General features: G+C 38.7%; 1 protein-coding gene across 6 annotated transcripts; it reads left to right on the top strand.

Annotated features, from left to right (window-relative positions):
- The first annotated feature begins 2,262 nt into the window (after positions 1-2,262).
- Positions 2,263-47,347, top strand: LOC131956780 (putative G-protein coupled receptor 139). Of its 6 annotated transcripts, none has more exons than XM_059321358.1 (6): positions 2,263-2,356; positions 37,234-37,570; positions 38,443-38,655; positions 39,555-39,827; positions 40,175-40,348; positions 46,473-47,347. In XM_059321358.1, exons 2-6 carry the CDS (start codon positions 37,331-37,333, stop codon positions 46,695-46,697), a joined length of 1,125 nt encoding a protein of 374 aa, XP_059177341.1. In that variant the 5' UTR covers positions 2,263-2,356; positions 37,234-37,330; the 3' UTR covers positions 46,698-47,347. The 6 variants fall into 6 exon arrangements, with proteins under 6 accessions (XP_059177341.1, XP_059177340.1, XP_059177344.1 ...); XM_059321357.1 differs by having other exon boundaries at positions 37,164-37,570; XM_059321361.1 differs by lacking the exon at positions 2,263-2,356 and adding an exon at positions 22,549-22,570 and having other exon boundaries at positions 37,164-37,570.
- The last annotated feature ends 12,628 nt before the right edge of the window (positions 47,348-59,975 follow it).

Below are 59,975 nucleotides of genomic sequence, written 5' to 3'. Positions count from 1 at the left end.
CGTGTCGTAGTTAATGAGTCTAAACAACCCAGCGCATGTCAGGTTGCATCGTGTGACATGCCTACATCATCACCGAGAGATGCCCAAGTTGCCAGATAAAAAAGAGATGGCAGCGCATGTCAGGTTGCATCGTGTGACATGCCTAAATCATCAAGGAGAGATGCCCAAGTTGCCAGATAAAACCGTGATGGAAGCGCATGTCAGGTTGCATCGTGTGACATGCCTACATCATCAGGGAGAGATGCCCAAGTTGCCAGATAAAACCGTGATGGCAGCGCATGTCAGGTTGCATCGTGTGACATGCCTAAATCATCAAGGAGAGATGCCCAAGTTGCCAGATAAAACCGTGATGGCAGCGCATGTCAGGTTGCATCGTGTGACATGCCTACATCATCACCGAGAGATGCCCAAGTTGCCAGATAAAACCGTGATGGCAGCGCATGTCAGGTTGCATCGTGTGACATGCCTACATCATCACCGAGAGATGCCCAAGTTGCCAGATAAAACCGTGATGGCAGCGCATGTCAGGTTGCATCGTGTGACATGCCTAAATCATCAAGGAGAGATGCCCAAGTTGCCAGATAAAACCGTGATGGCAGCGCATGTCAGGTTGCATCGTGTGACATGCCTACATCATCAAGGAGAGATGCCCAAGTTGCCAGATAAAACCGTGATGGAAGCTGTAGAAGATAGGTCTGTATCTGCTTGTCAGAGTTAACTGCCATGTTAATTAAACACTGGATGTAACATGATGACAGGTCTCTGCTACACAAGACTACATCAAGTGATTCAGTACTCTAAGATGATTAACAGTGTTAAAGTCGTATTGATGAACACTACTTATACAATATTCACACAATACTTACACGAATTCCCTACAATACCTACTCAATATCTATAAAAAAAAACTACACAATATCCATAGCTAATCCGGGTTCAAGTCAGTAGACCGCCCCTGAGTCCATCCAACTCTGATGGGTACCTAACTCACGTTAGGGAAAGTAAAGGCGGCTGGGCATAGTGCTGACCACACTATCTCTTCATGTGCCGAGGTCACAGAAACAAGTGAACTCTACTTCACTTGCCCCATAGACATTCAGGTTTGAAAGGGAAACTTACCTACTTGATATCTATAAGAACCTACACAATATCCATAGAATACCTACTCAATATCCATAAATACTTACCACAATATCCATGCAATACCTACACAATATCCATACAATATATATATATATATATATATATATATATATATATATATATATATATATATATATATATATATAAAATATCCACACACTATCTACACCATACAGTACCTACACAATATCCATAAATACTTACACAATATCCATGCAATACCTACACAGTATCCACAGTACCTATACAATATCCATATAATACCTACACAATATCAATTCAATATCCACACTATATCCACACTATATCCACACAATACTTACATAATATTCACACAATATCCACACAATATCCACAGAAAACCTACGCAATATCCCCATACAATACTTCACAATATCATACACTACCTAAACAATATCAACACAATATCCATACAATATCCATACAATATCCATACAATACCTACACAATCTAAATAAAAAGTTCAAATTTTGTAATGATCATGAGCAGTGACGTAATGGTTTAGAGGCGTCTCTGGGTAGGGTGTCACCCCCGCTATATGTAATACTATTAATTTGATATCAGAATTCAAAATACCGCCCCCCCCCCCCCTCCTTTATGAAGCTCATCGTCATACTCGTCATATATTGAGTGGCCTTATGTATTAATGACGGCTTATTTATAAAAAGTTAATTAACAAATAGTGACAAAGAAAGTGGACCATAAATGACGTCAAACACTGGGGGGGGGGGGGGGGGCTAGTATGTGGTATTCATTTTGTATTTCTTATCTTATACTATGAAAAAAAACGTAACAATAGATTTTGTTAACGTTTAAAAATGGGTGTGGATGAGTTGAGAACTTCGTGTCGTCATGTAAGTAGGGGCAGGCTACTGCGATGTTGTGGCGTTAGGGGCGTTAATTGCGTGACGACATTTCTGGACCAATCGTGTGCAGCAATAGTCTGTTAATTGGTTAGGAGAATGAGGCATCACATGCGGGCACATCTAAGCAAAGGATGCAAATTTAAACTATTTTTAGCCATAAGGGGTTTCCCGGAAAGAAAAAAAGAGGCTCCTAATAAAATTGCGCCCCGGAAAGAAAAGAATGCAGTCACAACTTGAGTGTCAGCATGACAGTCTACATCTGTGTTGACAGATCTATGTTTATGTGTTGGCCGGTTGGGCTGTAGATTTACATATAGAGCACACAGGTAAACTCAGGTTTTTTTTTTCACCTGTAGTACGCTTATATATCAGTTCTTGTGTACCTTTACAATGATTATTGATGTGTTTTATTTTTTAAAGGATTAGTTACATTTTCTATTCGATTAAGAGGCAAGTTTAGTTTAAATCACTCCCTTAGTAAAACCTGAAAGCAGTTATTTAGTCTTAATCTTAAAATTGGGTTCCTCATTTTTTTAAAAATTAAGCTTTCTTTGACTGACATGTTATTGTTAAACTTAAGACACAATTATTTTTTGAAGAGGTATGTAATGTCAGTCTTTGCTAGTCATGATGTGAAGTATATTATAGGAGGAATTCTATTGTTGTAGAAATATAACAAGCGGAATGCAACTGTTGTAGTATACCAGTACAGTTATACAAATGTTGGAGTATATCGGCACAATTATACACATGTTGTAGTATATTAGTACAGTTATACAAAAATGTAGTATATTAGTACAATGATACAAATTTGTAGTATATCATTAAAAGGATACAAATGTTGTAGTATATCAGTACAGTTATACAAAAGGCGTAATATATCAGCCAGTGTTTCTTCCAGACTTTTTTCTCCGAGGGGGCACTTGACATTTTTGGGGGTGGGGGCGGTAGACTTTTTATCCGCAAAGAGATGCCTGGAAGCAACTCTGATATCAGCACCGTTATACAAATGTTATAGTATATCAGCAACGTTATACAAATGTTGTAGTATATCAGCAACGTTATACAAATGTTATAGTATATCAGCACCGTTATACAAATGTTATAGTATATCAGCACCGTTATACAAATGTTATAGTATATCAGCACCGTTATACAAATGTTATAGTATATTAGCACCGTTATACAAATGTTATAGTATATCAGCAACGTTATACAAATGTTATAGTATATCAGCAACGTTATACAAATGTTATAGTATATCAGCACCGTTATACAAATGTTATAGTATATCAGCACCGTTATACAAATGTTATAGTATATCAGCAACGTTATACAAATGTTATAGTATATCAGCAACGTTATACAAATGTTATAGTATATCAGCAACGTTATACAAATGTTATAGTATATCAGCACCGTTATACAAATGTTATAGTATATCAGCAACGTTATACAAATGTTATAGTATATCAGCAACGTTATACAAATGTTATAGTATATCAGCACCGTTATACAAATGTGATAGTATATCAGCAACGTTATACAAATGTTATAGTATATCAGCAACGTTATACAAATGTTATAGTATATCAGCACACGTATATGAATAGTGTTATATTTTAGCCCAGTTATAGTGTAGTACCGGCGACATCAGCCTTGTAAAGGGGCTTACTTTAAGGTTTCAGAGTATTGTTGTATCGCGATACTTCACAAGGTAACCCGCACCTAGTTAAATAAAAATAGTTCCACCAGAAAAACCATCTACGTTTTCGTCATCAGTTCGTTGTATGAATGTTGGGAATAGAAAAGGGGTACAGATAATCTCCCTCATCTTAAAGCCAGTGTGATAGCAATATGTAGTTTACTGATATACTATATATGGCTTAATGAAGTGAAACCACTTGACTGTAATCAAATACTGCAGGGATGATACAAATCTTGAATAGTGTTCTTTAATTTTTTTTCCCAAAGTCGCCAGAGTATTTTTTTTCTAGTAAATAATTTTTCTTATTTTCACTGGTCAATTTTTCCCCAAGAGGAAACTTATTACCTTCTACCCCAGGCCCCCCTCCCCCCTTCCCCCCAGTATTCCCTATTTTTAGAGTAGAACAAAGGCCAGGTTCCATATGTTTCCAGAAAACTCTACAAAAACTATAATTTCTAAATTTCTACTTCTCTCGTCATGGCCGAGTAATAGTAGCCTCCCCTTTATCACAAAATCAACGGATTAATGTCACCCCCTCACTCCTCCACATTCACGCTAGTATTGCTGGAGCGTATTTAAAGCGGATTCATTAAGACCGTCACATTGGCTTGTTACTGCTAAGCTTGTTAGAGCCGTCTTTACTCATCTCTGTGTGAAGCTTAACTAGGTCAACGTGACATTGTTTACCGTTCAGCCATGCCTACTATTGAAATAAAAAAAAGAAAATAAGAAATTAAAAGTTCAAGAAATGTAAAACTTCACTAAAATACTCCATATATATATATATATATATATATATATATATATATATATATATATATATATATATATATATATATATATATATATATATATATATATATTTACAAACATATAAATATAAATGAGAATATATGCATATGTAAATATGTATATTTATATGTATTTATATACATGTAAGTATGTATATATATATATATATATATATATATATATATATATATATATATATATATATATATATATATATATATATATATATATATACATATTTGTATATACTTTTACTATATATATATATATATATATATATATATGTGACCGAGCGTAGTTGCATCTTCTGCTCGACAACGCCAAATGTAACGAGTCTATTTGCCGGTAGTCCCAAATGTTAACGAGTCTAACCACTCATTCTACACAACATCGACCACAGTATAGATACTCGAAGATGCAGGTTCGCTATTGATCCTTTTATTACATGAATCAAAGAAATGCTTCACAATAATATGATGAATCAAAAGAAATGCTTCACAATAATAGTCTGAATCAACTGACCCCCAACAGTCCTCACTAGTCTTCACATAACTGAATGCACATGTCTATCGTCCTTATTAACACAATACGGCTATCCCGTTCAATAACCAACTTGATACTGATCCTGTCACTGTCTCTGATACTCCTCTTACTGACTGACTGATCCCCCACTCTCTCGTTCTCAGCCGTCGCCTTCCTATATATATCCCTTCGTATTCGTAATCGGATTCGTAATCGTAATCGTATTCGTAATCGATTCTAATCGTTGCATCAGAATGTTAATTACGCCGCTTCTGTCATACAGTCCGATTAATAAGCCATCTGCACTGTTACGTCAGCCAAGTCGTGTCAAAGTTGACAGCGCTTGTCGTATCCTTCCCAAAATACGCCGTGGCTTTATGATCGTTATCAGCCTAACACCTGCACTATTGCGTTGTTATCGTCTCTGGTAACTACACCTAGTTACATCCACCGCCGCCTTTTTTTTGTGTGTTTTCAACCACAAACAACGCTTGGTAGGTGCACTTCTTAAATGTCAAACGCACCATCGTAAAAAAATTTATTGTTCCATTCACTGTCAATGTCGTCACATTCGTAAAAGATTGACAGTTATCCCTATTTCACATGTTAAATGTGTCTTCATCATATTCCTCAGACACAAAGCAGTTCTAGAATTCACATCCACCTTTTTTCGTTTGGTGCCTTCACCAGTTCACTTTTATACTTTTTGAACAGTCTGTTCTCCTACCAGCGCGACCATGAAAGAATTGATGGTTGCTGACGAAAAATTTCGTATTCTTTCTGTTTCTCACACTTCTCCGCGGACCACTTATCTGATGGTCTACTGTCTCTCTGCTTCTGGGAGGAACGGGATCCTCTTTGTTGCCGTTATCCTCCACTTGTGTATCGCTGTTGTGCTGTTGATGGTGACATGGTTCCGGGATGGGTATGAGAATTTCCGTGTAAGTTTCCGGTTCCCTAATTGTCTTAGGTTTCCTTGTGTGTAACTGCTCTTCTTGACTATGACAATATTTCTTTAATTGAGCAATATTCGCCCACCGATCCGGTTTGGTGTGATTGATGGGTCTTATCTTAAAGGGGCCACCTGCTACTTTAGGCGTCTCCACGACTTGCCATATCTCCTGTCCCCAGAGGTCGTGAATTTTGTTTCTGCCTAAAGGGTGGCTACGCAATAATACTTTGTCGTTCAGTTGGAGTGGCGGGTCTTTTGTCTGTACCCGCGGTTCTCTTCGCCGTACTTCATGTTCTAGTCTTCCTTGTACTACCCTGTACATTTCTCTTATTCGTCTCATGTGTTCATTCACATATTCCAGTGCGGTGTATGAGCCAGTCATACTTTCCTTTTTTCCTAGGAACAAGTCAAGAGGGAGTCGAGCCTCCTGTCCGAACAATAACATGTGTGGCGAAAAGCCGGTTGTGGCATGGGGGGTGCAGTTGTATAGATATACCAACTCTGGGAGAAAATCAGGCCAACGTTTTTTCTGTTCAGGTTCTAGAGTACGCAGCAAATCATGCATGCTGCGGTTGAACCGCTCGCACTGTCCGTTTCCTTTCGGATTAAATGTGGTTGTTCTAGATTTGTTGATCCCGTAGTGGCTGCACAGTTGGTTAATTACTTCTGACTCAAAGGCCCTTCCTTGGTCAGAGTGTAATTGTCTTGGTATGCCATATTTGATGAACCAATGTTCTATTAAGACCTTTGCCACTGTTTTGGCCGTCTGATCTCGTGTGGGCACCGCAACAGTCCATTTGGTGAATACATCAGTCATTACCAACACATGTTCCGTCCCATCCGATGATTGCTCCAACGACGTAAAGTCCATAGCCACAATCTCTAGTGGTTTTGTCGCCAGTAAGTGTCCTGATGGCTGTCTCATTTTAACAACTGGCATTTTCGCATGCTGACACCTCACACAAGCCTCACAATGGCGTTTGACCTCCATCTCCATATTGGGCCAGTAACACCGCCGTCGTAATATTTTGTGCGTCCTGTCCTGACCCTGGTGTCCTGCCCTGTCATGTGCCAACTTTAGCACTTCTTCCCGTAACTGTCCAGGCACCACCACCTGGTGTATTGTCCCATCTATTTGGTCATGAATTCTCCGCATGAGAACACCATCCTTTATACTGAGACGGTCCCACTGACTCAGTAGTTTCTTTGTTTCCCGACCAAACTGTTCTCTTTCCCTTCTTCTTGGGAATTTTTGTTCCTGGACGTGTTTCAACAGCGGCTGTAAGCCACTATCCGTTCTCTGGGCATCTCTTATCTCTTTGTGATTAAGGCAATTAAAATCACTAATGTCCATATGTCCGGGCTCTGTGGATATGTGCTCCACCCCGGTCTGCCCGTTTTGCATCACTTGCACCCCGTGAGGGATATCTGTTGACGCTCTGACCTCACATATTCCTGTCAGCGTTTCTTCCTCATCGCCCGGTCTCTCGTAAGGATTCCTTGATAAGGAGTCCGCATTGCCATTGGACCGCCCCGGGCGATATTTTATCTCCAGGTCAAAGAGTGCCAATTCTGCTGCCCATCGCTGTTCGATGGATCCCAACTTTGCTGTCTTTAGGTGACTGAGGGGGTTATTGTCAGTGTATACCACACATTTAGCACCTAATAGATAGTCCCTGAATTTTTCAGTCACAGCCCATTTTAATGTCAAAAGTTCTAGTTTCATGGCGCTGTAATTTGTCATGTTCTTCTCTGATTCCTTCAGAGCTCGACTGGCATACGCAATAACCCTGAAACCTTGCTCTTGTTGTTGTGATAGCACAGCTCCCAGACCTTTAGAGCTGGCGTCAATTTCTAGCCGAAATGGTTTGTCAAAGTCCGCGTATCCTAATATCGGCGCCTCTGTCAAAGCCTTTTTCAATAGCTTAAACGAGTTCAGGCATTCATCAGTCCATAATTCACCTATCAGTTGTGTTTTACCTTTCTTTTTCTCCTTACTGTGTTTCTTTGTCATTTTGTTTACCAAGTCATGCAACGGTGCGGCAATTTTTGCAAAACCAGGTACAAATTTTCTATAATAGGAAGCAAAGCCCAAGAATGATCTGACCTCTACCGTAGTTGTTGGCTGTTTCCATTCTTTAACAGCTGCAATTTTATCTGGGTCAGTGGCGATGCCATCCGACGAAATCACATAACCCAAAAAACGTACCGATTTCAGACCGAAGCAGCATTTGTCTGGGTTCAGCTTTACTCCTATGTCTCTAAGACGGAGAAACACTTGTTCTAATCTTTCTAGATGGTCCTCCCAAGTTTTTGAGTAAACTAGTATATCATCCAAGTACACCAACATTATTTAAAATAGAAAGTCACTCATAGCACTCTGCATTACTCGCTGGAATGTAGCAGGCGCATTAGTTAGACCAAACGGCATACGGGTCCACTCGTACAGTCCCAGTGGAGAAATAAATGCAGTCTTATGTTGATCGTTGGGGTGCATGGCCACTTGGTGGTAGCCGCTAGCCAAATCCAAGGTAGAAAAAAATCTTGCTCCCCCCAACGCATCAAGACATTCATCAATACGAGGCAAGGGGAATGCATCCCTTCTTGTGATATTGTTCAATTTCCGGTAATCACAACACAGTCTTATCTCCCCTGACTTCTTTTTTACCACTACTATCGGTGCCGCATACGGGCTCGTGCTGGTTGTAATAATTCCCTTTTTTAGTAGATCGTTCAGGTGTGCTTTCACCGCAGAGTAGTGACTTGGTGGTAATCTTCGATAAGGTTGCGCCACCGGCTTGTCTTGTAGTAAGGGTATCTGGTGTTTTATTACTTCCGTGTAACCCAAATCACCCTCGTACGAGGCAAATATATCCCTGTACTTATTCAGCAATTCATTTAGTTTTGGGTCCTCAGTTTCCGGGAATGTATATGATCGGCCATCCTCTTTCTTCACCTCGGCCGTCACATTGACCGACCTAATTGTTACTTCATTACTGCTGGTATTGCTCAGTTCGATGCACTGTGCCGACCTTTGTACCTCGACGTTCTGTGGTACTCCTACCAGAGTGTTAGGCGGTATAAAAATTTCCTCATCTAAAACATTTGCCACTAATCCTTGAACTAGTCCATTTTCCGCTGATGTGTATGTCCGCAGTAACACGACGCCTGCCCTCAGTGCGGCGCCACATGGTTCTATCATCACATCACCATTCACGCTTCTATCACCAATTTGTAATGTGATTGCCTTGACCGTGTTTGCCGGGACTGATATCCTTCCTCTGGTCTTGGCAAACCTGGCCAACTTGGATCCCCGACCTGGTGTGGTCGATCCGACAATATTTGTAAGAAATTCTGGCAACTGGCCAAGAATATTCATGCCCAACAGGCAAGGTATATTTGACACATTTGTCTCTAGGTTGTGTTTCGTAACGAACACCCCAACCTGCTTCAACCTATGTCCCGCCACCACGACATCCGCCAGAAAATAACCACAGTATGGAATGGTTAGTCCATTAGCTGCCGTTAGTCGCATGCATGTGTCAGACCTCAACCTATGGTCTTTTCCTTTCATCCATTTGGTGTAAAAATTTTCCGTAATTGTCGTCACCTGGGAGCCTGTATCCACAATTGCCTTCACCGCGATGTCCCCGATCGTAATCATCATTTCGGGACAGACTCCCATCATTTTGTTTCTTGGGCCATAACCTCGCCCCTCTGTAGCCTGACCCTGCCACAGAGGACGACCGTTTCCCCTGACAGTACCGTGCCATATGTCCGGGTCGTGAGCAGGACAAGCAAATTGGTCGACCGTCAGCCGTCCACCGGAGCGATGGACCGGCGGGTCGCGGCTGTCCAACCCGTCCCTGTTTTGTCCCGTTTTTGCCCTGATTTTCAGCTGTTGACCTGCTTTCTAACCTCTCCAATCGTTGGTCAACCTTATCCAGGTGGGCCAACAGTTGAGCCATCATGGTTTCCATCGTGCCGGTCCCTGTGGGTGGGGATTGTTTCTGTTCCGGCACAGAGACTTTGTCTACCGAACAGTTCGATTGGTCCTCATCCTCGGACCTGCGGATCGCTGAGTTCCTGACCTGAAGGAAGGTCAACTGTGGGTCTTTGTAGACCTCTTCTTTCAACTCTCTCCTTAAGATGGGGGTTGCTAGCCCCTCGATGAAATGGTCCCTCAGTAGGCGCACTTCAATGTCGGGTATTTTGCCCTTTACCGCATCAAAGGCCCTGTTCATTCGGTGTGAATATTCCATCACACCCTCCGCCATTCTCTGCTTTAATCCTACGAAACCCGATAGCAGTTGCGATCCCGACCGTCTCTCCCCATAGGTCTCCATAATTAGATCCAGCACCTTATCTGGATCTGATTGGATGGTTTTATCGTTGCATTTAACCTCTGCCCTAACCGTCTCCCCGATACTGCCCATCAGCAGTCTTAATCTTTCCTCTGGTGACATGTATCTCGAGGCCCAGGCCGCTTTGACCTCTTCACTGAACCTGTTGGTTAAAGCTGGATCACCGTCCCCGTAAAATTTGTTAATGTGGGACTCTCTGGGCAGGACCATAATATGGGTCTGCTTCTCGTCCAGAGTAGACATTATAATTTTTATTCCTTGAGTAAAAAAAAGAAAAGACCTTTCTTACCGTGTGTGTATGAAAAATTTTCCTCGTTCCTCAATTTTCACTGTTCCTGAATGTCCGAATTCACACACACACGAACCACAGTTATGAACTGAATCTAGGTTGATAATGGGTGCCTAAAGCGGCTGGTCTAGTTGAATCATCCTGTCCGCAGCGCCAAATGTGACCGAGCGTAGTTGCATCTTCTGCTCGACAACGCCAAATGTAACGAGTCTATTTGCCGGTAGTGCCAAATGTTAACGAGTCTAACCACTCATTCTACACAACATCGACCACAGTATAGATACTCGAAGATGCAGGTTCGCTATTGATCCTTTTATTACATGAATCAAAGAAATGCTTCACAATAATATGATGAATCAAAAGAAATGCTTCACAATAATAGTCTGAATCAACTGACCCCCAACAGTCCTCACTAGTCTTCACATAACTGAATGCACATGTCTATCGTCCTTATTAACACAATACGGCTATCCCGTTCAATAACCAACTTGATACTGATCCTGTCACTGTCTCTGATACTCCTCTTACTGACTGACTGATCCCCCACTCTCTCGTTCTCAGCCGTCGCCTTCCTATATATATCCCTTCGTATTCGTAATCGGATTCGTAATCGTAATCGTATTCGTAATCGATTCTAATCGTTGCATCAGAATGTTAATTACGCCGCTTCTGTCATACAGTCCGATTAATAAGCCATCTGCACTGTTACGTCAGCCAAGTCGTGTCAAAGTTGACAGCGCTTGTCGTATCCTTCCCAAAATACGCCGTGGCTTTATGATCGTTATCAGCCTAACACCTGCACTATTGCGTTGTTATCGTCTCTGGTAACTACACCTAGTTACATATATATATATATATATATATATATATATATATATATATATATATATATATATATATATATATATATAAAATATATATATGTGTGTGTGTGTGTATGACAAAGAGAGGAAGAATGTTGTTGATTATAACATGCCCAATAACAGCCCGAGACAAAAAACAAAGTTATTGTTGTAGAATGCCAGGGTTAAAACCAAACACGTAGGTCTGTCATACAATGATTCATAGATCTTGGTACAACCAGAGTTTTAGTGTGTGCTGGCCTTCTTTGGTTTGTTTTGTGGCTAGATTAAGGAACATATTTTTATAATACTTTCTTGAAGTAGGTTGGCTAAGGTTGATGTGTTTGTATGTATGTGTGTGTGTGTATAGACGTGTGCATGTGAATGTTTAAGGGTGGTGGTGGAGGAATAGTAGCATCTAAAATAAACACAGTGCTTCCAGTATTTTACTTAAGTTTTCGTGCTATATATTTTCTCGAGTTTGTTATTATTGTAGTCTAACAAAATTTTTTACAAAAAAATGTCTTAGCTTCAACTTAACATATTGTGTATTGACCAACTGACCTGACAATGAAATGGGAAAAGGTGAAAAAAAAAGAGACAAACCTTGTTCCATTCTAAAGAATTTTTTTTCTTACTACACTCTAAAAGATGTTGACTATCCATGTTAAAGCAGTTAAATTATTCGTAATATAATCGTCAAGTCCGCGTTTGCTTAATTTAAAGTTTGACCGTCTAAAAAACTATATAAACCGTCAGAGGGTGTACCCATTTAATCAATGCTAATACTTATCTTGATTTGGACCTTATAATCATAGGTTACTGGCGTTATTCTAAAATCAATTGCCAAATTCTGTTCCAGTAGTTGTTGTTCTTTTTAAGCTTACTTCCATCTTGTATAAACTCATATAAGTTTATGAAAAGAAAAGGCCCCTTGCAGAGAAGAATTCTTTTTAAACTGTGTCACCGAAAGGTGAAATGAGTAATTTGTTGTTTTTTACATTATATTTTACTACAGTAAACTATGCACCTGCCTAACGTCATGCATATCGAATATAAATATACTGATAGCCTTTGTATAGCACCAAATCCATTCACCACTCTAGTTATTGATAGCATTTGTATAGCACCAAATCCATTCACTACTCTACAGTTATCAATGCATACTATTTGAATCTTTTATTAATAAAATATAAACACTGTAATTGTCTATTTATTATAAGTAATAATATAGTATTATCTGGAATCGAATTGTATTTTATGATGATTATCACGCATTTATACAAAACTAAATAAATCATCACTGTCTATTTGGTTATCAATTGCTTAATTACTTCCCTTTAATTAAGCACAAATATTTCTTTTCTAAGCTTGCGGAAATTCCCGCAAGTGCCAGTAATAGCTGTTGACATAGCTAGATTGACATTATTTACAACCAAATTAAAGCAACCTATTCGACCCAAATCAAACATAGCGAGTTCTATCTTTGACCTTTGCACTGACGTGTATTCAAATACCTGGCTAACGAGGCCCCATTTTAAAAAATAATAATTGTGTTTGCCAGTTTGTAATTCTATTGACAAAAGTTGGGAGTCGCGAGTTATCTTCCTTGCATTGATTTTTAAGTGCAAATTATTGTTAAATTGTCTTAAAAAGCAAACAACTTTCCGGGGGTAAAACACAAACTATGTATGTTTTAAAAACCACTTAATCTATAAAATCGATAAATAAATTATATTGATTAAGATTATTATGGGCATTTAAAAAAATTCTTGCAAATCTTAAATGACAGTGAAAGATACTTTCTTTCCAAAATTATATTTTTCGTCCCTAAACTTTAATCTGCTTTCTATGGAGTAAAACTAATAACCTGAAAATTATTTTATATTTTCTTGTAAAGACATATTCTAAAATGTATGTTCTGTTTCGATTACATGGGATACTTCATTATCAGGTATTTTTATATGTCTCTGTCTATATTGTCGAAAAGGAATAACAGCAGAACATTCTTTTGTACTATATGCGATTTTGAATACAAGATTAGTATGTTTAATTATTGGAAATAATAAAATTTAATATAATTTGATATTACTTCTTGAATTCTTTTATTGAAAGGAAAAATAGTTGCAGTACTTTTTTGCTAGAACTGGCTGGTTTCGATTTACTCATTTTTCTTTAGTCAATATGGGCTGATGAATCTTTAAAATACTTTTTTACTTAACCTTGTACCCAAAATATGCCCTCAACCCAGGACAAAACTTGAACCGGAATAAAAACAGCGGAACGGATAAATGTATATCTTAGATATTATCTAGGGCAGGGTATAGCAGTTTCCGAGTAATTAGTAAATGTTTAATCACGTACGCCATATTGGACTCTCTGTAAGTAGAGTAAATTGTACTTTTGAACATACATGTAGTGTGAGATCGTAAAATTAGAAGGAAGGTCACGAAAATAGTTCTGTTTAAGTTGATGGTCTTAAGACGAAGGTCACGTTTATGATTGAGTTGATGGTCTTAATTAGTACCTTAATCAATATAAGGGGGGGGGGGGTGTAGGTACTCGTAGGAAGTGAATCCTCGCTTGAATTTGCAACGTGTTGATATAGATGGAAGACATTGATCTTCTAGTTAACGTTTAAGTTTCGGTGGATCCACGAGGTTTTGGTTTATACATACATACATACATACATACATACATACATGTACATACATACATACATATATATATATATATATATATATATATATATATATATATATATATATATATATATATATATATATATATATATATATATATATATATATATATATGGTCACGGCATATGAAGTTATGGTGTGATAGCACTATGCCCAGCCACCTTTACTTTCCCTAACGTGAGTCACGTACCCACCAGAGCTAGGTGGGCTAATAGCGGCCTTGTGGACATTCTATTCTGTGATCCGATCTCGTGACGTCACTTATGAAATAAAAAAAAAATTAGGTAGAGTCAAATTCTAATGACTGGACATCGTCCGCTAGCCCTCATTAGCTGATAATTAATGATTGACACATTTTGGGTCGTCTGGCTTTCTAAAGAACGTGACGTCAACAAAAAATATTCTGTTTTATCTTCTGGTAATAAAAAAAAAACCTTGAAAATATAATAGCTTTAGAGTTTAGATTGATTAACCAATTTTTAGAATTTAAAAAAAAAAGATCTACAATAAATAATTTCATAAAGCGATTAAGAACTCAACAGGATGATAATTTATAAAAAAAAAAAGAAATTTAAAAAAAAATCGAAATTTAAATTTTTTTTCTTCTTTTTAATGATTAAATTACATACAATCTGAAAATGGTTCGTGTCAAAATGACGTAGGACAAAGTAATTCCGATGTAAATGGTGTCTTTTATTTAAAAAAAAAAGACAAATTAAATTGAGTACGTATAGAAGTCTGAAGACAATTCCGTCAGTGCAGGCATTCGCAATTTTTAAATATTGAATTCTTAAATTAAAGACTGCTCGTTATTAGTTCTTTAGCATCAGCTAATTAAATGTAGCATATATATATATATATATATATATATATATATATATATATATATATATATATAGCTAAATATAAATAGTCCTCGTAGCAAGCCCTACACTTTATCATATTGTGAAATGTTTTCAACCTCACCAATTTACCGAGTGGGTGCCTGTTAAAAAAAACGAGGCGTCTAAACTCATAAAACACTCACACACATACAATAACACATACACAAACACTCACTCACACACACGCCCACCACAGCAGTGACCACCATACAGCTGAAGAGACCACCGAGCCGTTGTTTTCCCACACGCCCTGCACCACTTAACGCCTCACCCATTCCATAAACCCAACACAGCAGCCGATGCCACTTAAAGTTTGCCCCATTCATCGCGGTAAAAAACACAAACTCGGACAGTCGCATCCTGGTACACCATCACCAAGTACGTAATAACGGTGCTCCGGTCTCAAGTGGCTGTCTGCAATGTTAAACCGTACTACCGGCTTGTTAAAAACTAAACCGGCAATATCCGGGAAACGAATTCCTTCCTGTTGCATTTTAATTCTAAATCCCCCGCACAACCTTGCCTCTCACATAGATCTGGTTCTAAATATATTAGTTCTCTAAATATATTCTACATTTGATTTGATTATCTGAAAGACAAAGGGCCGCAATCACACTAGTCGCCTCCCTCTAAATCCTATTCAAACTAAAAGATTTTTTTATTCATTTGCTTACCCAGCTTTGTAGCTCACATGAATTAATAAATCGAATTTGGTCAGAAAATTAATTGGATAAAGATCCATTTAAGAGCAAATAGTAACATAATTTAAAACAAAATTAGTGTAAGAATTGATTTAAAACATTTTAAAAGGTAAAATATTCTGAAGAGGCGGGGCAGGTTGGGTCTATTTATAATTATTCGGGTCAAGAGCCAGTAGTGAGTGAAGAAAATTCCTTTGAAGTTGTTGTTTTTTTTGCCTGTAACACACAGTAAACACACATCTTACGCATACACACACCACATATATAAATGTTAACACAACGTCTGCGATAAAGACTCAGTTTTGAAATTTAAAAAAAAACTTATTCCCTATGTGCTGCATTAACTTGATAGACATATGTTATGTTATATATATATATATATATATATATATATATATATATATATATATATATATATATATATATATATATATATATATATATATATATATATATATATATATATATATATATATGTATATATATATATATATATATGTATATATATATATATATATATATATATATATATATATATATATATATATATATATATATATATATATATATATATATATATACGGCCCAAAATATCCGTCCCTATTAACTGTATGAAACACCAGGCCTTAGTACCTATTATTATCAACTTAAGTTATAGATGGGTACGTTTAATGTATTTGCTCTGAAATGAGTGAATTGTTTGTTTTGCGCTCTCATTAGGAAGTAGAGAAAACCCCAATGAAAGATACACAATGGTAACTGTAGTTTAGAAGTCAAGTGACGTATTGTTCTTGATACGAAAATGAAATTTCAAGGGAGAATATTTTCAATTGAAGTGTTCAAATGTACTCAAACTTTGAAACACAGAAGACGAGTTAATTAAGTACAGCTCACAGAAATACAGAATAAAAATAACTCCTTATTTAGGCATGATAATTAACTTGTTACAAATTTAAAACATAGAAAAAACGTAAGCTTCTTCCGGGATTTAATTTGTTGGTTGATGCTGTGTGTGCGTGCATCTTTGCGTGCATCTGTGCGTGTGAGTGTGTATGCATGTATGTATGCATGTGTGTGTGTGCATGCATGTGTGTGTGCGCATGTGAATGGGGTATCAAAGAAGAGGGCCACTGCCCATCTCCACCGGAAGACTATAATAATAGTACAATAATACAGGAGCGGTTATTCAAGAACGGTAATTAAAATCCTGATGGTCTATGAGGTAGGTGAAGTAGAGTTCTACGGACTGGACCTACGACAGAATCAAGTCCGGGATTCGAACCTGAAACTTCCAGGTCAGCAGTTCGTGCTCCCTCACACCAGACCACACCGTCCCTTGTGTATATTGACCGTGTTTGTCAACATTTATGTTCACAGTACTAGCTATTCCTTTACTTCCTCAACCTATGTTGGAGCCTATCTGTGCACTTTAACACTACCATAGCGCCAGGCTTGAACTGTGCCGGTATTAAACAAAGGTGTGGGGGGGGGGGGGAGGGGGGGATTTAATCCCCAATCAGGTCTAAGGTTGCCACATCGGGGACAAAACAAATCGATACATGCGCTCTAGCGCAGACTGGATTAGCTAATCCAGGATTAGTGGTACCCATTATTACACTTATGCTGTTACAGCGTGAGGCTATTTCCCGTGATGCTCTTAGATGGGCAGTATATATATATATATATATATATATATATATATATATATATATATATATATATATATATATATATATATATATATATATATATATATATATATATATGTGTGTGTGTGTGCGTGTGTATAAGGTAAAGGTTAAGCTTAAGACACGTGACGCCACTTAATCTTTTAAAAGAAAAAGTTATTGCGTTATCATGTTCGTTTTAGACATGAAGTATACCGCTATGACGTACGGGTAGGACAGGATTAGCTGCGAAAATTTCCAATTTTTTTTCGTTTCGTTTGAAGATTCTCTTTCCCTTTTGTATAGACTAGCAGGGACGGGCAGATCCACTTCTGTATTTGAACACTTTTGAGAATCAAATATCTAAAGTGCCCACCTCTGTGCAGTTTATCTCCCCTCCCTCATCCCAGATTAAAAAGCTTAACTGGCAATTCGCAGCGACAGGTCCAAAACAATATCATTGATCTCATGTAACGCTTGAAAAAAGGTATTGTCTTTTTATACAGGAAGTATTTTGAAGTGCACAATCTTGTATCGAGATTAGATAAAGCGAGGGCTAAATGCCAATTTGAGACTCGGCTGTAGAAGGTTATATTTTGTTCATCACTGCCTATTTGAAACTGTAGGCTGTAAAGGGTTACACTATGTCCATCACTGCCTATTTGGGACTGTGGGCTGTAGAGGGTTACACTTTGTCCATCACTGCCTATTTGGGACTGTGGGCAGTAGAGGGTTACACTTTGTCCATCACTGCCTATATGAGACTGGACTGTAGAGGGTTACACTTTGTCCATCACTGCCTATTTGGGACTGTGGACTGTAGAGGGTTACACTTTGTCCATCACTGCCTATTTGATACTGGACAGTAGAGGGTTACACTTTGTCCATCACTGCCTATATGAGACTGGACTGTAGAGGGTTACACTTTGTCCATCACTGCCTATTTGAGACTGGGCTGTAGAGGGTTACACTTTGTTCATCACTGCCTATTTGAGACTGTGGACTGTAGAGGGTTACACTTTGTCCATCACTGCCTATTTGAGACTGGGCTGTAGAGGGTTACACTTTGTCCATCACTGCCTATTTGAGAATGTGGACTGTAGAGGGTTACACTTTGTCCATCACTGCCTATTTGAGACTGGGCTGTAGAGGGTTACACTTTGTCCATCACTGCCTATATGAGACTGGACTGTAGAGGGTTACACTTTGTCCATCACTGCCTATTTGGGACTGTGGACTGTAGAGGGTTACACTTTATCCATCACTGCCTATTTGAGACTGTGGACTGTAGAGGGTTACACTTTGTCCATCACTGCCTATTTGAGACTGGGCTGTAGAGGGTTACACTTTGTCCATCACTGCCTATTTGAGAATGTGGACTGTAGAGGGTTACACTTTGTCCATCACTGCCTATTTGAGACTGGGCTGTAGAGGGTTACACTTTGTCCATCACTGCCTATATGAGACTGGACTGTAGAGGGTTACACTTTGTCCATCACTGCCTATTTGGGACTGTGGACTGTAGAGGGCTACACTTTATCCATCACTGCCTATTTGAGACTGGGCTGTAGAGGGTTACACTTTATCCATCACTGCCTATTTGAGACTGGGCTGTAGAGGGTTACACTTTGTTCATCACTGCCTATTTGAGACTAGGCTGTAGAGGGTTACACTTTGTTCATCACTGCCTATTTGAGACTAGGCTGTAGAGGGTTACACTTTGTCCATCACTGCCTATTTGAGAATGTGGACTGTAGAGGGTTACACTTTATCCATCACTGCCTATTTGGGACTGTGGGCTGTAGAGGGTTGCACTTTATCCATCACTGCCTATTTGAGAATGTGGACTGTAGAGGGTTACACTTTGTCCATCACTGCCTATTTGGGACTGTGGGCTGTAGAGGGTTACACTTTGTTCATCACTGCCTATTTGAGAATGTGAACTGTAGAGGGTTACACTTTGTCCATCACTGCCTATTTGGGACTGTGGGCTGTAGAGGGTTACACTTTATCCATCACTGCCTATTTGAGACTGGGCTGTAGAGGGTTACATTTTATCCATCACTGCCTATTTGGGACTGTGGACTGTAGAGGGTTACACTTTATCCATCACTGCCTATTTGAGACTAGGCTGTAGAGGGTTACACTTTATCCATCACTGCCTATTTGAGACTAGGCTGTAGAGGGTTACACTTTGTCCATCACTGCCTATTTGAGACTAGGCTGTAGAGGGTTACACTTTGTTCATCACTGCCTATTTGAGAATGTGGACTGTAGAGGGTTACACTTTGTCCATCACTGCCTATTTGAGAATGTGGACTGTAGAGGGTTACACTTTGTCCATCACTGCCTATTTGAGAATTTGGACTGTAGAGGGTTACACTTTGTCCATCACTGCCTATTTGAGACTGGGCTGTAGAGGGTTACACTTTGTCCATCACTGCCTATATGAGACTGGACTGTAGAGGGTTACACTTTGTCCATCACTGCCTATTTGGGACTGTGGACTGTAGAGGGTTACACTTTATCCATCACTGCCTATTTGAGACTGGGCTGTAGAGGGTTACACTTTATCCATCACTGCCTATTTGAGACTGGGCTGTAGAGGGTTACACTTTGTTCATCACTGCCTATTTGAGACTAGGCTGTAGAGGGTTACACTTTGTTCATCACTGCCTATTTGAGACTAGGCTGTAGAGGGTTACACTTTGTCCATCACTGCCTATTTGAGAATGTGGACTGTAGAGGGTTACACTTTATCCATCACTGCCTATTTGGGACTGTGGGCTGTAGAGGGTTGCACTTTATCCATCACTGCCTATTTGAGAATGTGGACTGTAGAGGGTTACACTTTGTCCATCACTGCCTATTTGGGACTGTGGGCTGTAGAGGGTTACACTTTGTTCATCACTGCCTATTTGAGAATGTGAACTGTAGAGGGTTACACTTTGTCCATCACTGCCTATTTGGGACTGTGGGCTGTAGAGGGTTACACTTTATCCATCACTGCCTATTTGAGACTGGGCTGTAGAGGGTTACATTTTATCCATCACTGCCTATTTGGGACTGTGGACTGTAGAGGGTTACACTTTATCCATCACTGCCTATTTGAGACTAGGCTGTAGAGGGTTACACTTTATCCATCACTGCCTATTTGAGACTAGGCTGTAGAGGGTTACACTTTGTCCATCACTGCCTATTTGAGACTAGGCTGTAGAGGGTTACACTTTGTTCATCACTGCCTATTTGAGAATGTGGACTGTAGAGGGTTACACTTTGTCCATCACTGCCTATTTGGGCCTGTGGGCTGTAGAGGGTTACACTTTATCCATCACTGCCTATTTGAGACTGGGCTGTAGAGGGTTACACTTTATCCATCACTGCCTATTTGAGACTGTGGACTGTAGAGGGTTACACTTTATCCATCACTGCCTATTTGAGAATGTGGACTGTAGAGGGTTACACTTTGTCCATCACTGCCTATTTGGGACTGTGGGCTGTAGAGGGTTACACTTTGTCCATCACTGCCTATTTGAGAATGTGGACTGTAGAGGGTTACACTTTGTCCATCACTGCCTATTTGGGACTGTGGGCTGTAGAGGGTTACACTTTATCCATCACTGCCTATTTGAGACTGGGCTGTAGAGGGTTACACTTTATCCATCACTGCCTATTTGAGACTGTGGACTGTAGAGGGTTACACTTTGTCCATCACTGCCTATTTGAGACTAGGCTGTAGAGGGTTACACTTTATCCATCACTGCCTATTTGAGAATGTGGACTGTAGAGTGTTACACTTTGTCCATCACTGCCTATTTGGGACTGTGGGCTGTAGAGGGTTACACTTTATCCATCACTGCCTATTTGAGACTGTGGACTGTAGAGGGTTACACTTTATCCATCACTGCCTATTTGAGACTGGGCTGTAGAGGGTTACACTTTATCCATCACTGCCTATTTGAGACTGGGCTGTAGAGGGTTACACTTTGTCCATCACTGCCTATTTGAGACTGGGCTGTAGAGGGTTACACTTTATCCATCACTGCCTATTTGAGACTGGGCTGTAGAGGGTTACACTTTATCTATCACTGCCTATTTGAGACTGGGCTGTAGAGGGTTACACTTTGTCCATCGCTGGTCCCTCATACTTTCGGACATGAAGTTGATTGGTGTGTGTCTGACCACAATACTCTTTCACGTGGCAAATCTTAGATAAACTCTACTTGCTCTGCCCAAACTAAGTCGTTACTGACAGACCAATTCACTAGGAAAGACAGAGAATCTAATGGAACAAGCATGTGATTAATATTTTGTGTTTAACCTGATGTGTTTAACCTGATGGATTTAACATACATTATTTAACAAAATGAGTTTAACAAGATGGGGTTAACAAGATGGGGTTAACTAGATGAGTTTAACAAGTTGGGTTTAACCCGAGCTGAGTCAGGATGTAACAAAATAAACAGTTTTTGGTTTTTAAAGAGAAAATGTTTCCTATGTTTTGCCCGAGAATAAACACATCACGTGACAACTATTTATAATAACAAACGTATAGGGGCCTGATGTATCAATAATGATAATAAAGTAAACTACTTTTGTTTCGCTATATTCTGTTGAAAGTTTTACTCCGCATGAAATGTTTCGAATGTACATTTAGTGATCGACTCTTGTAAGTGTAAGAATAGAGGTAGCTTTGCTATGGTGCTAGCTAGAGTGACGATTTTAGAACAGCCGATTGGGATTTATATCGCCATGCCAATGTCAAAGAATCAAATGACTGTTTCCCGGCCAGCTGACTTCAACAGAATGGGGAAATGTTTCAGGTACTGTAAAACCCCTAAAGGGTAACACTCGCGGTCGCAGCCCATGAACAAAGAGCTGCCAAAGCCCTTTGTTTTACACCAACTGTAGCCACGACCCGCGACACGGACCCCAACAAAGGGCTAATCAGCGATTGGTTCGATGTGTTACGTCACCAAAGTCCGGTAACTCTTAACGTCCCATCGGAACTCTCCGGTATCGAAAGTTAACAGCCGTCGGAATGATATCGATAGAGATGTGTCGGTAATTGAATGGACAGTGTATTATTCGAGTACTAGATCGAGTACTAAATAAAGGTAAGTAATCCATGATGGTTTAATTTTTTTATTTATAACTCATGATAGTGATGATACTAGGCAGCCGAGGCCGATTTTTATGCTTAAAAAATATCACTTTTGTTGGCTAGATTTAAAAAGTTCTTTAATAATCTAGTTGCAACTCTTTGTAAATATAATTTAAAAAAAAAATTCATGTCGAAACCCCTGCACTTTGAGAACATTTTTTTTTTTTAAATTTATACAAAAAAAAGCCGTTATTATAGACTACTTAATACGCGAGTTGTTTTTAGTTGGTTCTGTTGATACATCAGCGAAAATTTAAATCTCTTGAAGTTTTAATTTTTAACCTCCAAAGACAAGGCCTTTAATGATGCGACACTGTAGTTATAAAATGTTCAATAGAGAGCATAAACAAGATTTTAAAAATACACACAACGTAATCGCGGCATGGCGCTGGTTAGTAATAGAATATCTGGGGATTTGCCAAAACTGGCTGGCCGGAGGATATCTGATACAAAGTCGGTATGGATATGTGGATAGTAGGCATTGTGGCTAGCCGGAGAATAGGTTATTTCTTCACATAATGGTTAACAGGTAACCGGGAGATGTTCAATAGTAGGCATGACTATCCGGAGAGTGCTATTCAGAAGCTTTTTGATAGTATACACATACACTATGGCTAGTCTTAGTATATCTGAAAATAGACATGTAACAGACTATCCGGAAGATATCTGTAATTATACTCTACGACTACTCGGAGAGTATCTGAAACAAACTCAGTATGGTTATCTGGAAGGTAGATTATGTGGCTAGCCGGAGAATATTGGAAAAGCAGATAATCTGATAACAGAGTCTGTTTAGCTGGGGGATTTCTTATTATAGACAAGGATAACTGGAGAGTATTTATAATTATGGTTATCCAGAAGATAGCTAAAATATATATATTGTAGCTAATAAGAGTATGTTTAGTAACATACTACGGCTAACCAGAGGATATTTTAAAATGGACAATTTGGTAAGCAGGAATATAACAGCATGGCTACCCGGAGAGTATATGTTAACAGACTTCATGTGACTAGCCGCAGGACAACTAATAGCCTCAGTTTGTCTAATCGGAATTCACATGTAAACATGCTCTGGCTAGCTGTCTGGTACATAACTAGCACTAAGTACTTAAAAGTGCATCTGTCTTAAAGAGATGTCATTGCGCGTCGTTATAAAAAAATCTATACTAACCGTCACAAACAAGTGGCCCATGCAACAAACAGATCGATGTAAAATGATTTATCTACATTGATTGAAGGTTGTTTTTCTAACGAAATCGGTGGCCAGATGACAGTTTTAGTGGCAGCCCAAACTTGGAATCAATTTTAATAAGTCCGTAAATTATGGCGATAGGTTTTATAGATCGCTCGCCCGATAAAGCTTTTACAAGTCTGTAAACAAGTTATACAGTGTTAATTTTTTATACTTCAAGTGCTCAGAAACGCCGTTATATATATATATATATATATATATATATATATATATATATATATATATATATATATATATATATATATATATATATATTTATTTATTTATTAATATATATATATATATATATATATATATATATATATATATATATATATATATATATATATATATATATATATATATATATATATATATATACACATAATATATATATATATATATATATATATATATATATATATATATATATATATATATATATTAACGCACACACATATATATATATATATATATTATATATATATATATGTATATATAAATATATAAATATATATATATATATATATGTAGCTAGGGTGGGCCTAACTACTAGTTACAAATCTGATAACGAACGAGAAGCCGAGACGCAGTATTGCAGTCTGACGCAACCGATAGCAGGTGGCTTATTGAAGTCGGACTGATAACAATCTCAAAGCCAACGCGTGCTATTTTGGGAAACGGTACGAAGAGAGTTAGAAGGCCTGTCAACTTTGATTGATAGGATGCAGATGTTATTTCACGGACTGTACGCTAGAACTGCGTAACTAGTGGTCGGAGACATCGAGTACAAGTATCGATTACGGAGGAATACAAGTATGCAGACGAGTACGGATACAAGGGATAAATAGGAGGGGACGGCAGAACTCGTTCTCTTTCCGTTTCATCGCTTGCTTTAGATCAGTCAGTCTGTGTGACATACTCAAGTTGGTTATATTGTGTTAAGAAGGACAATAGACATGTGGATTCAGTTATATGAAGCCTAGTGAGGACTGTTAGGGGGTCAGTTGATTCAGACTATTATTGTGAAACATTTCTGTTGATTCATTGTGTTATATTGAAGCATTTCTTGATTCATGTAATAAAAGGATCAATAGCGAACCTGCATCTTCGAGTCTTTCTACTGTAGTCGATGTTGTGTAGCATGAGTGGTTCAACTCGTTACAATTGGCGTTGTCGGGCAGGATAGACTCGGGGAAGGTCACATTTGGCGTTGCGAACAGGAAAGATGCAACTAGCCTAGGTCACATTTGGCGCTGCGAGCAGGATGAATTCAACTAGACTTGCCGTTTGAGGCACCCATAGTCAACCTTGTGCATAACTGTGTTTAGTGTGTGTGTGAATTCGGACATTCAGGAACTGTGAAAATTGAGGAACGAGGAAAATTTTTTTCATACACACACGGTAAGAAATGTCTTTTTTGATTTGAAGGAAATAAATAAAAGGGAAAACTGAAATCAGAATCGAGGAAATTGAAAAGAACAGAGATGAGACACCTTTCATTATCATTCTGGCTTGGTGTCACATGCTCTTTTGCTGCTGCAAGCATGTGGCTCAGTATACCCCTAGTTGTAGCACCAGCCACCCTGGGGACAGCTATGGGGCTGACCACCAGCATTCAGATAATTGTCATTGGTATCTCCAACTGGGTTGTTGGACAAATACTGGGCAAAGATGACAACCAAGAGATAGATGTAACCCTTAGACACTGGAAATGTGTCATGATCTCCCTTTTGGGCAACACTATCTGCTGCATAGCTGCAACATTTTTCCTTGATGTGAGGGGCAGACGCGGGAGTGATATTTTAGATATCGGAAAGGAACAGAAACTCCTGCTGGCCCAACAATCTGAGCCAGATGAAGAAAGCCCAGAGATAGGCAACGGTGAAGATGACCCTTTGCCTCCAGATGGACCAGGACAAAATGTGGACAAAAAGCCGATCCATATTGTGGTCCTGCCCAGTGAGTCCCACATCAACAAATTTTACGGGGACGGTAATCCAACTTTAACCAACAGGTTCAGTGAAGAGGTCAGGGCTGCCTGGGCCTCAAGATACATGTCACCAGAGGAAAGATTAAGACTGCTGATGGGAAGTATAGGAGAGACGGTCAGGGCAGAGGTAGAATGCCACGATAAAACCATCCAATCAGATCCAGATAAGGTGCTGGATCTGATTATGGAGACCTTCGGGGAGAGACGGTCGGGTTCGCAACTGCTAACGGTGTTAGTAGGCTTGAAGCAGAGAATGGCGGAGAGTGTGATGGAGTATTCACACAGAATGAACAGGGCCTTTGTCGCGGTAAAGGGCAAAATACCCGACATTGATGTGCGCCTACTGAGGGACCATTTCATCGAGGGGCTGGCAACCCCGATCCTAAGAAGAGAGTTGAAAGAGGAGGTCCACAAAGACCCGCAGTTGACCTTCCTTCAGGTCAGGAACTCAGCGATCCGCAGGTCCGAGGATGAGGACCAATCGAACTGTTCGGTGGACAAAGTCTCTGTGCCTGAACAGAGACAATCCCCACCCACAGGGGCCGACACGGTGGAAACCATGATGGCTCAACTGTTGGCCCACCTGGATAAGGTTAACCAAAGATTGGAGAGGTTAGAAAGCAGGTCAACAGCTGAGGATCAGGACAAAAACGGGACAAAACAGAGACAGGTTGGACAGCCGCGACCCGCCGGTCCATCGCTCCGGGGGACGGCTGATGGTCGACCAATTTGCCTGTCCCGCTCACAACCCGGACATATGGCACAACACTGTCCGGTGAAACGATCGCTCTCTGTAGGGCAGGTCAAGGCTACAGAGCGGCGAGGTTATGGCGTAAGAAACAAAAGGAAACAAACAATGAAAGAGAAATTATCCGATATGAAAAAAATGAACTGTGAAATGAACTTGAATGTTGAAAAGTTTCAAGTGAACAATTTGTTGGCTAAGAAAAATGATGATAAGAAGAAAATTGGTAGACATAATAAAGGAATTCAAAGTCTAACCAGGAAACTGGATAGGAAAAGTTCATGCAAATTAAAAGCACAGGAGAAACGTTCATCTTTAGAGTGTCTGTTATCGGAAGAAGTAAATAAAAATAGTAGACAACAGAACAGTGTTGGCAAACTAGAAGAAATGAAAGAGTCTCAAACAAGACTTGAAGAAAAATTATCAGATATTGAAAAAGAACTTCAAATTACAGCAAGGCTGGGATCCATCGAACAGCGATGGGCAGCAGAATTAGCACTTTTTGACCTAGAGATAAAATATCGCCCGGGGCGGTCCAATGACAATGCGGACGCTTTATCAAGGAATCCTTACGAGAGACCGGGCGATGAGGAAGAAACGCTGACAGGAATATGTGAGGTCAGAGCGTCAACAGATATCCCTCATGGGGTACAAGTGATGCAAAACGGGCAGACCGGGGTGGAGCACATATCCACAGAGCCCGAACATATGGACAGTGGTGATTTTAATTGCCTTAATCACCAAAAGATAAGAGATGCCCAGAGAACGGATAGTGGCTTACAACCGCTATTGAAATACGTCCAGGAACAAAAATTCCCAGGAAGAAGGGAAAGAGAACAATTTGGTCGAGAAACAAAGAAAATACTGAGTCAGTGGGACCGTCTCAGTATAGAGGATGGTGTTCTCATGCGGAGAATTCATGACCTAATTGATGGGACAATACACCAGGTGGTGGTGCCTGGACAGTTACGAGAAGAAGTGCTAAGGTTGGCACATGACAGGGCAGGACACCAGGGTCAGGACAGGACGCACAAAATATTACGACGGAGGTGTTACTGGCCCAATATGGAAATGGAGGTCAAACGCCATTGTGAGGCTTGTGTGAGGTGTCAGCATGCGAAAATGCCAGTTGTCAAAATGAGACAGCCATCAGGACACCTACTAGCGACAAAACCACTAGAGATTGTGGCTATGGACTTTACGTCGTTGGAGCAATCATCGGATGGGACGGAACATGTGTTGGTAATGACTGATGTATTCACCAAATGGACGGTGGCGGTGCCCACGCGAGATCAGACTGCCAAAACAGTGGCAAAGGTCTTAATAGAACATTGGTTCATCAAATATGGCATACCAAGACAATTACACTCTGACCAAGGAAGGGCTTTCGAGTCAGAAGTAATTAACCAACTGTGCAGCCACTACGGGATCAACAAATCTAGAACAACCACATTTAATCCGAAAGGAAACGGACAGTGTGAACGGTTCAACCGCAGCATGCATGATTTGCTGCGTACGCTAGAACCTGAACAGAAAAAACGTTGGCCTGATTTTCTCCCAGAGTTGGTATATCTATACAACTGCACACCCCATGCCACAACCGGCTTTACGCCATACATGTTGCTGTTCGGACGGGAGACTCTACTCCCTCTTGATTTGTTCTTAGAAAAAAAGGAGAGTATGACTGGCTCATACACCGCACTGGAATATGTGAATGAACATATGAGAAGAATTAGAGAAATGTACAGGGTAGTACAGGAAAGACTAGAACATGAAGCACGGCGAAGGGAACCGCCGGTACAGACAAAGGACCCGCCACTCAAACTGAATGACAGGGTATTACTGCGTAGTCACCCGTTAGGCAGAAACAAAATCCACGATCTCTGGGGACAGGAGATATGGCAAGTCGTGGAGATGCCTAAAGCAGCAGGTGGCCCCTTTAAGATAAGACCCATCGATCACGCCAAACCGGATCGGTGGGCGAATATTGCTCAATTAAAGAAATATTGGAATAGGCAAGAAGAGCAGTTACACACAAGGAAATCCAAGACAATTAGGGAACCGGAAACTATAACGGAAATTCACATACCCATCCCGGAACCATATCACCATCATCAGAACAACCGCGATACACAAGTGGAGGATAACGGCAACAAAGAGGATCCCGTTCCTTCCAGAAGCAGAGAGACAGTAGACCATCAGATAAGTGGTCCGCGGAGAAGTTTGAGGAACAGAAGGAAGACGAAATTTTTTGTCAGCAACCATCAAGTCTTTCATGGTCGCGCTGGTATGAGAACAGACTGTTCAAAAAGCTATAAAAGTGAACTGGTGAAGGCACCAAACGAAAAGGGTGGATGTGAATTCTAGAACTGTTTTGTGTCTCAGGAAGACGATGTAGACACAGTTGAGATGTTAAATAGGTATAACTGTCAATCGTATACGAATGGGACGTCGTGGACAGTGAGTGGAACAATAAAATTTTTTTACGATTATGCGATTGACTCTGGAGGAGTGCACCTGCCAGGCGTTGTTTGTGGTTGAAAACACACAAAAAAAGGCAGGGGTGGATGTAGCTAGGGTGGGCCTAACTACTAGTTACAAATCTGATAACGAACGAGAAGCCGAGACGCAGTATTGCAGTCTGACGCAACCGATAGCAGGTGGCTTATTGAAGTCGGACTGATAACAATCTCAAAGCCAACGCGTGCTATTTTGGGAAACGGTACGAAGAGAGTTAGAAGGCCTGTCAACTTTGATTGATAGGATGCAGATGTTATTTCACGGACTGTACGCTAGAACTGCGTAACTAGTGGTCGGAGACATCGAGTACAAGTATCGATTACGGAGGAATACAAGTATGCAGACGAGTACGGATACAAGGGATAAATAGGAGGGGACGGCAGAACTCGTTCTCTTTCCGTTTCATCGCTTGCTTTAGATCAGTCAGTCTGTGTGACATACTCAAGTTGGTTATATTGTGTTAAGAAGGACAATAGACATGTGGATTCAGTTATATGAAGCCTAGTGAGGACTGTTAGGGGGTCAGTTGATTCAGACTATTATTGTGAAACATTTCTGTTGATTCATTGTGTTATATTGAAGCATTTCTTGATTCATGTAATAAAAGGATCAATAGCGAACCTGCATCTTCGAGTCTTTCTACTGTAGTCGATGTTGTGTAGCATGAGTGGTTCAACTCGTTACAATTGGCGTTGTCGGGCAGGATAGACTCGGGGAAGGTCACATTAGGCGTTGCGAACAGGAAAGATGCAACTAGCCTAGGTCACATATATATATATATATATATATATATATATATATATATATATATATATATATATATATTTATATTTGTGTATGCGTTTTATAGAAAGGGGCTAAATATGGTTTATTTATTTATTTATTTTAAAATATGCGTTTTAATTACATTACAAACTCTCCGTCTAAACCTAAGCTCTGTAATTGTGTGTCGTCATTACTCGCGGATAACACCTGAATTGAGTTCAACGAATCGCCGCTATTGATTTCTGATATTTCCAGCTAACGACTTGCGCTGATTTAGAGTTGAAACTCTGCTTGTTTTAAGGTCTAATTATTATCGTCCTGCCGAGGTTACCCCGGATACTAGGCGCGGAGTGGGTACTGGATACTATCTAATCTGATCTTACGTGAGTTTATTGTAGTATTTTTTCGGACTAATAGAGTTTCTCATTGATTCGCATTAATATATGCTCTAACAAGCTTGTATATATATATAGAAAATAGATACTTTTAACAGTGTACGCCCCCCCCCCCCCGAAGAAGTTTACCGCCCCCGCCCCCCCCCCCCCCCCCGTAAATTTCCAGTGCCCCCCCTCCCCTCCCGGAGAAAAAAGTCTGGAAGAAACACTGCATTGCACTAAACTGATGCGCAATTATACGAGCACTTGAGTTTTTACCAACACTCAAACAAAACAAGCGTAAAAGCCGTACAATTTTCCAGCCAATCATATGACTGACACGGATCTTGTCAGTTGGACACGGTGGATCCGTTTTATAACGACCTTGTGCTATCCAAACACGTAATGATATCTAATGACCCGGATGTGAGAGATGCTAGAAGGTCAAAGGTTATTTAGAAAACCCGTCCGCAAGGTGGTATCAGTCACCCCCGAACAGACCAGTCATCGATCAATGCACAGAATCAATCGATTTAGGCTACTGATACAAATGTTATCTAGTGGTATTTATATTCTCTTGTCAATATCGAGTGTCTAATTAGTCTTTAATTATGTAAACAATGCAAACAGGTTAAACAGCAATATGCCCAGCCATCGTCGTATGTTTTTGACAATTGTTTTCTCCGGTTTAGCGAATCAAGCGAGATCTATAAGGGCTCCATGCTTTCTCTTTGGTTTCGGTTCATCGATTCCAACGATAATCCCACTTTTTCAAAGACGATGTTGACCCGGGTTCCAATAATTAATACTAATAGTTTCGCTGTCTGTCTATCTATCTATCTGACAAGAACGCTCTAGAGAAAACACAAGGAAAATAAAAACATGCACAGTAATTCGAAAAACGAAGTATGACGTCGACACATTTAGCGCACAGAGTAGAAAATAATCTCAAACCCAGAGAGTGCTCAAAGTTATATGACGTCATTGATTTTCGCGTTAACATTGAATAAAAAGGAAATGTTGTCTAATCTTAATGGTTTGCGTGAAGAGTTTCTTGCATACAATTCTTCGGGTAGGGGCGAAGCCCCACCCCCCGCGTAAGAATGTCTGAGACCCCCCCCCCCCCCTCGGGGAGGGGGCGGACACTGGAAAAAGTATATAATTATATTTCGTTGAATGGGACGGTAGACATGTTTTTTTTTTGGGGGGGGGGGGGGGGTGGGGGGGGGTGTGGTGTGTGTGGGGGGTGGGGGGTGGTGTGTGTGGGGGGTGGGGTGGTTTTAGTTTAGACTTTTTCCTCCCCAGAGAGGGGTGGGGGTACTTGAAATTTTCGGGGGCGGGGGTAGAATTTTCGGGGAAGGGGCGGACACTGGAAAAAGTATATAATTATATTTCGTTGAATGGGACGGTAGGCATGTTTTTTTTTTGGGGGGGGGGGGTGGAGGGGTGGGGGGGGTGGTGTGTGTGGGGGGGGGCGGTGTGTGGAGGGGGCGGTGTGTGTGGGGGGTGGGGGGTGGGGGTGGGGGGTGGTGTGTGGGGGTGGGGTGGGGGTGGTGTGTGTGGGGGGGGGTGGGTTGGTTTTAGTTTAGAGAAAAGAGACAGCACTATCAAGCTAGCGCCCGGTGTATCCTTCCTCAACGGGCCATTTTTCTCGTCTATACTAATAGTTTCGCTGTCTGTGTATCTGACAAGAACGCTCTGTCTGACAAGAACGCTCTAGAGAAAACACAAGCAATTTAAAAACATGCACAGTAATTCGAAAAACGAAATATGACGTCGACACATTTAGCGTAGAGTAGAACATAATCTCAAACCAGAGAGTGCACACAGTAATGTAATGACGTCATTGATTATCGCGTAAACATTGAAAAAAAGGAAATGTTGTCTAATCTAAATGGTTTGCGTGAAGAGTTTCTTGCATACAATTCTTCGGGTAGGGGCGAAGCCCCACCCCCCGCGTAAGAACGTCTGAGCCCCCCCCCCTCCCCAACTCAAAAGAAATTTCCTCATCGATACTCTATAATAAAATTACAGCCTAATTAATGTGTCTAATCTAAAAAGTGGTTTTCTTGCAATGGGACGGTAGACATGTTTTTTTTTTGGGGGGGGTTGGGGGGGGGGTGGAGGGGTGGGGGTGGGGTGGTGTGTAGGGGTGGGGAGGGTGGTGGGGGGTGGTGTGTGGGGGGGGTGGGTTGGTTTCAGTGTTTCTTTCAGACTTTTTCCTCCCCGGAGAGGGGTGGGGGTACTTGAAATTTTCGGGGGCGGGGATAGAATTTTCTGGGAGGGGGCGGACACTGGAAAAAGTATATAATTATATTTCGTTGAATGGGACGGTAGACATGTTTTTTTTTTGGGGGTGGGGGGTGGTGGAGGGGTGGGGGGGGTGGTGTGTGGGGGGGGGTGGGGGTGGTGTGTGGGGGGGGGTGGGTTGGTTTCAGTGTTTCTTTCAGACTTTTTCCTCCCCGGAGAGGGGTGGGGGTACTTGAAATTTTCGGGGGCGGGGGTAGAATTTTCTGGGAGGGGGCGGACACTGGAAAAAGTATATAATTATATTTCGTTGAATGGGACGGTAGACATGTTTTTTTTTGGGGGTGGGGGGTGGTGGTGGGGTGGGGGGTGGTGTGTGGGGGGGGTGGGGGGTGGTGTGTGGGGGGGTGGGTTGGTTTCAGTGTTTCTTTCAGACTTTTTCCTCCCCGGAGAGGGGTGGGGGTACTTGAAATTTTCGGGGGCGGGGGTAGAATTTTCTGGGAGGGGGCGGACACTGGAAAAAGTATATAATTATATTTCGTTGAATGGGACGGTAGACATGTTTTTTTTTTTGGGGGGGGGGTGGGGGGGCGGTGTGTGGAGGGGGTGGTGTGTGGGGGTGAGGGGTGGGGGTGGTGTGTGGTGGGGGTGGGGGTGGTGTGTGGGGGTGGGGTGGGGGTGGTGTGTGGGGGGTGGGTTGGTTTTAGTTTAGAGAAAAGAGACAGCACTATCAGCCTAGCGCCCGTTGTACCCTTCCTCAACGGGCCATTTTTCTCGTCTCTAATGTTACTGGTTCCAAAAAGTACTTTTCCATAATCTTAATAATATAATTCAATGATCTGGACCTAGATGTAACCAAATAAATAATAAACCTTATGCCTAACCACAGCCCTATCCTCATTCCAAGCATGTAGGATTATTTCTAGTACGATTTTTCTCTCTCTCTCTCTTTTATATATATATATATATATATATATATATATATATATATATATATATATATATATATATATATATATATATATATATATATATATATATATATATATATATATGTATATATATATATATGTATATGTATATATATATATATGTGTATATATATATATATATATATGTATATATATATATATATATATATGTATATATATATATATATATGTATATATATATATATATATATATATATATATATATATATATATATATATATATATATATATATATATATATATATATATATATATCCTAATTTATAAAAGCCCAATGTGCGCACATCTCTCTCTCTCTCTCTCTCTTTCTCTGTCCGCAAAAAATTTTCGCCGGACATCACGTCAGAATCGGCAGCGGTATATGGAGAACTTTTTACGGACTTTTGTTGAAAATAATATGTTAGATGTTTTAAATGTATAACCACAATTTTATTTAAAGAAGAAAAATAAAAATTAAAGGCGTATTCGAATGTAGAGAAACAGTATTATTTATGCAACCGGAAAAGCATTAATATATGTGAAAAAGAACGCATAAAACTGTGACGTCACTATTGCTTATACATTAACTAATGACGTCATCTGCCGTGTTAAGAATGAAAAGAAATGAACTATTTCATTCAAATTTGATTTAGATCTACGTACACTATGAAATGTATACAATACAATTTTTCCGGCCTAAACTCATAAAATTTATTTTATGTATTTGGATTCTAGATCTAGAGATTCTAGATCTAGACTAAATCTAAATCTAAATCTACGCAATAACTAGATCTAGACGTAGACGCTAAGATCTAGATTTAGACTCTAACTTCTCTAAAATCAATTCCAAAAATAAATGTCTATATTAGGACTAAACTATTTCAAGACTTATTTATTTTATACAAAATCTTTGTTTGGAACTGGCTAATTTGGGATAAAAAATTAATTTGAAAGAATAGGCATATTCGCGTAAGTTAAGATTTTAAAATACGTGTTTCATTCTCCGTATTTTATAAGGTGCCTAAATAGCGGAGATGTTAGTGTACATTAAACCACGCAGGTGGTGCGGGTTCGAGACACAGCAAGTCAACTTGGTTAATGTATTCTTTTTTATTATGCTCGGGCTAAATTTTAAAAAAAAATTCTTTTAGGAATCTAGATCTAGATCTAGATTGTCGGGTGTCCGATAGGGCACTTCCCGGCGCCGCAGGCGCTTCAAATTTGGCATGATCTTGCCTTGGTGCGACAGAACACGGGGGCCGGTTGGCCGAAAAGTCTACGATGTGGGGGTCAAAACTGACCTCGACTGACCGGTACCTTATATGAGCTATAAATCGAAAAAAAATGTCCACGGAGGAACCTCTTCATAACTCTTGAGGTCGTAGACCGACCTTCGGGCGAATTAATTAAGCATTCAAATTCTCAATGTTTTCGAAAGCCTAAGCGAAGCTGGGCAGCATGCCTAGTATATATATATATATGTATATATATATATATATGTGTATATATATATATGTATATATATATATATATATATATATATATATATATATATATATATATATATATATATATATATATATAAATATATATATAAATTTTCCTCCGCTACAGCTTTCGTCACTATTACAACAACATTGTTTCTACCCCATTTCATTAAATCGGTTCAGGTCGGCCTAAAACCAAAGTTAAAAAATTAACTCCCTCTTAAAAACGTGATGTACGTATCTCGTAATTTTCCGCCCCACTCAAACCATCCCGCTAACGGGGTGACCCCGGAGGGTTATTATCACTACACGCGGTCAAGCCACAACTTCCGGTTTTCTCCTGGTCAGTCCTAACTTTCTACTTCCCCTTTCATCACCGCGTGCCGAAACCACCCAATCAAATCGTCGTAAAATTCCGTCTGTCCAATGAGCGAGCGGGGATGACCCTGCTCCACCAAAACATCTCCGAACGTCCATGAAACTGCCGCTAAGTATTTGATAAGTATTCGTCATGCGCAGTCCCCTAGACGAGCGGCCATAATTAGGTTAATGAGTCGTATAAAATGATGAACTACAATTAATTTCTGTTAGATTCTAGCTGAGTGGTGTCTAGTCATTCACAGTTGGAGTTACATTTTTGGGTAGGTGGAGATTGTTATGGTAAAACTTAATTAGCTAATAATTATGATAATGATTTATGATAACGATGTTAATGATGTTAATGACAATAAATATAAAAACGAAATAATGGTTTTATTGCATCTCGTTATTGGGAATAATAATAAATGATAATAATAATAATAATAATATTAATAACAACTATTTTAAGTGTGATAAATCACATTTTTTATTTTACTAGCGATTGTCAATAATTGGAAATCAAATGAACATTTTAATTATCAGCTTAATGATAAACTTACACAATATAAAAAAAAACAACGGTCGAAATTGAAAGAAATTATTGTTTTTTAATGGTATTGTACTGTTAAAATTAAGATTTCTGACTAACTTAAAATCTGAGATTCACACTAACCTAAATCTTGAAATTCTAATTAACTTGAGTAGAGCTAACAGAACTACCATCTTTGGTGCAGAAAACATGTAGGCTACATCAAATTGTATGTTAAAGTGGTATTCATCGCGTTTTAGTGTATACTCGTATTTTTTATTCGTCTTTATATATCAAATAAAAGCTTAGAACCCTCTTCGACCCATTCCTAACTCACCTAGGGGTAAACCTGGTTTTGGTTTATAAGTTTGTGTACAACGCAAAAGATCGTCGCACTTTATTCAGAAAACTCGGTCGTCATATCACGTGATTAAGTACTCACGCTCCCTGTTTCAATGGTTAGTTGGCGAATATTGTTATAGTGTGAGTACATGCGGGCATGATGGGGGTGTCATTGTGGGCCCGTACTTCACTAATTGTTATGGTGGTCCAGTACTAATCACATTTGTCTTTCTGACATTGTGGGCCAGTACTTCACTACCTGTCATAGGGTCCAGTACTAATCACATTTGGTTTTATTTTGACATTGTGGGCCCATACTTCACTACCAGTTATGGGGGGTCCAATACTAATCACATACGTTTTTTTTTTGACATTTTGGGTCCGCAAACGCCACAAGGGTGTAAGTCACAAGGGTGTAGCCTATAGTCCGAACTGAGTGACACATTTCAGGGGGTGACACCTAATTTTATAAATCGTAAACTATACTGTTAAAATAGTGTTTTACTCAGTTAGAATAATAAAATGCAAAAAAATTATTGGAGAGTGGGTGGGGTGACACACTCCGTTAACACCAAAGGGTGACACCCTCCGTTAACACCAAAGGGTGACACCCTCCGTTAACACCAAAGGGTGACACCCTCCGTTAACACCAAAGGGTGACACCCTCCGTTAACACCAAAGGGTGACACTCGACCTTCGGACCTAGTGACGCCGCTGGTCTAAAATGAATATTTGTTTTGTTGCTTGTATTACTGGCTCTACCCAAGGCTTATAAGGTAGGGGTAGATTATCGCCTCAAGGGAAACAACTAAACTATTCTTCGGTTTTAACAGTGTATGGCCGATATTTTAGAAACACATTCAAAAGCACTGTTTAAAAAAATTATGTTTTATTTTCTTTTTTGTGTGTGAAATAATTTATATTTAAAAAAATAAATCTTCTATTACATATTTAACAAACATTCAATATTTTTTTAAAACAGATTCCAAGAAATACATGAGTAATTCTTTTTATTCAAGTGGTTAACGAAATAAATTACTTTTTTTTACAAGAGTAAAGGAAAACAGTCAGAAAATTTATCTGGAACAGTCCAGAACTTATTTTATCCCAAGTGGCAATACAGCCGATAGTTTTTGGCGTTGCTTCACAATGGCGGACCTAAACATCACAAGCGACATCGCATCCAGTATCCTCACCAACACAACCCAAATCCTAACCATCACCGGCGAGGACGGGGATTGGACGGTGGCGACCAGGTTCCATTACGTCATGAGCGCCATCATCGGACCCATCTTGTGCATCCTGGGATTGGTGGGCAACATCCTGTCCATCATAGTCTGGTGCCGGCCTGGGATGGTCAGCTCCACGGCAAGATATCTGACAGGAATGGTGAGTAGCCGTGTGTGCGTGTGTGTTTGTGTGTGTGTGTGTGTGTGTGCGTGTATGTATGTATATATGTGTGTGTGAGAGAGTCAGTGTAGTTTTGACTGGGTGATTCATAAAGGTCACCCGATAACACCCTTTAGGGAGTGGCATGAAATCGGAAAATTGTAAAATTAACCGTACAATTGTGTTTTATCTAGTTTAAAAATTAAAGAATAAGGGTAGGAGTGACACGAAAAAATAATAATACAAAATTGTAGGAAAGGGATAGGGTGACATCGCAGCGGGTGACACCGCATCGAGTGACACCCATCAGGGTGACACCCGCCCTAGTGACGCCACTGCTGCCGAAGACGGACGCCACTATTCGTACCTTCAGTGTTTCTTCCAGACTTTTTTTCTCCGGGGGGGGGGGGGCACTTGAAATTTTCGGGGGGGGGGGGGGGGCGGTAGACTTTCTTCGGAGGGGGCGGACACTGTTAAAAGTATATATTTTCTATATAAATTATATAAATTTCATTTCGTTCGGGGGGGGGGCGGTAAAAAATTTTCGGGGGGGGGGGGGGGGGGCGAAGAGATGCCTGGAAGAAACTCTGCGTACCTTTGATGTTTCCACAGGCTGGAGCTGTGCTGGTCATGTTCCCCCTGTGTGACTCCCTGTACCCGTACCTTTGATGTTTCCACAGGCAGGGACCGTCATGTTCCTCCTGTGTGACTCCCTGTACCCGTACCTTTGATGTTTCCACAGGCTGGGACCGTCATGTTCCTCCTGTGTGACTCCCTGTACTTGTACCTTTGATGTTTCCACAGGCTGGAACCGTGCTGGTCATGTTCCCCCTGTGTGACTCCCTGTACTCGTACCTTTGATGTTTCCACAGGCTGGAGCCGACATCGGCGTGCTGGTCATGTTCCTCCTGTGTGACTCACTGCAGGCCTGGTACCCTGACGTCATCTACAGCCCCAGCTACGGCGTCTTCTTCAGCTACATCGGGTACCCCATGCTGTTCTTCACAGTGGTTCTCAGCGTGTGGATCATAGTGGGGGTCACGGTGGATCGGTACATCATGGTCTGCTGGATTACGAGTGCTAAGGTAGGATTTGATTTTTTGTGGTAATCCTTGGTTATTTTTTTTAACATACTTATATGTGCATGATTTTACTCGAGCAAATTTGAGATCTTTGGCTTTCAACAGAAATATATTTTTCTATAGGAATTTGATGAGAAAAATCTTTGAAAATTAAAAAAAAAATTGTTTACATTATTTTCAAAGAGACCTCACATTCTGGTGTTAAAATATTTTTTTAAAGGCAATTTTAAAAAATACGATTTGGAAGGGGGGGAAGGGCACATATATTCGGGGGAAGGGGGGGGGGGGAGTCCGGACACTGGTTAAAATATATATTTTCTAGAAAAATAAAAATAACGAGCCGGCCCGCGGCATAACATACGCCGCTATTTAGTTGTTTCTAATTTTCAATAATTCATAATTTGTGAATTCGACAGTACCAACGCTGACACTGAAAATATTTCTTTAAAACACTATAAGTAGCTCGTTAAGGACCATAACCCCCCCCCCCTTCCTTCCCCCACTTCCCCCCCCCCCCCTACGTTTAAAATAAATCGTTGGCTCTGCTTGTAAACATTTAGAGTGAACACAGCTCACTAAAACCATGTAGGGGTGGGGAGGTAGGGAGAGCGTTTGCAGCTTGTTTTCTAACGGCTCGAAGAGGAGAATTATATATATAGATGTTTATCCCGTTTCGTTCCGATATTTGAAGAGGGGGAGGGGGGGGGGGATTGGAAAACACTTTGATGTTGGTATATCTTTCGTTTTTAACTAGCACTTTCGTTACATATTTGTCTTATCAATTACGTTAAATCAACACCTTGTCCTATTATTAGATTTAAAACCACGAAAATTAACTTTATCATTTGTCATTTATATTTAAAATAATTTTTATTTATTGATAAATTTGACACTCTGTTTAGAAATATTGCAACGAGAGACGAGCCAATTTGGGCCTGTTCCTCATCACCATCAACTCTTTCATCGTCAACGCGCCACATTTCGGCTACTTCAAGCACGTCGACAACAGCCAGGAGGACAACAGCACCGACACCAAACCTAGGCCATCCTTCGAGAAGACCCGCTTCGGTGCCGGGGAGGGAGGAGACTTCTACGAGTTCTGGATCCACTGCATCATTTTGATCCTCATCCCCTGGTTCTCCGTTCTGTTCATGAACATCAAGATCATCATGAAAGTAAGTTATTGGTGTCTTGATGATTTCATGAACATTGAGATCATCATGAAAGTACCAGCAACTCAGCATACTAAACGTTGCAGGGTGGAAGATCCACAATTATAAATATATATATATATATATATATATATATATATATATATATATATATATATATATATATATATTTATATAAAACAGCAAGCTTTAAAATTGAGTCAGTATATAAATACAATAGTTTTCAAAATTCTATTGTTAACTTTCAAACTAAAGAAAATACATGAAAATAGAAACAATCTAAATGTAAAAAGTAATGAGCTACTAATGTGACATGTCACAATGAATAATGAGCTGTACCCACGTGACAGATCACCGAGTCCAACAGACGGATGTCAGGGAAGAAGACGCGGGAATCCATGAAGAAGTGCAAGCAGTCGGAGAACCAGATCACCAGACTTCTGCTGACCGTGACCTTCGCCTTCCTCATCTTCATCGGCATGCAGTGCATCATCCAGTGTTTTCAGATGCAGCAGCCGGAGTGGGTGCGTACGTTTGTGGTGTTTCCGTTGTTGTGCTTCCGTTGTTGTGTTTCTGTTGTTGTATTTCCGTTGTTGTGTGTCTGTTGTTGTGTTTCCGTTGTTGTGTTTCTGTTCAAATTCAAATTCAAATTCAAATTTATTCAAACAACGGTTACAATTGTAGGCACAAAGGCCTTTTTTCACATTGGCCGTTTAAACAAATAAAGCAATTCAATAACACATAGCAGTAACACATAGCACTGAAAATGTGGAATAAAGAAACAATGGTACATAGCTATCATACATAATGAGATAAAAAAGAGAATATAATAGATGAATGAGAAATGTTACAATGAGTCAGTTAGGTCATTAAATAATTTTAGTTTTAATTTAGATTTGAATATATTTTCAGATCTAGATAGCTTTATTTTATTAGGAAGATTGTTCCACAAATTAGAACCAGAGTAGGCGAAGCTATGTTTTTGGAAAAAGGTTGAATAAGGGAATGGTAAATTGAGACGACGATTTAATTTTATGTTAAAAGAAAATAGATCTGATAAGTAAGAGGGGGCTGTTTCGTGGAATATTTTATATAAGAAAATTGATTTAGTATATATTATCTTTTTATTTAATGGAAGTATTTTAGTTGTAAGAAAAGAATCCATACTACTAGACAAGCCAGTAACCAGTTTTATAGCCCTTTTTTGTAAAGAAAGAAGAGGACGCTGCTTAGATATAAAGCTGCCGCTCCACACTACAGAAGCATAATCCAACCTGGATTGAATAAAAGCCTCATAAAAAACCAGCCTGCTCCTATAGTTGAGAAAGTTCTTTATCCTTGCTAACTGAAAGGTTGTCTTTAATAAGGACATTCTTAGAAAATGAATATGGTCAGACCAAGTGAGGTTGTGATCTATAAACAATCCTAGGCATTTGTAACTGTCTACCTGTTCAATGTTTGAATTGTCTATAGTAATGTTTAATGCGGTGGATGGAAGACGAAGGCGTTTCTGATGAGTTGTAATAAACATTGACTTGGTTTTATCGGGGTGAAGTTTCATTTTGTTAAATTTTGTCCAAGTTGCAAGCTGATTGGCACATGATTGAAGTTTGTAACTGAGTGACTCAGCACTGTCTGCAAAGACATGCAAAGAAGTATCATCAGCGAACATCTCGCACTGACCAGCGTCAATATGTAATGGAAGATCATTAATGTATAAAGAAAAAAGTAAAGGACCTAAGATTGAGCCCTGTGGAACCCCTATATTAACATATTTCTGTGAAGAGATGGTATTAAGGTGAAACACGCGTTGAGATCGGTTAGATAAAAAGGAGTGAAGTAACCTAACTGTAAAGTCGTGGAATTTGTATGGAATTAGTTTTTTAAGAAGTATGGTGTGATCAATAGAATCAAAGGCTTTTCTGAAATCGACAAACAGCGAGCCACAGAGTAGGTTTTTGTTAATATTTATAAGCCAGTTTTCATTCATCTTAATCAGAGCAGTGTGACAAGAATGAAACTTTCTAAACCCAGACTGATTACTATGGAAAAGCTTGAACTTTTCTAGGTAATATGAAATGCATTTGTTTATATGTATTTCTAGTGGCTTGGAGAGGGAAGAAAGTATAGAAATTGGCCTGTAGTTATTAGCGTCTTGGATGTTACCTTTTTTGTGTAGTGGTATAACCTTAGCATGCTTAAAATGTGTCGGGTAATAATGCTTGGCAATACAGAGGTTATAGACATAGGTTAAAACTTCGGAAATTATTGGAGCTGAAATCTTCAATACATTATTAGAAATATCATCAAACGAAGTTGTTGAAGACGGTTTAAGAGATCTTAGGCTAACATAAACTTCATGAACAGTGAGAAGCGGAATGATCAGCTCTGTCCTACCACGGTGAGCAGAATTACAAAAATTTTTAAGCTCCTCACTGATTGTGTAATCAGCATCTGTGTTGAGCGCTACAGATGATATAAAATGATTGTTAAAGTCATCAGCAGATATCTGGCAATGTCCAGCTGTATTACATGTGCGTTTTTTTCTAATTATTTGATTTATAGCAGTCCAGATAGATTTGGAATTAGGTTTGCCTGACAGCAGCTTATTAAAATACTCTTTCTTCGACCTACGCACGAGCAGTTTGACATAATTTCGCTGCCTACAAAAGTCCTCAGAAGTTCCATAACGTTTAAGCCAGTCTCTTTTATTAATTGCAGATTCGATATTGTTGTTAAACCAAGAAGGTTTGTATGTAGTCTTAACTCTTTTAGAGATTTTAGGAATATGTTTATCATATATAGTATAGAAAATACGCAGCCATTCAGAAATGGCAAGATCGGGACAATTATAATTGTATACATTGCAGAAGGGGGCAGCCAATAAATCCGAAAGAAAAAGATTTTCATTAAATTTTCTAAAAGAGCGATAACTTATAGTTATGTGTTGCCGCGAAGGTACACATAATCTTTTTGTCGAAAAAGTACAACAAACAGGGAAGTGATCACTAACACCACAAGAGGGGACACAGACCTCTATTAGGTTGCAGTCAGGTGATGCGTATATGTGGTCAATTATTGTACTAGATTTATCATTTACCCTGGTAGCCGTGTGCACAAATTGTTTAAGATTCAAAGAATCAATAATATCTTGCCAATATCCTTGAGGTTTTAATAAATTTATATTAAAATCTCCCAATATGATATATTCATTGTTAGTAGATAAAACGGTATCCATCATGGAGCAAAAACGATCATACCAATCCATGTTTTCACAGGGATTTCTATAAAGGAAGCAAATTAAAATTGCCGGATGGTGTTTGCTTTTTTCGAGTTCAATCCAAATACATTCTATATTGTCCGTTGACAGATCCATCCTGTACTTGAAACGAATTGAGGAGTGGACATAGACACAAAGGCCAGTTTCTTTGTGTAAGGATGGGTCTCGGCGTATTAGGTTATAATCAGAGACGGATATCTCAACATCATTTATAAAAGATTGTAATCGAGTTTCAGAGAAACCAAAGATATGGAAAGGATTGTTGGAATTGTTTAAAATTTTTAGAACTTCATGGTGTTTATTAAATATGTGGAAAATATTTAAATGGCCCAATTTTAGCCCACTTTGTGAGGGCCAGGATGATGAAAATAGACAATGCATAAAGATAATAAAATATCAATGAATAAGAGATGTTATAAACAAAAATCAATATAATGAACTAATTAAACAGAATCAATATAATTGTCTTACAATTACACGCTTTGTTATACGATAAACAAACACTCGCTGCTCTTCACACTGCCTTCACTATAATTAAAATAGTACAGTGAGCTAAACTAGTAAATAGTAAGTGAAAAAAGTTAGGTTCCAGGAAGGCGCTTAAGCGACAACATTAGAGCTTGATGAAGCAACAAAGGGCTAAAGCCCATTAAGTGATGTAAGCCTGGGCTAGAGTTCAATTGATCTGAAGATATTGTTGGAAGCAAATCAACAGTCGAATCCAAATCAGACGTTGTACCTTTTACGTTTGAAAGTTGCACATGGTCTTTATCTGTTAAGCTGACGGCTCTTTGGGGATACTTTATATTTTTAGCAAGAATGCTGCTTCCAATTTTAGTCAAATGAATACTGTCACTGTACAAGCGTTGTCTCGGGGCTCCTGACTTCGCAGTGAAAAAAGGTGTATTGTTTATAAAACAGTATTTATAACTAATGCAGAAAGATTGTAAAAATCTATTATTTATATCTATCAACTGCCTACCCTTGCCCCGACATGGGGGTACGATGGATGAAAATCGGATTGTTGCGTTGGGAAATTTGTGAGTGATACTTCTCACAATGTCTAGCATATTAGCTTGTGACAGCCTGACGTTTGATAGACTGTCGTTGACACCACAATGTAAGGTTACAGTTGTGGTATTAGAGTCACGTGATCGGCTACTAATAATGTCCCTAATTTTTTCAAAATTTGCCCCAGGCAGCGCTATTACCGATACACGCTCGTAATGATCCGTGGCCATTATATCAGGATGGAGACCTTTAAGTGTAGAGTCACCAAGGATCAAATGGTGTTTCGTTGTTTGGTTGGTATAGGGGGCGGCGACATGTTGTGTGCTATCTCTATTAGTGGCATAGTGAGTAGAGCGTTGGACAACAGGGACATGAACAGCCTTGACCGTTGGGACGCTGTATTGTGTAGAATTGCTTTTAGTTCGTGGTCGTTGCAGGGTGCTGGGACTCGAATGTTCCGATGGTTTGATTCGCGCTCTGTCATCACGTTGTGTAATTTTAACAGGGATTGGGAACGGAGCTTCTTGCATGATGCCTGCCGATGTGATTTTTGTATCATTTATTAGTTGTTGTTGATTATCCTCACATGTTGAGGTGGATATTGTGCTGCAAGAGGGTTTCTTGGTTGTGAGGAGTTTCTTTAGTGACGCAGAAATATTTTCTTGATCAATCAAACGTTTCTTAAGGTTAACGTGTATATCTTTGCAGCTATGCACTTCATTAGATAGTCTCTTGACTTCATCCCTTAAGACAGCGTTTTCGACTCGGAGTTGTTCTAGTTGGCTGTTAAACAGCAATTTCTCCGCTTTAAAAGCTTTTTTAACACAGGTGATCTCGTTAAGAATAAACGATCTTAAGTTATTATCCAGTTGTGTGGTTTGAAGAAATGATATTTTTGGACTAAGCAAATCAGTTGGTTGAGATAGGTTTGATGAAAATGTATAGTTATTTATAGGTGTTACACAATCTAACGGATTGGTATTGATCGTATCCTCTGCACATTGATTGTCACTGTTGGAAGCAGACATAATCATGGGCGGTGAAATGGGTAGCTCCAATACTCTGGGTGGGGACAGTGAAGGTGGTGGTGACAGTGATAGTGGCGGCGACATGGGTAGAGGCATGTCGACAGCTTTGTCTGTTGTAATTAGGTTATTTAAAATACAGCAAAATTCCGAATCCACCCAAACAGACACAACGTTAGATTTTCCCTGTACCATAATTTTGTTATTCGTGTGGTACAGATGGACAGACAGCCCTGGTAATTTATAATTATCTTCAACATTGGCGCCATCATCATCCCTTCTTTCCTCAACAACACCAGCATATTTAGTTTTGAAGATTCTTTTTACTTTTTCATAGCTAATTGAGTTTCTAAAGGCAATGATAACGCATTGTCCTCCATCTTTCTTTTGAAAATGAATATCATCCGCTGCACAAATGTTAGCAATCTTTTTTGATATAGCTTTTTCTTTATTTAAACGATACTTCTTAGCTCTGCTGCTTCTGGTGACAACACCAGTCCCTAACATTTTCACTCACCAGTAAAATTAAAATATCATGCTGACATCAGTAGAAATAGATGAAAAAGAAAACGAATCATCAGTAGATCTACAACAACTAAGAATATAGATATCCGGTTTACATTTTATTACAATGGATGAGACAATAAAATAAAAACTTAAAATATCACAATAAGAACCGGCTAGTAAATTAGTATTAAACTACATTCTCAACCCTAATGGATGAGTAGTACTTCCCTTAGATTTATTTGGATTAAATAGTGAATAAAAACACTAAAAACTATGAAAGAAAGTTGACATCAATTCCGGAAGTAAACAAGTTGACGCCATTTTTTACTATCTTTCCATTAATGTTGTTGTGTTTCCGTTGTTGTGTGTCTGTTGTTGTGTTTCCGTTGTTGTGTTTCCGTTTTTGTGTTTCCGTTGTTGTGTTTCTGTTGTTGTGGTAACATTGTTGTGTTTCCGTTGTTGTGTTTCCGTTGTTGTGTTTCCGTTGCTGTGTTTCTGTTGTTGTTGTAACATTGTTGTGACACTTAATGTCTCGTCATGGCTCAATGATTCGTCCTTACTGACTCAACGACTCGCCTTTACCGACTCAATGACTCGCCTTTACCGACTCAATGACTCGCCTTTGCTGATTAAATAATTCGTCCTTACTGACTCAATGACTCATGCCACCTGACTCAATGACTCGTCCTTACTTACCAAATGACTTGCCCTTCTAGGTTGAAGTTGTGTAAATAACAATTCCAATTCAAATTTTAAAAATAAAAAAAATATTGTCTAACCATTTTTTCCCCAATAAAGACAACTTCTAAAAACTTGTCAATACAGGCTGACAAAGCGAAACTGTCGTCTGCATTTGCCTTTGCAAAAGTCGGAATCGTCTTCAACTCGGCCTTGAACTTCCTCTTCTATTGCTTCTCGGGGAGACGCTTCCGGATGGAGCTGCTGAAACTGCTGGGTCTCGTGGATAAGGACGCCCAGCTATCCAGTCTTGTGGATCACACCTCGTCATCCATGAGCTCGGCAAGATCCACATCCAGCACCGGCATCTGATGAGTTGACGGACAGCACCGGCATCTGATGAGTTGACGGACAGCACCGGCATCTGATGAGTTGACGGACAGCACCGGCATCTGATGAGTTGACGGACAGCACCGGCATCTGATGAGTTGACGGACAGCACCGGCATCTGATGAGTTGACGGACAGCACCGGCATCTGATGAGTTGACGGACAGCACCGGCATCTGATGAGTTGACGGACAGCACCGGCATCTGATGAGTTGACGGACAGCACCGGCATCTGATGAGTTGACGGACAGCACCGGCATCTGATGAGTTGACGGACAGCATCTGATGACCTGACGGACAGCACCGGCATCTGATGACCTGACGGACAGCATCTGATGAACTGACGGACAGCATCTGATGACCTGACGGACAGCACCGGCATCTGATGACCTGACGGACAGCATCGATACCGATGACGTCACGTGTTCAGATGTTGATATGAATATGACCCCAGCGATAAGAATGACGTCACATGTTTACGAGTTGATAACACCAGGGAATGGAGCAGAATTTTCCTACAAAATCGCGAAAATTACATATAGTTAAATAATGGTTAGATTTTTTAAGAAAATCTACCAGCCCTGCCCCGAACGAAATGGAAATTAATTAGAAAATATATACTTTTATCAGTGTCCGCCCGCCCCCCCCCCCCCACCCCCCCTCCGCCTGAAAATTAGTCCGCCTCCCCGAAAATATAAAGTGCATCACCTCCCCTCCCCCCGGAGAAAAAAGTCTGGAAGAAACACTGCGTACACCCTTGTCATTACCTAGACAATTAAACTAACCCTAAGCCTAGATTTATACCTAAGCCTAACCCAAGTCGTTACCTAGACAATTAAACTAGTCCTAAGCCTAGATTTATACATAAACCTAACCCAAGTCGCCTTTTTTTTTCCCGGACGGTAACAAAATAAATAATTAGTCACATTATTTTGTTTATATACACACACTGTATATATTACCATTTTGCGTAAATAATTTTTTCATAATTAAGAATAAACATTTTTTTTGTTGTATTATGTATGTATTAAACATTTGTTTTTTACCAAGTGATATTATAACAATGAACATAATTATATTAAGCTTTCTCTTATCAGTCAGTGTAGTCAGTGGCGTAGCGAGGTCGGGTGTCACCCGGCGCGGCACTTAATGGTGTCACCCCCCCCCCCCCCCCCAGAGGCGTAGCGACCCTTACCGGGGACAAATTTTCGATTTGCACCCCCCCCCTCAAACTTTCGATTTGCACCCCCCCTCAAGTTTTTCTCTATATATTTTGCTATTTTTTGCCTTGATGTCACTCCCCTAAATGGTGTCACCCGGTGCGGTCCGCACCCCCCGCCCCCCCCCCTCGCTACGCCTCTGAGTGTAGTAGGTCTTTAGTCTGTGCTACACGCTCATATTTAGGTTATTGTGTTGGTAAATACTGGCTCAGCTTTAATATACCACTGTCGATCAAACAATTAAAAGATGTCCTGAATATATTTATTGCCACATTGTGGGCTATCCATAAATAACGTCACATTTTACTCTTCCCACCCCCCCCCCCCCCGACAGTTAAAGAACATTTACCTAGTATTTAAATATATTTTCAATCGTGAGCCTTGCCTGTCTATATCTGCTAGTTTTGTTAAGTCTCCATGGTGAACTATCTGTGGTATGCTGTTGCTTTGTTTTGATTCACGACAAAGAAGATTAAAGTAGCTGAAGTAGAGTTCACATGTTTCTATGACCTCAGGATATGAAAGGATAATGTGGTCACCATTAAAACCTAAAATGTTCAGATAGAATCAGATAGATTAAGATTAGCAACATGATTATGATATTTATGACATGTAGCTTTACCTGATTCACTCGTGATTTAGTTCTTAGCTTGATGATTCAATGTATACAAAGTTATATAAATATGAATGTAATATTGTTAAAATTTATATATATATATATATATATATATATATATATATATATATATATATATATATATATATATATATATATATTTGAGAATTATGGCGTGCTCTGTTACAAAAACAAAAGATTGAAGGACACGCCCAGATGTAGACTCACATACAAAATAACTCTTGTTTCCCCACTTTGTGGTAATGAGTCATGTCCCTTGTCAAGTCAAACAATCCTATTGAAAGTTAAATGACATTAATTGAAGTGAGGTAATGACGTTGATGAGTTTGTGACACGATTAAACATAACACTCCACCCCCCCCCCCATACACACACTTTACCCCTCCATTTAAGGCAATAAAAATGACCATTTATTCTTGGCCATCGCAACACAAACATGGACCATTTACTTTTGGTCCACAAAACATAAACATGGACCATTTACTTTTGGTCCACAAAATATAAACATGGACCATTTACTTTTGGTCCACAAAACATAAACATGGACCATTTATTTTTAGTCCACAAAATATAAACATGGACTATTTATTTTTGGTCCACAACACAAAACAATGACCATTTATTTTTGGTCAACACAACACAAAACAATGACAATTTATTCTTGGTCAATACAACACAAAACAATGACCGTTTATTCATGGTCCACAAAGCACAAACATAGACCATTTATTCAGTTTTTTGTTCAATATTTTTTATAATCACAATGTATTATTTTTAAAGATATCTAAAGTTTAAAATGTCATGTTGTTAAAGATTATTTAATGTACACATGTTTTTAAAAAGCATATTTTTAAAGTACTTTATGTCTGGTTCAATGTATGCCGTATTTCATATCTTTATTGCAATATACTAGAGTCTCGAATTACGTACTCTCTGCTTTGAGAATGACTCGAAGTATGAACTGTTCAATGAACTTAACTATCTACTGGAGTGAGTTTGTACCCTGAGATACCCCTTTACAAAACACGAGTGTTGTGCTATAGGTTCAATGCAGTTTAGTACTCGATAGCTCAAGGGGAGGAGGCAGGTTTTTCTCATGGGTGGGGGTTTTCAAATTCTATCTCTTTACACATACTCACACATATACACATATTATCTTATAATCTATAAATCAATCAATCTTTATATATATATATATATATATATATATATATATATATATATATATATATATATATATATATATATATATATATATATATATATATATATATATATATATATATATAGTAAGAACGTGTAATTGTCATATGACATGTGACATTCAAAATTTAGAAATTGTAGGTATTTTTGCCAATAGCACTATTTTAACTTGAGCTGGTATTAGCACCCCAGTCCTATGTACATGAATAATGTTGATGCGACTCTCAAAGTTTAAATCACATAATAGACAGTGATGTAATTGTGTAAATGTATATGAACTAATTAATACAGACATGTGCATCAACCGAATACGTTAAATTACTTTATTTAACAAATATTTCTAGTTTTATTTCGTTTTAATGTGTATATAAACAAATACCAATGCTTATATATATATATATATATATATATATATATATATATATATATATATATATATATATATATATATATATATATATATAATGCTCTATTACATATTTGTATTTAGATCGGTGGTATCTCATCAAGGAAACATCTTGTTTCAAATGTTTCTGTATCAATGTGTTTGTTTACCCTGATGCAAATAAAATGCGTTAAAAAAAAATTAAAAGTGTTCATTTTGGCAGAGAATTATGAATTCTCATCAACTTTTTTTTTGTGTTTGCTTAACATTTAGATAACTCCTAATAAACACATTTTTTTTCACTATCTGAGAATCGACGTAAACAACACGGACAAATTAGTTAAGGTTTGAAATTATTATTTTACCACAAATTTTTTATTAAATAACCATTTCAATCCCACCTAAACACGTTGTTTAGCGTGTGCTTTGAGTGAAACTCTATAGAAAGCGTCTATATTTAGTTATAAATGACGCCGCCTACCCAGCCATTTTATTTGTGAAATGATCACAGCACACCAGCTAAACTAGCTACTCTAAACACGGCTAAATAGAAAAAAGTGATTCTTTAAAAAGCAACCTCCTAATTTGCGCCTACAGTGATGTCAATATATCAAGCATCTAATTATCTTCCTTTAAAAAATTATAATAAAAAGGTGTTGAAAGCTGTGGAAAAAGTTGTTGAGTGGAGACGACTTTTTTGGTAAAATATGAGCATAGAAATAAATGCAAAAAAAAATTGAAAATAACAAAGGGTATAGAAATGTAAATTTTTTATTTTAACGGGACATATATTACATTATTTTTGGGATTTATAGTTAATCCCATCGACCTTTCACTAGAAAAATTTCCTTTTCATTTAACAAATTTCGGACACATTTATCCCCCTTTCACACATTTTTGTATTTTTACTTTCTCGTATATACGAAGTATAGAGAAAGTATTGTAATCGTGCACAAAAATCAATTGAAATTTTAACAATTTTTACCCTATTACACCTCAGTCCTTTATCACATCCGAAGTATAGAGGACTTATTTTAATCGGGCAAAAATTATCAATCCAGATTTATCAAAATTAAGAGGTTTTATGCGTAATCCAGTTTGAAAAACTGGGCGTTGCAATTCTGTCCGTATGTCTGTGTGTGTGTCTGTCTGTGTGTAAACACGATAACTTGAGTACCGTTACAGCTAGGTTGATGAAATTTCATATATAAGTATTTTATCAAAATCGTTGATCACTATCAACTTTTGAGCGATTTCCGATAACCGGAAGTGGTACTTTTTCTACTTTGAATTTTTCAAAAGCCTATAACTTGAGTACTATTTCAGATAGATAAATGAAATTTCACATGTAAGTAAAAGATCTAATTCTCTACCTTCTGTTAAATTTTGAGTAATTTCCATTGACCGGAAGTAGTAATTTACGCTACTTCCGATTTCTCAAAAAACTAATGTAAATTTTAAAAGTACTAATAATATTGCGCACTATTAGGCGCTTTTTGATTTGGCGTTCACTTGGTGTGCAACTAATTTGTCTACGAGATTTTATTCTATTTTTAAAACTTTAAGTATTTAAAATGGATTAAAAATCATGTCTATAGCCCGAGTTCCCATCCCCTGTTATTTTATATAAGAATATTCGAGAAAGTTTAGGGGAGATCACTCCCGGTTTATTGTAAATAGAGAAAAAAAAAAGCCGGAAAGCCCTTACTCACAACGTCGGTTTTTAGCGCAATTTCCATTCTGGAGAATTGCGTTTATTAGCGCAATTTCCATTCTGGAGAATTGCGTTTATTAACTCGTCATTTCTGGGAATGGATGGATGAATGAGTGAATGAATGTATGGATGTATGGATGAATGTGTGTCCGGGCTTTAAGTCGTATCTCCTCAACGAAGCAATATCGATGACTAGTTCCAAAAGCAATTATGTTAAGCAAGTTACGAGGATGAACATAGGCCATAAAAATTACGGGTTTCTTTCATGGATTTCCCGGAAAAGCCAAAAAACCTCGAAAAAATGCAGTTTTTGGCCCATAACTCGGCAACCAGACCACTAAGCGACTTGAAACATGTACCAATCGATTCCTGCCATAATTTAGAACAATATTGCCGAAGAAAGTTTTCAAAAATATCCTTTCGTTCGGTCACAAAAAAAATTTTGAATTAATTAAAATTTGGACCGAATTAGTAGGCATTTTTTCCAACCACACCACACGCGTCATCACGTTCAATAGCTGCGCCATCGCGTTCCATGGCTGCGCCATCACGTTCAGTAGGCGCGCAATGGTTTTTAGTCATGTAACTCTATTGTAAATAAAACATGTAAAATACTGAAAAAAATTAATAAAAAACGTTTTAATAACTAACCAATGGTTTTACTAACCCTGCTCTTGATTTACGCTACGACAGAGCTATTTTTAGATAACATAAGGAAATTGCGCTAAAATTGTCACTGGACTTTTTAATTACCTTGTTAACTCGTCATTTCTGGGAATGGATGGATGAATGAATGTATGGATGAATGTGTGTCCGCAGCTTTAAGTCGTATCTCCTCCTCAACGAAGCAATATCGAGGACTAGTTCCAAAAGCAATTATGTTAAGCAAGTTACGAGGATGAACATAGGCCATAAAAATTCCGGGTTTCTTTCATGGATTTCCCGGAAAAGCCAAAAAACCTCGAAAAATGTAGTTTTTGGCCCATATCTCGGCAACCAGACCACTTAGCGACTTGAAACATGTACCAATCGATTCTTGCCATAATTTAGAACAATATTGCCGAAGAAAGTTTTCAAAAATATCCTTTCGTTCGGTCACACATTTTTTTTGAATTAATTAAAATTTGGACCGAATTAGTAGGCATTTTATGCAACCATACCACACGCGTCATCACGATCAATAGCTGCGCCATCACGTTCAATGGCTGCGACGTCACGTTCGGTAGCTGGGCGCGCAATGGTTTTTAGTCATGTTACTCTATTGTAAATAAAACATGTAAAATACTGAAAAAAAAAATTAATAAAAAACGTTCTAATAACTAACCAATGGTTTTACTAACCCTGCTCTTGATTTACGCTACGACAGTGCTATTTTTAGATAACACAAGGAAATTGCGCTAAAATTGTCACTAGACTTTTTTTAATTACTTGTTTATATTCTTTTTGTTAAAATGGAACATGAAAATGAAAGTTTAAAAAATTGAAACAATGTGCATAGAAATATAAAATTTTAATTAGACTTAATTGTATTAGACTTAATGTGAGATACTACATAATTCATGGGATTCAGAGTAAACAATTTTAAACTTTTTCACACAAAAATATCAATATTTTCTAACTTTCGACAAATTTATCCGGCTTTCACAAAGTCTTGTATACGTTTGAAATTAAAGAGAAAGAATCGGAGACCTTGAAGACGATGTACTCCGGTTAGAGAAATTAGTCGAAATAATCCGAGAAGACATACTCCGGTTTTTTTCGTGCAGTTGTCTCCCACCACCAGTGGTGTGTGGGAATGTGTGGGGGGATGGTCTCATACTTACCAAACGTGAACTTGTTTGTCCAACGCTCAAGGCTCTCGTCAAAATTTTTCATAGTTTCGTCCACGCTACCATAAACATGCTTTAACGGAAAACTGCGCCTACCCACAGATACAGGTATGTCCGCAAACGAAGTAAAAAAAAACTCAAGACCTGATCTCAATCTGCAAGGGTCCAATCCTGGTAAAGCGTATCCGCTGAAACCCATATCAAGTTTGTAGAATGCCAGAATGTTCTTCAGCTGTCCTATCTCGTATAAAAAATTTCCGGCAATGGCCTTGCTCAGGTGTGTGGCGTGTGGGGTGGCAAGCAGGTATGACGTCACATCGAATGTGGGGCCGTACTGTCTCCTCATGTGCATGATGCCATCATTGTACCGGTAGAATAACATCTCCGCAGGTGTTTTATCATCTGGTATGGGATAAGCTACGTCCTTGGTGCTAGGGTTACCTTGAAGCTGTTTGATCATTATAAGAAGTCTGGTCGTTTTGAGCGCAACCACTTCTGTCGTCTGAAAGATGATTAAACACTTAAGCTCATTTTTTTTCACAGAGATAGGACTAAAGCATTAAATAATTAGTGAACATTTCACTGTGCTCTTTAAAGTTTCAAAATAAAGCACTCAGACGCTTTTCTGGTACTAAATAGCTTAATTGAGATGTTATAGTAAAACGCTATTAATAAAAATAGATGAAATTGAGATATTTTCCGCATTTATACATTTTATATATACATATATATAAAACATTTTTAAAAAAAACGAGTTTAATTATTCTATTGTTGCAGTTTATTTATTTCTACTTTTGTCTTAGAGTGTATGTCTTCGTTGAAATATTTAGTAAAATAGTGTTCATAAAGAAATGTGTTAAAAACATTGGGGTCGGAGGAGCTTCGTAATTAACTTTATTATATACCAGAGTCAACCGACAAAAGATCCCCCCTTCTCTTTCCCCTATGTAACAGCGTCAGGTAACATAAAAAACAATAATACAGTGATACATTATTTACCTTTAAAGAGATGGACATGATGACTTTCAAACAGTTTTCCTGTATTCTCTCTGGAAAAACATAAAAATGACATATACATATACGTACTATAAGCCTATACAAAAGCATTCAAAATACTGACAAATGAAAATACTGACCACATCACAACAAATGCAAAGTATTTATTACTCTATCTAAATAATAAATTGCTTATGAAATCGTAAGCTTAAATGAGACAAACACATTGAATACATTAGAACAGGGGTTCCCAACCCCGTGCCCGCGGGCGCCATGGCGCCCGCCGAACGATTCGTATGTACCCGCCTCTCACTATTCGATAGAGACAGAATTTTTTTCATAAACATTATGGAAAGGTTGAAGGGAATGGAAATCGAAAGTTTGAGGGGGGGGGGGGGGGGTGCAAATAGAAAGTTTGAGGGAGGTGCAAATCGAAAACTTGAGGAGGGGTGCAAATCGAAAGTTTGAGGGGGGTGCAAATCGAAAGTTTTGTCCCCGGGTTACGGGAAGGGTCGCTACGCCTCTGGAAGGAGTTTGTCGATTTAAAATAGGTGGTACCCTTCCACCCTACCGATATTTTAGAATGTGCTCTAGAGTAAAAAAAAAAGGTTGGGAACCCCTGCATTAGAACAACCAAGCGCTGAACAAAGTAATGTAGAGCAGGGCCACTTCACCGACAGCAGACACCACTACTTCATCGGTATAGCAAATTTGTCTTAGCTTTCAAAGCTGGAAGAATATGGAATTGCATGGGGAGTGCCCTCCCTTGGAGCCTACATGTGGGGGGGGGGGGGGGAATTTTGAAGGACTTCTTTAAGAGCGTTCCGCCATTTCAATTGCCGTAGTGAAAGTAATTAATTTCAGAATTAACATAGAATAAACATTACTGAAAAATCAAGTCAATTTTAATCAGTTATTATTCATTTAGGAAAATCTAGGGATGTTACAATTTTTTTTTCTGCAAATATGCTCGCAATCACGTCCAAAAAATTATAATTTAGCCTATATAATTTTAGATATTTTTGAAAAGAATGTAAAGTAACCCATTCATGTAAAACTTTAAAAAATATACCGGGACTGATCTCCCCTAAACTTTCTAGAATATTCTTACACAACACTACGGGGGATGGCAACTCGAGATATAGACATTATTGTTAATCCATTTTAAATTACTTAAACTTTCTAAAATAGAATAGAATCTCGTAGATAAAACAATTGCACACCAAGTGAATGCCAAACAAAATGTGTATAATAGCGCGGGATATTATTAGTACTTTATAAATTCACATGCGTTTTTGAGAAATCGGAAATAGCGTAAATTACTACTTCCGGTCAACGGAAATTACTCGAAATTTGAGAGAAGGCGGAGAATTTGGTCTTTTACTTACATGTAAAATTTCGTTTATCTATCTGAAATAGTACTCAAGAGATATTGAGATATTGAAACTAGAAAAAGGTTATCGAAAATCGCTGAAAAATTTATACAGATTTACAAATTTGATTTAATACGTATATATGAAATTTCATCAACCTAGCTGTAACGGTACTCAAGTTATCGTGTTCACAGACACACCTACACACACACAGACATACGAACAAGGTTGCAAAACTATGTTTTCCGACTCAGGGAATACTTTATCCATACTTCGTATAAGAGAAAGTAAAAATCAGCGGTGTTACTTTTAATTATACTGTCTGCTAAACGAATAAGGGAATCTGGTGGTTTTGTAACCGCTACATCCAGCACAGCAGTCTGGCAATATTCCATTTGACCACGCAGTTTGATGCACGTACTGGCATATTTACAGGCATGATTAAATATATTGAAAATAGCCCCGACTGGAAAATCTTTATAAAAACACACACGTTCAGACATCGGTTAAGAACCCGTAACTTGTGGAATGGTCGTCATGAACTTCACTAGGCCACAACCCCGCTAGTTAAGTTCATGTTTAGTAGTTTTATTTTAAATATGGTGTGGAATTAGTTGTGTTTGAGTAAGGGATCTACAAATGTTGTGCACAAAAATTATTTTAAAATGTGCAAGAAAAAAATAATTGAAAAACAAATTAAAAAAGAATTACGTGGCCATAACCTACAGACAAAGGTCTTAATAGCCACTTCGATAAATTAACTAAATTAACTACACATTTTTATTAATTTAATCTAATTTAGATTCTGGGCTAGTAAATTCTGTTGCGGTTGAGTGGATTAATAAATACAGTTTAGTTGATAATCTCGAAATAATCCGAACTAGGGCATTAGGCCACGCCTAAATACCTGTATGGACTAAACTTTGAAAATAGTCACGTGTTTATCAAGACCAATCTAAATTGACATTGAGAAAATTCTTATCATCCTATCAAATTTCACTTTTTAAACCACACTTTATAGTTGTTTAAATATAATTAATGATTGGATAATTAAATGGTATCGTTAGGCCTTTATTTAAATTGTGCACCCTAAAAATTATGTATAAATGACTTACGAAGTATAAATACAAAAAGGCAACTTACCTGTCTAAAAGCTCAGAGGAAATTAGAGCTATAGATGAACTGATTAAAATGTCATTTGTCCATTTTCATCGGTTAGATAATATTTGTCCATTTTCATTGGCCAGCTATTTTACGTCAGTGAGATTATGAAGCACCAAGATAAGAAATTTACTTGCCTCAGTCTCTAAAATAAATATAGTATTCATACTTTTCGCTCCAATTATAATCTAGTTTTAATTTACTTTACAGAAAATTAACTTAATTTTTTAAACGCGTAATATTGTAAAAAAAAAAAAAAAACGAAATCTATCAACTGCTTACAATAATTTTAAAGTCAGCCTTACTGTCCTTGACTACCGTTCTCAGCAGCAAAGTTTGTGCTAAACTGTCCAGTTTTGAAACCGCAATCTCTGATTGGTCAATCAAACAAAGGACGGACGCTAGGCCAGGCCTGACCACAGCGCTTGTGGTGCCATCTAATATTTTATCAAAACACTGTACTTTGTACGCTGACTTTTTAAATCTTTTCGCACACACACCCTGGCTGGAATAGAAGGTATCGTAACATTATTAATTCTTAGCATCAGTTTTTGGTAAAATTAACATTAGTATTGTCGTAACTATGAAATGATTATTACTTTCTTCTTTTATATAAATAGTTAGGCCCTGTAGTTTATTAATTCCTTTGACGACCCCCCCTCCCCTAGCATTTTACGATTGTAAAATTTGTGTCGCAAATATTAAGGCCATTTTGAGACGATAAAATTCAATCAAGATTTTCCTGTAAAATGAGCAATTTTTATTCATTCACAAATTTGTATTTTCACGTTTTATACACCATTATATTATACTAGCTGCATCCCGTGCTCCGCCACGGTAAATCTTTCTTAAATGTACCAACTTGGGAACAGAACAAAACTAAACACAACACAAACGAACGCAAAAATAAACACAAACGAAAAAACAAACACAACACTCATAACATAAACACAATTTAAATGCAATCATAAAGGCATATTGCTCACAGTCTAGCCTGTAGCGCCAAATCGCGCCCTTTCCGGTGATTTGCACCCCCCCCCTCAAACTTTCGATTTGCACCCTTGTCCCCCCCCCCTCCCTAAGACTTCCGATTTCCATCACCCCCCTCCCCCTCGCAAATTTTTTCCAACCCACTTTGGCGCCCCCTAAGGTCGGCACCCGGGGACATATGCCCTCCCCCCCCCCCTCGCTACGCCTCTCCTATAAAACCCGAAAGATAGAATAATAATTAGAAAACAGTATAAATAATAGGCAGTATCTATAATATAAGCGGGCTGTGTCTGTCCGTCATCGCTATAGATTTTGGGACTATAAAAGTAAAAATCTATGCCCCCCCCCCCCCCCCCCATCGCTACGCCTCTCCTATAAAACCCCTAGCTTTTCCGCAAACCGAAAGATAGAATAATAATTAGTAAACAGTATAAATAATAGGCAGTATTTAAAATATCCGTGTTTTACCTACAATATTTCACTTTATCCATTCACGCATTTTTTCCCAGTACTTTAAATTTTAAAAATTTACAATAGTTTCATAACTAAAACCATTGCGCACCGAATGAACGTGATGACGCGTCTATAATAGTGCTTAATAGTTGATTAAAAATTATAAGTAGTAAACATTACATTCAGTGAATAAAATAAATTAAAAATAGCCTTTTATCAATCAATGCTAATTATAATATTCCAACAATAATGTACTTTTACACGTCTGCATAATTTGCATTCACATTTTGCTAATTATATTATTCCAACAATTATTCCGTCTTGCAGATTTTGCATTCACATTTTTAGCGTGAGTTCAATTTATTTTTAAAATACCTCCCTTGGCAAAATTACTAAACAGTTTAATTAGATTTTTCTAACCTACAGCTATTATGTTATTAAAATGTATCCACTTTCTCTAGGAATATTAACGAAAACTATATTTGACATTGATCCTTTTAATATGTTTTAGCAATGTGCGTGTATTTAATATTCTCTTTACGTTATGCAAAATTGTACAAACAGTGGAAATTATAAAATAGCTCTATGCCACTATATAAACAAACCCAACTCTAATACTTATAATAAGACACTGCGGTGCACTGAAAAGCACAGCATGGTGCGTAGCTTACTTTTATAGTCCCAAAATCTATAGCGATGACGGACGGAAGGAAGGACACGCTCAGCCCGATTATATTATAGACTAGCTGCATCCCGTGCTCCGCCACGGTAAATCTTTTTTAAATGTACCAACCTGGGAACAGAACAAAACTAAACACAACACAAACGAACGCAAAAAAAAAACAAAAAAAAAACGAAAAAACAAACACAACACTCATAACATAGACACAATTTAAATGCAATCATACAGGCATATTGCTCACAGTCTAGCCCGTAGCGCCAAATCGCGCCCTTTCCGGTGATTTGCACCCCCTCAAACTTTCGATTTGCACCCCTTCTCCCCCCCTCCCTAAAACTTTCGATTTCCACCCCCCCCTCTCGCACATTTTTTCCAACCCACTTTGGCGCCCCCTAAGGTCGGCACCCGGGGACATATGCCCTCCCCCCCCCCCCCCCCCCTCGCTACGCCTCTCCTATAAAACCCGAAAGATAGAATAATAATTAGAAAACAGTATAAATAATAGGCAATATCTATAATATATACAATATTTCACTTTATCCATTCACGCATTTTTTTCCAGTACTTTAAATTTTAAAAATTTACAATAGAGTTTCATAACTAAAACCAATGCGCACCTAAT

This window comes from Physella acuta, unplaced genomic scaffold, assembly GCF_028476545.2.
Source record: "Physella acuta isolate Inbredline_101_S28 unplaced genomic scaffold, ASM2847654v3 ptg001176l, whole genome shotgun sequence".
In the NCBI taxonomy this organism is placed as follows: Eukaryota; Metazoa; Mollusca; class Gastropoda; family Physidae; genus Physella; species Physella acuta.
Note: the sequence above shows the minus strand (reverse complement) of the source record. Positions and strands in the feature narration are given on the sequence as shown.

Excerpts from the sequence above, each read along its gene's own strand:
- LOC131956780 (XM_059321358.1), top strand. The coding sequence starts at position 37,331 with ATGGCGGACCTAAACATCACAAGCGACATCGCATCCAGTATCCTCACC. Across the intron at positions 38,656-39,554 it reads GCTGGATTACGAGTGCTAAG|AAATATTGCAACGAGAGACG; the intron begins GTAGGATTTGAT and ends CACTCTGTTTAG. Across the intron at positions 40,349-46,472 it reads AGATGCAGCAGCCGGAGTGG|GCTGACAAAGCGAAACTGTC; the intron begins GTGCGTACGTTT and ends TTGTCAATACAG.